Below are 72089 nucleotides of genomic sequence, written 5' to 3' on the forward strand. Positions count from 1 at the left end.
ATCAATTTCTAAGAGGCAAAATTTAGATCTAAGCTCATTTAGAGAAAGAGATGAAATTCTATCATTTGAGAAGCTATTTAAGGAATTGTTAAGACGCTCAAGAAGGGTATCATTATCCAAGGCATTAGGAAATGAACGAAGAAGGGTAGCTTCATCAGAAAGACCATAAATGTCTGCAAAAAGGATCATTTAAATAAGATAAAACAACATGATGAATGAATAAAGGGAAAAAATAAAAGTAAATTTGTTCTTATACGAAGAAGAATCAATTTCTAATTGTCTATTTTTCTCGGGAAGACCTTTAACTTCAGCTTCCAATTCTTCATTCTTTTTGAGAAATTGAAGATTCTTCTTTTCAAGATTTTCACTTCTTCTCTCTAGATCTGAGGCAACAACAAAAGAAGATTTTCCAGCCTGCGAAAAAATACAAAAAATATTAATATAGAAAGAAATTTTGAGTTATAACAATGAAGAAGTAAAAGGATAAAAGTATACCAGACTATTGACAGAATGCAAGAAGTCGGGAGTCACTGATCTAGAAACTCCACGAAGAGAGCTATTACCATCCAATAAAGGGACATCGCAAAGGGTAGCGAGAGCTTTGCAGGTATTTGCGAATTGGCTATATCCCATTCCTTGTAGAGAATCAGAAAAGAGGCCAGAGAGCTTAGCCATAGAAGATTCAGGTGGAGAATCTTCACTTGCAGCAAAATCATCGTTGTCCTCATCACCCTTGTCGCTTTCGGAGTTTTCGTTAAGAGGAATATTTGAAGGAGAAGAAGAAAGAACTTTCCTTTTCTTTGGAGGAAGACCAGTTGATTTTTCCCTGCGAAGAGCACCTTTACCTTTATCACCAATCTTCGCAACATCGGCAGATTCTTCTACTTCAGTAATAATATTCACACACAGATAGAAATAAGAAATGGAAGCATGGAAGTAACAATATACTGTTTAAAATCATAAGAGAAAATTGAAGAAAATTTAAAATCATAAGAGAAAATTTCTTACCTCATATGTGTATGAGCGAAGAGCTAACAGAGTACTAGATTTCCCAGTCATGTTATAACTATCTTTCAGTTTTTGGATCTGCGGAATGTCACAAGAGTTAGCGAACAGAATAATAAAAATCAATAAAGAAATATAAAGTGAGTTAAATGGGAAGAAACATACCTCTTTCTCCTTCTCGGTCCAAGAGAAAACCCAAGGTTGATAAGCAGCGAGATTCGCAGGAAGAACATTTGACCCAGCAATGTAGGGTCCTTTTAGCATTAAAGGAAAAACACACCATTTATCATCTTTAGATTGGCGAGGAGTTGTGTTTTTACCAGAATGCCAGTCAATATCTTACATGAGAATTTTGGCTTCATCAATGTTATCTTTCCTTTTTAAGCGAATACCCCAGCGAGTATTCTGTTTCTTCATGGAGATAAGTTCATAGTTCTCAAAGAAATTCGCTACTGTGTATTTCTCAGCGACTATCTCTAGGTTTGCAAATTTAGGATCCCTAAGTTCTTTGGAGTAAAGAGATCCTCTACCAGCACCACGATTAGCGAACTCTAGCATCAAACGGATGCAGTCCTCACTCAGTTGGAAGATAGCTCGCGAAAATCCCGAGTGAGCGAGAATTTCATAAAATAAAGGAAGATGTGGGTTATAAAGAGGAATAGGGAGACCTGCGAGAATTTGACCTAGAGAAATTATGATTGATTGATCATCACAATACTGATCAGAGAAAAGTTTGACAGAAAGAATTTATTTGGCATTTTCACCAGGAATGGTAGAGAGTGTGAAACCTTTATCAGCAAGTGGTTCAAAAAGATCTTGCTGATAAAGGTTTCACACTCTTCACCATTCTTGGTGAAAATGCCAAATCAATTCTTTCTGTCAAACTTTTCTCTGATCAGTATTGTGATGACCACTTGGATCCATGTTTGAATATAGAGTATCGGAATGAATAAAAAGTAAGAGGATTGAAGGAGGAAAAAGTTACAGCAGCAGAACTTGCAGAAGAACAACAGAGTTGCAGAGATGGGAGAATAAAAATAGAAGAGAAAGTAAAAAGAAAAATAGAAAGAAGAGTATATAAAGGAGATTTTTTTTACTCGAAGAAATAAACACCATTAAGACGAAGAGACGTGAGCGGTTGAAAAGTAGCGGTTACAGAAGACGTGTCAAGAAACAAATGGATGAAAGAATACGTGTGATAAATGCAGAATATGAAAAGATGAATAACTGCGGCATTTCTCACATCATTCTATACTTTGCAGAGAAGATATGAGAAGAGGCAAGATGTAGGATCAGAATCTCGCAATGACAATGTTTCAGCGAAATTATCAATGACACAGCACAACAGCGTCGCAGAACAATTTCAGAAATGATAAAATAAATGACGTCAGCTACGATCACGAGAAAGATATGATAGTCCTGCGAAAATTAGAGAGTTTGCGAAATTAACATTTGTAAGGTTGCGAGAATGTCGCAGACCATACCCGAAAATAAAGGACAGATTAGCTATCATCCACTATGTATTTCCTTATAAATAGTCGTTCCAGTTGTAAAGAGAGGGGGAGATCTTTTTTGAGTAAGAAACAAGTAAATAGGAGAGAGAAAGTCCAGAGCAAAGATCATTCCTGATTTCTTTATCTTTTCTTGTAAGAACCTTCAAAGATTGATCAATAAAATTAAGAGTGTAAACCTAAAAATGAGTTGATTAATAATGAAATAATATGAGGGGTGTAGTGTAGGATTTCCTGCAACTACATGAACCAATTGATAAACCGGAATTATATTCCCGAAGAACAGCCTAGTATTATCAATCACCTAACAATAATCCTAATCGACGAAGCGAAAAAAGATATTGTGGAATCACAAACGATGAGACGAAGTGTTTGTGATTACTTTTCTATCTTGCCTATCGGAGATATAAATCTCGAGCCAATTATTACAATTGTACTCGTAACTACAGAATATGCAAGATCAGATCACACAACTATAAGAAAAGTAGTATCGGTCTGGCTTCACAATCCCAATGAAGTCTTTAAGTCGTTAACCTGGTTTTAGAAGAAGAAACCAAAGGTTAAAGGAGAATCGACTCTAGCTATGCAACTAGTATCACACGTAAGGTGTGGGTATTAGGTTTCCCAGTTGCTAGAGTTCTCCTTTATATAGTCTTTCAAATCAGGGTTTGCAATCAATGTTAGCTTGGTAACAAAGCATTCAATATTCACCGTTAGATGAAAACCTGATTAGATTCAAGCTAATATTTCTCAACCGTTGGATCGAAAACTTAGCTTGTTACACACAAATGAAATGTCCAATTTTGGGTTTATGTAACCGTTCCCAAACATTAACATTTGTTGGTTCAACAATAGTTAACCAAATGGTTAGCCATATGATTACTTTCATATGCACCATATTATTCTTCACCATAACTAGTTCAAATGACTCAAATGAACTAGTTAGAGAGTTGTTCAATTGCTTAGATCTTATGTAACTACACAAGACACAATCGAAGCAAAAACGGTTTGATTCACTCGAATCGGTTCATGAACTTTATAGCCACGGTTTGCAAAAGCATTCCTTAGTTTATATAAACATGAGTTCAAGAAAAACCGATTTTAGATATAACCTTCTCAAGTTCGCGGACTGGGTTCGCGGACTTAAGCTCACGGAAGGAGTTCACAAATTCCAGCAGAAATTCTCGGGTCGAGAACTTCCGCTAGTTCGCGGACTGGGTTCGCGGACTTAAGCTCACGGAAGGAGTTCACAAATTCCAGCAGAAATTCTCGGGTCGAGAACTTCCGCTAGTTCGCGGACTTGGCTTACGCCACATTCCGTTTCTCTTGATCAACAAAGTTCGGAAACTTTGGTTCAAGGAATAAGGACTTATACATATATGTGTTTCTACAATAATGCTTATATCCTACCAATGGTTATGTAATCTAAACTCTCATTTCAATCATTGAAACATTCTCAGAGGACGTTATATAGCCGTTATTCACAGACCATTTTTCGTCAGAGCAATTTCCAAAGTGATTGAAACATAACATGACATTCGTCACTAGGTAAAGATGAATTTGGCTAAAGTGAAAGCTTACCAACACATATTTCGAGAAATAGATAGGCGAGTTACACTCGGATCGAAATAGAAAATGTGTATAATCAAAGTCTATATATAAAAACGACTTTTGTCTCAAGAATAGGAGATAGAGTAGATAGAGTTTTGAGTGACAGATAAGTTCAAGTCTCCACATACCTTTTAGTCGATGAAGATCCACCAATTCCTTGAGTATTCCTTCGTCTTGTATGATGATTTCCATGGAGTCTTGAGCTCAACTACACTTTTTATCCTAGTTCGAGACCTTTAGCTATATAGGTTAGAAATCAAGACTTATAGGTTTGATCACCAACATTGAAAAACATGCTTGAGATAGCAACACATGCGAGTTCGACCGAGCAATGATCTAACACAACTTTTCATCCAAGCCGGGCATTTCCTCATACGTCCATACAAATATGTCTTGATACTCATTGAGAAGATTCACGAGCTTTGTGTGTTCATCCTCACGTAAAGTCGAACTAATGGAAATATGTCGTGGAGATTCTTCATCTCCGATATTGATGACTTCGAGTTCATCGGTTGTGGAGTTGGTGTCGTCTTGCAGCTGTCGCGGAGCATCCGGTACTTCTTCTTACAGCTTGTCGCTGTGGTTGCATTCTATTTGGCGGAGATACTGGTTGATAGCCTCCCCTGCTAATTGCTAACAGCGACGACGATATACAGTTTTACCTTTCTGGTCCCGACTCGCCATAAAGGTTCGTTCCCTCTTAGTATGGAGGTGAGTAAAACCTTCGCTTGCTGAAGAGGAGTTGGTGCGTCTTGCTAGCGGAGGCGTGTGGAAAGACTTGGTCTCCCTGTTTAGTGATGTGAGCCAGTCTTCTTCCTCGATCGACATCCATGTGGGGAGTGGAGTGCAGTGAACCTTGCTTGACGATCCTTGTGAATTCTCCCTTGGTTCGAACAATTCCACGCCACAAATCGGTGCATAAGGAGACAATGACGCAGGTATGCGAATAACTTATTCGTTCAGCATGGTTTTCAGGCATTGGTGATATGTCGAGGGGACGATCTTATTATTATGAAGCCATGGTCTTCCCAGTATCATATGGTAGTATGGTTCCTTCTCTATCACTTCAAATTTTACTTTCGACCGGATATCTCCTACTGACATATTCAAATTAACGTACCCGTATGTATTGGTTAGGTTTTCTTCGAAGTCAGTCATCGTGGTAAGCTACCGCGTGACTGCGTCTGGTCGAACCTTGGATGTCTGAGAGTTTTAAGAGTAATGACGTTCGAGGATGCTCCGGTGTCGATAAAATCTCTTTTGAATTCTGAACCTTTGATGCGTGTAGTAACATGCAAGGCTCTGTCGTGACCTTCCTCTGCCATCATGTCGTCTTAGGTAAACGTGACATTGTTTATGGCACCTCTGATATTTTCAAGGCTTGATTGCGTGAAGGGGCCAAACGTGCGTCTTGAGCTATCTGATTGATTGCAGCAAACATTTCCACTTATTGGTCCTTTGTTAGAGCATTGCTCGGTCGAACTCGCATGCGTTGCTATCTCAAGCATGTTTGTCAATGTTAGTGATCAAAACTATATGTCTTGATTTCTAGTTTACTTATGACTAAGTCTCGGTCTAGGATAGTTAGGTATAGTTGAGCTCCAGACTCCATGGCGATTATCTTATGAAGACGAAGAACTACTCAAGGAACCAGTGAAACTTCATCCGACCAAAAGGTATGTGGAGACTTGAACTCATTTGTCACTTAAAAGTCTATTTACTCTATCTCCTACTCTTGAGACAAAATTCGTATAAGTATGATAGTTTTCATACATACACATTTGCTATTTCGAGCCGAGTTTACTCGCCTATCTTTTTCTCAAAATACGTGTTGGTAAGCTTTTGCTTTAACCATTTTCATCTTTACCCGTGACGAAAGTCATGATGACGTTTCAATCTTGAAAATAGGTTTGATGACGATAGTCGATTCTTTTTGTCTAACGACTATTATAACATTTTAGAAGAATGTTTCAATGATTGAAATGTGGAGTTGAGATTACGTAACCAACTATGGATATAAGCAATATAGTGTGTTCGCACATTAGTATATAAATCCATGTGCCGGAAAACAAGTGCGTGCATATGTGTGCATGCGGTATTGGTGAAGGAGACAGGTTAGGTACGCGTACTGGCGGAAGTTTTCATACCGAAAATTTCTGTTATAGTTTGTGAAGTTTGCAAACTGAAAACCAGTACCCGTACGCGTACCCATGGAAGTTTTCAAACCGAATTTTTTTGCTGAGTTTTCAAACTCAAGTCCGGTAGCTATGGTACACGTACTCGTACGCGTACCTAAGATGGTTATATTTCTCAAATCGGTAGTTTCATGAACTTAAACAATAAATCAATAAGGAATGCAATCTTTGCAAACCATGGCTATATTGATTGATTCAAGTGAATCAAACCGATTTTTTTTCAATTGTGTCTATGTATAAAGATCTAAACAATTGAACAACTCTTGAACTAGTTCTTATGAGTCATTTGAACTAGTTATGAGAAAGATGAATACGGTTAATATGAAAGTGCTCATATGGATAACCATTGGTTAACTATTTTTGAACCAACCCAATGTACACGTTTAGGTACGGTTACTCAAACCTAAATGAATACATTTCATTTGTGTGTGTGACAAGCTAAGTTTCGATCTAACGGTTGAAAGATATTAGCTTGGATAAGTCAGGTTTTTCATCTAACGGTGAATATTGAATGCTTTGTTATCAAGGTAACTTAGATTGCAAACCCTGATTTGAAAACTATATAAAGGAGACGTCTAGCAACTGGAAAAGCTAATCCCCACACCTCCTGTGTGATACAAGTTGGTTTGATAGAGTCGGTTCTCCTTTAACCGTAGGTTTCTTCTCGAGACCCTGTCGGTTCACGACTTAAAGACTTCATTGGGATTGTGAATCCAGACGAAACTACTTCTCTTGTAGTTGAGCGATCTGATCTTGCCATTTTCTATCGTACGAGTTCAATTGAATAATTGACTTGAGATTATATCTCCGATAGGCCAAAATAAAAATAAATCACAAACATCTTCGTCTCATCGTTTGTGATTCCGCAATATCTAGTTTCGCTACCATACGATTTAGATTATTGTGAGGTGATTGATAATACTAGGCTGTTCTTCGGGAATATAAGTCCGGTTTATCAATTGGTTCTTGTTCACCTTGATTTCTATCAAAAGACGGAACAAACTTGTAGGTTTATCTGTGGGAGACTGATTTATCAATTATCGTAGACTTTTCTGTGTGATACAGATTTGTTTATTAAAGTCTTCGACTTTGGGTCGTAGCAACTCTTGGTTGTGGGTGAGATAAGCTAAGGGAATCAAGTGCCTAGTATCCTGCTGGGATTAGATACGTAAGGAGCGCAACTGTACCTTGAATCAGTGTGATATTGATTAGGGTTCAACTACAGTCTAGACCGAAGTTAGTTTGTAGTAGGATAGTGTCTGTAACGACTTAATACAGTATGGTGTTCAATCTGGACTAGGTCCCGGGGTTTATCTGCATTTGCGGTTTCCTCGTTAACAAAACTTCTGGTGTTTGTGTTATTTATATTTCGCATTATATTTTGTTATATAATTGAAATATCACAGGTTGTGCGTTGTATCGATCAATTGTGAAATCCAACCTTTGGTTGTTGATTGGAAATTGATTGATCCTTGGATATTGGTCTTTGGTACCATCCAAGTTTATTATCCTTGTATTTGATAAAGACTCGCAAATTCTTATTTGCTTGAGCAAAGATCAAATCAAGTGAGAGAGATATTAACTCCTCGATATACTTTTATCTAGATTGAGTCTGACTGTCTAGTTGATTCTCTAGAAAGTATATTGGAGTTAGTCCATACAGATTGATAATCGAAATATTGGGTGTGGTTGTTAGACCCTCGCTTTTTCAATTGGTATCAGAGCAGACAAACACGTTTAAGACCTTAAAAGTCTGTGTTTGTAGCGATCTGACTCTATGGACAGTGATATCTCTGACGTCGCAAAACCAGATCAGAATCCTCCTGATACTTTCCAGAGTTCTGAGACTTCCAAGAATTCTCTCATATCTCTCCCTCTGTCAGAAACCTATGTCAACTGGGAAAATCGCCTAGATGATCAACTAGATGAACTTTCAGATGAAAGTGACTCAGACGAGGGACCAAGTATTGAAGAAGAAATCTCACAATACATCATACTCTTTGACGATATCATAGAAAAAAAGGGATCAACTGCCTATCTTGCAGAATATATGTTTCCTCTCTGTTGTGAAAACAGGAAACTAAAGAAACTATTTAAAGGATTTGATTGTGATTAAAAACTCTTACAATCAATATTTAAAGACAAGGAAAAAGAAGTCCATTCAAAGACTGTTGAATGTGAAAAACTTCAGAAGAGTTTTTGTGTGTTGAAAAAAAACTTGCTGAGTCTGAGGCAAAGTATGACTCTCAACAGAAATACTATAATGACAGAGAAAGCCTTCTTCTTGCAAAAGAATGTCAATTGAAGAATGATCTATCTACAGCTGTCAGCAAGATAAAATCACTAGAAAAAAATCTGAAAAGGTTCAATACTAGATCTACAAAATTATCTTCCATGTTAGGAGAATGTAAAGAACATCGTGATACACGTGGTCTGGTCTATAAAGGAATAGACGCTCCAAACACTGGGAAGATCAATTTTGTCTGTGCTAAGAACAACTTGATATGTGAAGAAACACCTGTCACAGTTGATGGTCCAGTAAACAAAGGTTGTCATTCTTCGAAGACATGGCATATGAGAGCTGTTAAAAACATTTCCTTCAACTGCTACTATTGTGGAAACAAGGGTCATGTTGAACGAAAATGTCGCTTTCGGATAAGGAATGAAAAACTACATAACATTCTCATATGGATGTCAAAGGAAGTAATCAAGCCTATTTCTCCCTGGGCCAATAACATCATAGTCTCAAATTCCAAGGAGTATTGTGATAAGTCCCGCCCTAGTTATACATATGATACTAACTCCTTCTATAATCATAGAAGAAAAAATGTCATATGGACAACTAAGACGTTTAATGCTCCGGTGAAGAGAAAAAGACGTCAAAGAAAGAAGGACCCCTCAAGTAAAGAAGGAATATCACCGGCTGGCAAGGATCACATGGTGTCCAAAGTTTCGAACCTCGATCACATATACATCAAGAATCATGCTTCAGATTTAAGAACCAGTATAAATAATATTAAGCGGAAAATCAAAAAATTGAGGAAGAAAGCATTTTCAGGTATGCCTTATTCTCCGTGTAATAATTCTTCTGAAATTAATTCCCTTTGTAACTCAGAAAAGGAAAATGATGATGAGTTACACACTCTATATACAACTTGACCAGTCTCGCTGTGCATTCTCATTTCCTTCTCATGAGGATGCACACATAATTCAAGATGCAACTCGTCTTGAATGGTTATTGTATTTTTTTTTATTTGGTTCTTTAGGTTGATGTTTTCTAAGAAGAATTCTACTCTAGCTTTCCTTACTTAATGAAGCACAATTGATCCTTAAAAACTCTTGAGAAAATCATGCTTTGTTGAAAAACTGAACTTTTCAGTATTCCTCCTTTTATTTTAAAAAGTACCTTGACATAGCCTTTTAAAAGGCTTCTGTGCTTAGACGGTTTTTGAACCTGCTTCATAACTGTGAGCGTTTGCATACCTGACCCATTACCGACCTTTAATGGTATAACCCTAGGGTTTCACAATATATATATATATTCTTTATATATACTAGTTCGGTAACGGAAAATAATCTACTGTGAGATAATGGTGCAAACTATGGAAGGGTGCATGAAGGAAGTTGAGAATGAAAACAACATTGTTGAGTTTTATGAGAACCCTGTTCTTATAAACTGTTATCATGAAATTGATCATGTGGACAAGCAACCATTTCAATTATCACAACAACTGGTTGGAAATCTTCTTCAAGATTTTGAAGTTCTACGTAATCAGTTCGTGATCGCCAAAAAGAATCTCGAGTTCGTGAGGATCAAGCTGAATGAAGCTAATGAAAAACTGGCATGTGTTCGAAATCTGATAGCAAGTCTTAGATAGATTTCTTATTTTTATCTAGGAAACTTCTTAAAAGAATTTTATTCTTGTTTTTGTTTAAGAAGGATAACTAGGGTTAGGAATATCCATTATTGTGAGTACACATAGCTATGTCCAACATTTTGATCTTGCAATGTTTTTAGATTTATTTATTTAAATTCTAAAGTTGATTTGGAAGATGATGATTGCAGTATTAATATTTATGGTTTATATATTGCAATATGTTGTAGGATATGTGTGTTTTCGTCCGTGAACTATTATTGTCCCATACGATGTCAAAAGTTATCTCTTTTATATGTCGATATGCAAGTATTGATACAAGATCAATGAACTTTTGACAAACAAAAGTTAAGCCTATTATGTCAATTTTTGATGGAAGATAGGTTAAATCTTTTGTTAACAAAGATTATGTCTATTATAAATCGTTATGCAAATAGTGATGAAAATATAATGAATCTTTGCATATGCTGCGGTATTGATCTTCCCTTGATCCATATTTTATGTGCATACTGCAAAGCTCCATAAGTTTTTCTTGTGTGGAGCATAAAACGATTGAGTTAATCATTCTTTTATGGTTAATATAGTCGTAGCTCCGTAAGTCCTCTTATGTCGAGCATGTTCAATTAAATTGATCACTTTTGTGTTTAATTTGATTGATTATTCCGATTAAATTAATCATGGGTTTACTTGTGGTTAGTTTAATTGAGAATTTTGGATATAGAAAATCATTTCATTATGGTTTTTGGTGTCCAATAAAATCCTTATTTTCTTGTAAAAGTAAGGTCGCTCTTGTTGTTCTCTCGGGAATGACATCAAATGGGGGAGAGTTCTTTAGAACTTGCGCTTAATTTCCATATCTTTGTGGGGAGTGCGGTTGTGGAATTATTCAGGGGTTATCTTGTATCTTTATAAACTCCTTGATGAATGCATTTAGCTTCGGCTTTATGACTGCATCTAAATAAGTTGATATGTACTTTTCTTTGGTCTTGAAGCGTCTTCGTGGAATTTTTCATTAGGATCCTGTTTTCGTATCTTTGCCAATTTTATTGACAAAAATGGAGAGAATTAATATGTAGTTCACACTACAAATACATATGATTTACGTGTTTTACGAGTCATTATGTAAGGGGGAGTGGTTTTCATGTTGAGACGAAAGTATTGGCTAAGGGGGAGCGATACATATCACTATAGTATTATTGTCGAAGTTGTGATATAAGAACTTTGATGCTGTGTAATAATACTATGACACTGTATAACAATGATCAAGAGCTTTTGTTTTCTAATTGTTCTGGCTACGGAACTTCAACAACTATGATGTTGAATTGAACATCTATGGAATCATGGGAGTACTTGGAAAATACGAAGTTTTCGAGTAATGTTGAAGCACCAAGGAGATCAAGCATGTGGACGAGAAACTACAAAGTTTTATCTATTTTGTAATCCATATGTATTGAAAGTTTTGTTACTAAAATTGACAAAGGGGGAGATTGTTAGAGCATTGCTCGGTCGAACTCGCATGCGTTGCTATCTCAAGCATGTTTGTTCAAAACTATATGTCTTGATTTCTAGTTTACTTATGACTAAGTCTCGGTCTAGGATATTTAGTGTTAGAGCATTGCTCGATCGAACTCGCATGCGTTGCTATCTCAAGCATGTTTGTCAATGTTAGTGATCAAAACTATAAGTCTTGATTTCTAGCCTATATAGCTAAAGGTCTCGGACTAGGATAGAAAGTGTAGTTGAGCTCAAGACTCCATGGCAATCATCATACAAGAGAAGGACTACTCAAGGAACTGGTGGATCTTCATCGACTAAAAGGTATGTGGAGACTTGAACTTATCTGTCACTCAAAAGTCTATCTACTCTATTTCCTATTCTTGAGACAAAAGTCGTTTTGATATATAGACTTTCATTATAAACATTTGCTATTTCGAGCCAAGTGTAACTCGCCTATCTATTTATCGAAATATGTGTTGGTAAGCTTTCGCTTTAGCCAAATTCATCTTTACCTAGTGACGAATGTCATGTTACGTTTCAATCACTTTGGAAATTGCTCTGACGAAAAATGGTATGTGATATAACGTCCTCTGAGAATGTTTCAATGATTGAAATGAGAGTTTATATTACATAACCATTGGTAGGATATAAGCAGTGTTGTGGAAACACATATATGTATAACTCCTTATTCCTTGATCAAAAGTTTGCGAAATTTGTTGATCAAGAGAAATGGAATGTGGCGTGAGCCATGTCCGCGAACTCAGTACGCAAACTGGCGGAAGTTCTCGACCCGAGAATTTCTGCTGGAGTTTGTGAACTCCTTCCGTGAGCTTAAGTCCGCGAACCCAGTCCGCGAACTTGAGCAGGTTATATCTAAAATCGGTTATTCTTGAACTCATGTTTATATAAACTAAGGAATGATTTTGCAAACCATGGCTATAAAGTTCATGAACTGATTTGAATGAATCAAACCGTTTTTGCTTCGATTGTGTCTTGTGTAGTTACATAAGATCTAAGCAATTGAACAACTCTCTAACTAGTTCATTTGAGTCATTTGAACTAGTTATGGTGAATAAGAATATGGTGGATATGAAAGTAATCATATGGCTAACCATTTGGTTAACTATTGTTGAACCAACAAATTTTAATGTTTGGGAACGGTTACATAAACCCAAAATTGGACATTTCATTTGTGTGTAATAAGATAAGTTTTCGATCCAACGGTTGAGAAATATTATCTTGAATCTAATCAGGCTTTCATCTAACGGTAAATATTAAATGCTTTGTTACCAAGCTAACATTGATTGCAAACCCTGATTTGAAAGACTATATAAAGGAGAACTCTAGCAACTGGGAAACCTAATCCTCACACCTTACGTGTGATACTAGTTGCATAACTAGAGTCGATTCTCCTTTAACCTTTGGTTTCTTCTTCTAAAACCAAGTTAACGTCTTAAAGACTTCATCGGGATTGTGAAGCCAGACCGATACTAATTTTCTTGTAATTGTGTGATCTGATCTTCCATCTTCTATCGTTACGAGTACAATTGTAATAATTGGCTCGAGATTTATATCTCCGATAGGCAAGATAGAAAAGTAATCACAAACACTTCATCTCATCGTTTGTGATTCCACAATATCTTTTTTCGCTGCGTTGATTAGGATTATTGTGAGGTGATTGATAGTACTAGGCTGTTCTTCGGGAATATAAGTCTGGTTTATCAATTGGTTCCTGGTCACCTTGATTTATCAAAAGATGGAACAAAACTCGTAGGTATATTCGTGGGAGATGGATTTATCTATTACCGTAGACTTTTCTGTGTGATACAGATTTTTTTATTAAAGTCTTCGACTTTGGGTCGTAGCAACTCTTAATTGTGGGTGAGATTGGCTAAAGGAATCAAGTACGTAGCATCCTGCTGGGATCAGAAACGTAGGAGCACAACTGTACCTTGGATCAGTGTGAGATTGATTGGGGTTCAACTACAGTCCAGACCGAAGTTAACTTGGAGTAGGCTAGTGTCTGTAGCGGCTTAATATAGTGTGTGTTCAATCTGGACTAGGTCCCGGGGTTTTTCTGCATTTGCGGTTTCCTCCTTAACAAAATTCTGGTGTCTGTGTTATTTCTTTTCCGCATTATATTTTGTTATATAATTGAAATATCACAGGTTGTGCGTTGTCCAATCAATTAGAATATCCGACCTTTTGGTTGTTGATTTAAATTGATTGACACTTGGATATTGGTCTTTGGTACCATCCAAGTTATCTCTCTAGTATTTGATAAAGACTCGCAGATTTCTATTTGCTTGAGTATATATCAAATCGAGAGATTGAGATATAAACTCTTTGATATACTTTTTATCTAGATTGAGTCTGACTGTCTAGTTGATTCTCTAGAAAGTATATTGGAGTTTGTCCATACATATTGCTAAGCGAAATATTGGGTGTGGTTGTTGTACCCCCACTTTTTCAATTGGTATCAGAGCAGGCAAACACGTTCAAGACCTTACAAGTATGTGTTTGTAGCGATCTGAGGATGGACGATAGTATCTCTGATAAATGTGTCACTAGAAATAAAGGTTCTGTCTTGTCTAATCTTATTAAAGAGAAAGATTCCTCAATCTCGAATATAGACGAACCATGTGTTCCAACAAGACAGACAGGCTCTGACATGAGTATTTCCGATTACACTTCAAAAGAGTTTATCTCTCTAATTGAACGGAAAACAGCTAAAGAGTGTGAACTTATGTTAAATTATGTCAAAGCTCAAGGTGATCGGTTGAAACAACATGTCAAAATTCTTCTTGGAGGAATAAGAGACTATAATTCCAAAAACTCTGAAGCTCTGCCTTTATCTCTTCTTAAGGCAAGTCTTGAAAGTGATATCTTGGAAATTAAGCATCTCTTGAACAAGCTCTCAATTCAAGGATGTTTCAAAAAGTTCTCTAGACCTTCGTCATCAACTACTGTTGTGACTAAGGGTGATCCAGAAGAAAAATCAGTATCCTCTTCTTGTGTAAAAGACGTGCCTATACCCTCTTATCAAAAATGGTGCACATCACATGAAAAGAGAAAATCCTCACAGAGTGTTAAGATAGTACTTTCTAATGTTCAGATAGTATGTCCTTGTTGTATTTCAAGAGGACCGGTCAGACAAATGAGAAACTCTAGGTTGAGTAACAATTCCCTTGTTCTTCTTCAACCCACCTTTGACGTAATATTCAAAGGAATAACTGACTATCATATGTCTAAACCAATTGGTTTCAGTACTCAGCCTGTGTATCCTACCAGGAAAGTCAGTTCTATGAGTTCCCTAAATGCTCTGACTCAGAACAAATGTCTTAACAATCTAAGAGAATATCAGAATCTTTCCATCTTAAAAAGGGGAGTCAATGATGCTTTTGATGTGAACAAGATATCAGGAAAATGCTGATATCCTTCAGGTAAGAATCAATTTTCTGAGTCATATTTCTGTAAGAATGAATTTTATGATTACCATTCACATCATAACGGTTTTCCTCCTACAGTTCGTAAGAAAAAGGATAACCAATAGCAATGTTCTTTTAATGAGCTCAGAGCTCATACTTGTGCTAATTAAGCACAAGGGTTAAGAACTTGCTCATAAAAATTCTGTTGAGCAAGTTGTGTAAAAATCAGGTATACTATGCAATTTGGTGTTCTGCTTAGTTGAGTTATCCTCTTATCGTTTATAGCTAAACTAGTGTTTGCATACAATATTGCCTAAGAAGTATTATGTTGTCTAGTATCGTTTCTCTCTTTTTGAAATTCTTTTGCAACTTTGTGGTCTGCTACACTTGTGCTCTAAATTACTCCTATGGTAAGGAATTTATTGAGCCATTTATGAATTCTCATGTAGCAAAAGTTCTTTTGTTGTTTTATTCTTCATGGGCCATGTTGTATTCGTATGTGTACGCGGGTTACCATCACGAGTCAACCGTTTGCAAACCCTAAAGGTCTTCTTCCCTAAGAAACCATATAAATACCAAACCTCTGAGTCACGTTTGCGTACTCTAGGTTATTTGGTTCATCAAGAATAACGTCCTCTTCACAATCGTGTGGTTTTGCTAAAGGCTTTATTGATAAAGGTATTGGTTTTGAATCCGAAGGGAGGAAGAAAAGGAACCTTGTAGATTAAAATCATCCCAATGCCTCGTGTTACTATGCGTATACTCATGAGAATGTTGATAAGGATGATATGATTTCTGCTGAAGTGGTCCATGACTTTCTTAAGTATTTTGAGGAAGCTAAACTGCAGATCGTTGATACTCTAAAAAATCTTGATGTGTTGAAAACTTAGTTGAAAAAGGTTTCATCTGACCTTGGTCTCATAAAATATCACATCAATGATCTACACAAAGAGAATCTCTTCTCCGAAGATGCAATGGATGCTGCTAATCACAAGCTCAAAGACGCCAAGACTCGTGAGGATCCTGAACCGTCTATTTGTCCTTAGTTCGTGTTCGGCCATGGCACTGGAGTCTGCTTTTGTTCCCTAGCTTGTTGATTTTTTTTTTCCTAGTAAATCTTCTATTTTCATGTTTTTATTAGAATAATAACTAGAGTTTGGAATAACCATTATTGTGATTACACATAGCTATGTCCAACGTTTTCATCTTCATGTTTTTAGATTTATTGGTTTAAATTCAATATTTGTTTGGAAGATGATTTTTGCAGTATTAATCTTTATGGTTTTATATATTGCAATATTGTTATGGGATATGTGTGTTTGCATCCGTGATCTATGACTATCCCATACCTTGTCAAAAGTAAAGTCTTTCGTATGTCGATATGCATGTATTGATAAAAGAATGAATAGACTTTTGACAAATACAAAAGTTAAGCCTATTATGTCAATTATTGATGGAAGATAGGTTAAAATCTTTTGTTTTCAAGGATTATGTCTATTGAATGTCGTTATGCGAATAGTGATGGAAAATAGAATGAATCCTTGTGTACTCCGCTCTAATTGATCTTCCACGATCCATATTTATGTATTACTGTGAGACTCCGTAAAGTATCTTATGTTGAGCGTTGAACGACCAAGTTGATTATTTTCATGATTAGCTATGTTGTTGTTCCGTAAGGTAATTTATGTCGAGCATATTCAACTAAATTAATCATCTTGTTTGGTTATTTAGTTGTTGCTCCGTAAGTTTTCTTATGTCGAGCACGACCAATTAAATTGACTACTTTTGTGATTAGTTTTATTGTGTATTTCGATAAGATTAATTATGGGTTCTCTTGTGATTAATCTAATTGTATTTTGAGTATCCATAAGTTTACTTATGTTGAGCATTTGTCGATTAAATTAATCATGGGTTCTCTTGTGGTTAGTTTAATTGAATTTTTGGGATTCAAATTCATACTTGTATGTGATTTGTTATGTCCAAAGAAATCATTTTTTCCTTCGAAATTAAGGTCGCTCTTGTTGTTCTCTCGGGAATGACATTTTATGGGGGGAGAGTTCTTTTGAACTTGCGCTTAATTGCCAAATCTTTGTGGGGAGTGCGGCTGTGGAATATTATAGGGGTTATCTTGTACCTTTACAAACTCCTTGATGAATGCATTTAGCTTCGGCTTTATGATTGCATCTAAATAAGATGATATACTTTTGCTTTCTTTTGGTCAAGAAATGTCTCTTTCGGAAATTTCATTAGGATCTCGTTCTTGTACCTTTTCCAATTTTATTGACAAAAATGGGGAGAATTAATATGTAGTTCATGAAAAAGTGGGGGTCTAACAACACCACCCAATATTTCGATTAACAATCTGTATGAACTAACTCCAAAATACTTTTCTAGAGAATCAACTAGACAGTCAGACTCAATCTAGATAAAAGTATCTCGAGGAATTAATATCTCTTTCTTGATTTGATTTTTACTCAAGCTAAAAACAATAGCGTTTCTGTATCAAATACAAGGAATACTTGGACGGTACCAAAGACCAATGTCCGAGGATCAATCAATATCAATCAACAACCGAAGGTTGTATTTCCAATTGATGATCACGAACGCACAACCTGTATTATTTCAATTATATAAAATATAATGCGGAAAAGAAATAACACAGACACCAGAAATTTTGTTAACGAGGAAACCACAAATGCAGAAAAACCCCGGAACCTAGTCCAGGTTGAATACACACTATATTAAGCTGCTACAGACACTAGCCTACTGCAAACTAACTTCGGGATGGACTATAGTTTAACCCCAATCAGTCTCCCACCGATCCAAGGTACAGTTGTACTCCTACGCCTCTGATCCCAGCAGGATACTGCGCACTTGATTCCCTTATCTAATCTCACCCACAACCAAGATTTGTTGTAACCCAAAATCACAGACTTGATAATAAACAGATCTGTCTCACACAGAAAAGTCTATAAGAGGATAAATCTGTCTCCCACAGATAAACCCTAGGTTTTGTTCCGTCTTTAGATATAAAATCAAGGTAACAGGAACCAATTCATAATCCATTCTTATATTTCTGAAGAACAGCCTAGATTAATCAATCACCTCTCTACAATCCTTTCTGACTACACAAGCGGATTGTCGAGGAATCACAAACAGTGAGACGAAGATGTTTGTGACTTCTTTATCTTTCCTATCGGAGAACTCTCACGATATCAAGCCAATCAATCGATTGTACTTATACGATAGAAGATGCAAGATCAGATCACACAACTACGATAAAGTAGTATCGGTCTGGCTTCACAATCCCAATGAAGTCTTTAAGTCGTTAACCTGATTTTAGAGAAGAAAATCAAAGGTTAATGGAGATCAACTCTACCGGACGCACTAGTAGCACACAGACGTGTGGGGATTAGTTTTGCACAATGCTAGATGTCTCCTTTATATAGCCTTCAAATCAGGGTTTTGCCTTAGTTACAAAGCAATCCTTATTCACCGTTAGATGAAAACTTGATTTAGATTCAAGCTAATATTTCTCAACCGTAAGATCGAATAACCTAGCTTGTCACACACATTTTGGTAGACGTTTATTGGGTTCGTGAAAACCATGCCCAAACGTGTACGTGTATGTTGGTTCAACATAGTAACCCAAAAGGTTAACCATATGAGAATTTCATATTAACCTTGTTATTCTTCACCATAACTAGTTCAATTGACTCAAATGAACTAGTTAAAGAGTTGTTCAATTGCTATGAGATCTTATGTAACTACACAAGACACAATTGAAACAAAGATGATTCGATTCGATTGAATCGGCTCATGAACATTATAGCCACGGTTTGCATAAAGCATTCCTTAGTAATTTAATGTTTCATGTTCAGAGCACATCTTTAGATCATAACCTCTTAAGTTCACAAACAAGTTCGCGGACTTAAGTTAATCGGTTGAGTTTTCCAAACTCAGCAGAAATTCTCAGAAAGAGAACTTCCGCCAGTTCGCGGACTGGGTTCGCGGACGGAGTTCACGGACTTAGCACAAAAATGAGTTTTGGAAAATCCCGGTTGAAATTCTTGGTCGAGAACTTCCGTCAGTTCGCGGACTTGGCAAGCCAATTCCACAATCCTCCCGATTTCTCTTGATCAACAAAGTTCGAAAACTTCGATTCAAGGAATACATGGTTATGTAATCTAAACTCTCATTTCAATCATTCAGACATTCTTAGAGGACGCTATGTAGCCGTTATTCACAGACCGATTCACGTCAGAGCAATTCTCAAAGTGATTGAAACTTTTCATGACTTTCGTCACTAGGTGAAGATAAACTTGATCAAAGCGAAATGCTTTACCAACACACGATTTCGAGATAAAAGATAAGCAGTGAATGCTCAGCTCGAAATGTCAAATGTGTATGATCTAGTCTATATAGCATACGACTTTTTTCTCATAATAATTAGGAGATAGAAGAGATAGACTTTTGAGTAATAGATAAGTTCAAGTCTCCACATACCTTTTTGTTGATGAAGTTCCACGGTTCCTTGTATAGATCTTCGTCGTTGTATGATGAATCGCCATGAAGTCCTTGAGCTCAACTACACTTTTCTATCCTAGTCCGAGACTTAGCTATGTAGGATTGAAATCAAGACTTATAGTTTTGATCACTAACATTGACAAACATGCTTGAGATAGCAACGCATGCGAGGTTGACCGAGCTATGCTCTAACAATCTCCCCCTTTGTCAATTTTAGTGACAAAACTATTAATACATATGGAATACAAAAAAGATAAACTTTAGTGGCTCATATTCCATAGTCTAATCTTCAACGTTCCTTGAAATCTTCGTCCTTCCAAGTACTCCAATGATCCCAAAGTTTGTTAGTTTAGCACCATCGTTGTTGAAGATCCGCAGCTATAACAATGAGAGAAATCGAGATTCTCGATCATTATTATACATTGTCATAGTATTATTATATAACATCAAAGTCCATTTGTATCACGACTTTAACAATAATACTACGGTGATATGTATCACTCCCCCTTAGTCAATACTCCATCTCGATCATGGAAACCACTCCCCCTTACACAATGATCCTAAAACCATATGTATTTGTAGTGTGAACTACAATATTTCTCCCCCTTTTTGTCAATAAAATTGACAAAGGTACAAGAATGGGATCATAATGAAATTTCCACAAGAGACATTTCATGACCAAAAGAAAAATACATACCAACTTAATTTAGATGCAATCTAATAGCCGAAGCTAACAACATTCATCAAGGAGTTTTAAGATACAAGATAACCCATATAAAATTCCACAGCCACACTCCCCGTAAGATATTACCATTAAGCACAAGTTCAAAAGAAGTCTCCCCCATTTGATGTCATTCCCGAGATAACAACAAGAGCGATATTAATTTCGAAAGAAAAGAAGGATTTTATATTGGACATCAAAAACCATAGGAATGATTTTCTATATCCAAATCTCAACAAAATTAACCACAAGTAAACCCATGATTAATTCAATTGGAATACGCAACTAAATCAAACCACAAAAGTGATCAATTTAATTGAAAGTGCTCAACATAAGTAAACTCACGGAGCTACGACTAAGTCAATCACATGGAGATGACTAACTTAACCGTTCAAATACTCAACATAAGGAAAACCTTACGGAATATATGACTACATTAACCAGAAAACATGATAGTATAGCCTTTCATATACTCAACACAAGAACTTGTGGAATATATGAAAACTCAACTAGATTAATTACAAGAGAACCTATAATTAATCTAATTGGAATACAAATAACCAAACTAATCACCGAAGTAATCAATTTAATTATTTTGGGCTCAACATAAGAGAACTTATGGAACCCCGACTAAGTTCATCATAGAATATGACAACCTTAACCGTACATGTACTCGACATAAGAAAGAAAACTTATGGAGTACAAACTAAATAACCAAACATGTTGATTAATTTAGTTCTTAATGCTCGACATATAGCATCTTATGGAACAACCAACAAAGCCAAGGTAAATCGACTTAGTTGTAAGGTGCTCAACATAGGACACACAATGGAGCCTTCACGGTAAAACATAATAAAATGGATCAATGAAGATCAATACCGTGGATAGCATACAAGGATCTATTCTATTTTCCATCATAACGACATAATAGACTTTATCCTTGTTGAACAAAAGATTTTATCCTATTTTCCATCAAATTAATGATTACATAGGCTTAACTTTTGTATATGTCAAAAGTCCATTCGTCCTTTCATCAATACGAATACCGATTCATGAACGACTTTACTTTTGACTGCAATATGAGACCTTCAAGTTCACGGACGTAAATAATACATATCCCATAAAAATATTGCAATATCACAAACCATTAAAATACTGCAATAAACATCATCCTCCAAATATTTTTAGAATTTAATACCAATAAACCTAAAAAATAACATAAGAAGATGAAAACAGAAATAGCTATGTGTAGTCACAATCATCGCTATTCAAAGCACTAGTTATTCTTCCAACTAATCCAAAAAGAAGACATCCTAGGTATATAAACCAAAACAAAGACGATCAAACTAAATCTTGTCTGCAACCAGGGATTGAACGTGAAAGAGTTCTTCAGTTGCCCTCCTTAGTTCGCCTTTTAGGTAATCAAGGTTCCGTGTTGCGATACCAAGCTGTTCGCGTACGACCTTAAAGTCTTCAAGAAGATTTCCTACCAGTTGTGAAGAAATATGAACTGGCAGTTTGTCTTCGTTTTCATGATCAAGAGCATGAAAGCATGAGATATCAATAGGACATAGCTTAACATAATCAACCTTGTTGCTTCCCTCCATTTTGCACCATAAAGACTTTTAGAAAATATTTTTGCACCTTTGGAACACAATATATATAAGGAATTCCATCAAACCCTAAGAAACAAGACGTTCATGAGGGTTGGTGCGTGTACTAGAGAAATGGGCCTATGATAGACCAGGAATCCCAAAGTAAAAGAAATAGAAGTTGAGGAGCAAACTGAATAAAGTAACAACGAATGCAGTACAATCCTGACAGCTTTCTCAAGACGAAAAATCATGAGAATCAAGAGCATCCCTTTTTAACAGGACAACATTAAAAAGAGATACAACATGAACATGTCAGGGTGTAAAAGATGAGCATCTTGCTCATCATTGTTTACTTCTTCTTTTTTCCTTTTCATCGGTATCTAACAAAGTACCTGGTGGTTTAGTTGAAGAAGTTTTATCAAGAGAAGATTTAGAAGTACCTGGGTGAACAGCATTTCATGTTTTCTTGATATTCAGTCTTAGTTTGTTTATGTGAGTCTTCATATCAGAGACTCGATTGTTGACATGTAAGAAGTCTGAACTGGAAGTCTTGGATTTACAGTCCTTTTTGAGAGAATTAGAGGAACCTGACCTTTTCTTCCTTCTGTTCCTTTTTCTCTTTTCAGACTGTTTAACAGATCCGTTAGAATTTTGCCATTCTTTTTTCTTTCTTTGTAGAAATCCTTCGAAGGAACATGGCAAGGATCAACTTTATCATACTTCATCCCTTGATAGCGAAAGTCCTTGATTCTGCCAATCTGTGATACAAGTTTAACAACTTCTTTAAACATCCATGTAAGAATGTTACGAAGTTTTTCATTCTTTTTCCGAAGACGACACCTTTGCTCAGAGTGTCCTTTGTTCCCGTAGAAATAGCAGTGAAAGGATTTATATTCAGTGGTTCTCTTACTAGCAGACTTTGTTGGAGTAGAATCCTTGTTCTTGCAAGCTGACATAGGTCTTTCACATGAAGAATTATTAACGTCTCTAACAAAGTTGATCTTACCTGTGCTTGGAATATCTATACCTTTATATCCCACACCACGTGTATCACGATGTTCCTTACATGCTCCAAGCATAGATGATAGCTTTGTAGAGCTAGTGTTGAATCTCTTCAGATTTTCCTCCAGAGATTTTACCTTCTCAAGTGCAGCCGCAAGTTCAGTTTTCAAGGATTTTTCTTTGGTAAGATAGTAACCAAAAAGGTCAACCATATGAGAATTTCATATTAACCTTGTTCTTCTTCACCATAACTAGTTCAATTGACTCAAATGAACTAGTTAAAGAGTTGTTCAATTGCTATGAGATCTTATGTAACTACACAAGACACAATTGAAACAAAGATGATTCGATTCGATTGAATCGGCTCATGAACATTATATCCACGGTTTGCATAAATCATTCCTTAGTAATTTAATGTTTCATGTTCAGAGCACATCTTTAGATCATAACCTCTTAAGTTCACAAACAAGTTCACGGACTTAAGTTAATCGGTTGAGTTCTCCAAACTCAGGAGAAATTCTCGGAAAGAGAACTTTCGCCAGTTCGTGGACTGGATTCGCGGACTAAGTTCGCGGACTTAGCACACAAACGAGTTTTAGAAAATCCCAGCAGAAATTCTCGGTCGAGAACTTCCGTCAGTTCGCATACTGAGTCTGCGAACTAGGTTCGCGGACTTGGCAAGCCAATTCCACAATCCTCCCGATTTCTCTTGATCAACAAAGTTCGAAAACTTCGATTCAAGGAATACATGGTTATGTAATCTAAACTCTCATTTTAATCATTGAGACATTCTCAGAGGACGCTATGTAGCCGTTATTCACAGACCGATTCACGTCAGAGCAATTTTCAAAGTGATTGAAACTTTTCATGACTTTCGTCACTAGGTGAAGATAAACTTGATAAAAGCGAAACGATTTACCAAGTACACATGCCAAACGTGCCACTTACCGCAGCAGCATGCCAAAACGTACCCACTCTCTGTTCGTGACCAGCATCACAACAGACTTCAATTTTGGCTATCCTAACCGTAAGCGCAGCCATGCTCTAGTGGCGGTGGATGGAACCCTAACTTCTAATCGTGGCACAAAACTATGCCGCCTCGGGCCCACAACATGCCACAAGCCGTGCGGACTTTTGAAATCCTAAAAAAGGTGCCACACAACAGCCACTCGTGGAAATATTTGCTCCTGTGTCAGTTTCTACATGGTGGCCTGCCTATGGCTCCTCTGGCATGACTCTGGTACCGTTTGTATGAAATGCCATGCCACGTCCACCTGCCGCATGCCGCATGCCATATGCGCTAATTAGGATTTCGGCATGCCAAACCCTAATTTAGGCAAAGTTGCTACGCCAACCAAGCCAAATAATGTTCCACAGAGCATTGGGATTGATGTGGCCACTGAAACTGATGTTGCCACACCACATTGGAGTCTAACACCAATGTGCCAAAATCTAGTGACCACGGCTACGCCAGCCGCTACTTGCACCATCGCGTCTCTGGCATGCACAGGCTATGCCAGCCATTCCACCGTGCCACTGGCATGCACTAACTATGCCATCTATGCCGTAGTGCCACTGGCATGCACTAAGTATGCCATCTATGCCGTAGTGCCACTGGCATGCGCTAAAGGCGCCACTGTATCATTATCAGGCGCCAACAAGATGTGGCCATAATCAATGGCTACCCTTCTTCATGAGATGCAATCTCGGCCATCCAAGCTCGCCACCGAACTGACATACTTGTAGCAAGTTTTAGGGGACCAGCCGAGATGAGCCTAAATCTAATGGCCATGGCTACGGCAGGCGCCACTTGCACCTCTGTGCCGTTGACATGCACGAACTATGTCAGTCATACCGCAGTGCCACTAGCATACACCAAAAACGCCATTGTGCCATTGTTAGGCGCCAACAGAAGGTAGCCATAATCAACGGCTACCCTTCCTCATGAGATGCAATCTCAGCCATCCAAGTTCTCCACCAAACTGACGGACTTGTGGCAAGTTTTAGGCGGCCAGCCAAGACGTGCCTCATAGCATCACATGCTATTTTCCTGCGGCAAGACTCTTGACTTTGACTTGCCGTACATAGCAACCTTCTGCACGTTTTCCACGAAAACACTCGAGACATCAAACATGTCACAAACTTGGGGATACTCATCAGGATATTGGTCTGGCGGTTTACAGCGTGCGGCGTGCAATACGCCCGTTATAAGAAAGTGTCATGAAGCGGGACAATTAGTGGTGGCAAAAAAGTTACGGGTGTAAACGGGTCCACTTCCTTCATCATGGAAGCATGGGTTTCTGACGGTTATACGTTACCCCACTCTTCCATCACTCAATCGTTCCCAGGATACATTTGAATATGACTTGTATAAATAGGCTTCACCTATTTTTCCATAAAACAACAAGTTTTGGTCATAGAACAACACAGTATCCAGAAATCACCTGATAGCTTTCCATTCTGCTAGCCAGTTCTACTTTCTGATACAAGTCGTAAACAACCACACGTTCAAAATCAACGATTCTGGTCTCAACACTTTCTTCGCTTCCCTCCCTAAGACCAACCCTTCTCCTTCATTTTGTGACTGAACCAAGCCTGGAACGGCCATTTCTTGGTTTAGGCCAGGATTGTACATATTGATCTCTCGAATCAAAATTACTCCCGTGCAGTGCATTGTTTAGGGTTTAGACTCGTTTCTCATCCACAAAAAATTACCAAAATCGGCAGAAGCAGTTTTCACCCACAAATAATTGGCGACCACAGTGGGAGATCAAATCTCTCGGTTGCAAATTCAATTTCCAATTTCATTTTCATTCCAATTGGTCTTAGGCCAAATTCAAACCCATTTTCAATTTCCTAAATTTCTCAAGATGGTTGATCTTGGGAATGCTTCAGGAACCCTCAATCCCAATTTTACTTCTCCTAGCACCGAAAATACTCCACATATTATCCCTGAATCCGTTCTTTCATTCAAAACCATTGTCGAGGCTATGGAGTCTCGATGTTTAACAACTATTCATGATTTGACGAAAATCCTGAATGATATTGTTGAGAATCAAGCTACTATTGTCAAGACGCAGGACGGAGTATTTACGCTTTTGAAAGCTCTCACGGATCAACTGTCAAAGGAACCAACGCGTATTCATTCTGTGGGAAGTGTTATCAACCATTCATTTTGGATCAATGCTCATGGTGGTAGTCCTTCATACTCCTAGTGAGGAGGATGAAGCCTATGATCATGCTGAATGGAAAGGTATCCACCAAGCTAACTTTTCTGCTCATGAAGATCAAAAGATGTTTCTTCAAGATCAGAAAGAAGACTCGTGGGATTTATCACGTTCTCATCAGAGTCCTCGCAATGAAAAGGTGATTTCATTATGTGCATCCTTCCTGGAAAATATCAATTCCCATATTACATCAGAAGCTGCTAAGAGATCCGCTGCTGCTTCACTCAGTTGATCTGAACCGCTCCAGAATGAAGAAGCTCGTAAAGACGTTCAGGAAAACAGGAGTCTTTCTAATAAAATATCCAACCTCCAGTCAATCGCTAATGAAGGGAGAAAGAGAAAAACTCCGGCAGCGGAAAAACAACCCAAACGTGTGGCACCAGCGCATCAGATGGCTTCACCCCAGAAGGTCGCGGCTAAGGTTCATGTGCAACAACAAGAAACTGGATATACTGCTCCAAACTTCCCGTTCCCGGTCGAGAAAGTAATCGGACTCCTGGAAGTATGGATTCAAGACGATGCCATCAAACTACCTCATGTTAGGCGCCTACCAACTGAAGAACAAATGGCAGACCCAAGTATTGACATTACCACAGGTTCGTCAATCATCCTACCAGTGAAGGCAATGCTCTGAAACGCATCGTCCAAGAAAAGATAGATTCAGGGGAATTGAGCCCGGGGACTGGAGATCCTCCGTCTTTTCGCGGATCGGCATTAAGATGTTACACATAAAATAAAGGACGACTTGGGACTTCTCGCGGCCAGGATTGCGTCACACAATAAACTCGAATTTGCAACCTGAAAATTCAGTTTCGTGGAGAGACCCTAAGCGAATAGAATATGTCGCCGTATCGGACGAGAGAAAAAAGGGAATGGCCAACACCAATGTACCATCCGCAAGCACAGTCAGCACGTCCCATGGCGTTAATCCTCTACCACCAACAGCAGCGGCACCGGAAGCATCCCCTCTGACGTGACGCCTCTTATTACCAGAGCCAGAGCCGCCGCTACTCCTAATATTTCTTCGATCATGACCGCCTCCAATCATCACCAGAGCTGTCACCACTTCTTCGTCAGAACGAGAGAATGGAGGAGCCAGAAGAAACCAACCTTCCCATTATCATTATCGATTTAATGGAGAGACATGAAGTTTTTGCCAAAACTCATACGTACATGGCCACAAATCAGAAGGAGCCTCTTCAACGTTTTTCTCCAGAAACCGCTCCGCTTCAACGTTCGCTCCCGAAGTCGCAACATTCTCCCCTGTAGCCGCCACTCTTTCCTGCCAAGGATTGTGTCGTAGCAGCCACTCCTTAATTCCAAGTATCGTGTCGTAGCCTCTACACACCCCCTGTCGAGGATCATGATCGCAGCCATCCAGGGTTTGTAGTCGTGGCCACCTTTTGATCCATACCGCCAAAAGCTCGTGGTCGTGGACAGTTTACTCGCTCGTTTGTTGATACCAGCCAGAGCTTCACCATAGCAACAATTACTACAAAGTCACCAGTACGGATGCAAGACGGCGATATCTTTATCATGGTCAACCCACCAACCACACCAGATAGGAACATGTAAACCACACTTGGGGACTGAGGCTCTACACGGAATCCCTTTACTGTAAAAGCTCAAAAGACACGGTCAACCAAAAGGTCATAACCACGACAAGGTCATATAATATTCAAGGGTATAGCGTAAGAATATCATCACCTCTCTGTCTAGAAGGCGCCTGCAACACTTTACGAGGCCGCGGCGGATCCCAAGCCTGCTCGGAGAAAACAACTTCAGAAACTAAAGAGAAGTGCGACTGGGGACTGCTTATTGCAGTCCATCCTGACAACCATCAAAGACTCCAAAAGCAAGCCACAGAGATAATTCACATATCCAGCCACGCCATCGAATCTAACATAAGTATAACTGAGGATTGCTCACCGCATCTCGTTCCATGCAATAGTCCAAGATTCAGAAGATGGTTCAAAGGATGTCGCTTGGAACGAAGTCCTTAAAGACTTGATAGCAACACATCGGCAACGGAACGTCTCTTAACTCATCTATTTCACCCAATGGATCCGGAAGATTTCGACCATACAATCATCCACAGCATATCATCATCGTAATCAAAAAGTCTATGTACCAAATAACCTAAAGTCAAGGATGAACCAACAATGCAACCACAATCTCCAAGATTAGCCCTGACATTATTTCATCCATCCATCCCAAGAGCGCAATGGAGTTTGGGAAATTTTGAAATTCACTGGAGAGGTAAGATACTCGTTCTTATGGAGTCAGAACCTTATTAAACATTCTGGAGAAGATCGATGGTACTGTTGGGTGGATACATGCGAGAGAACCTACCTTGAGTTCTCCTGGCTTGCCTTGTTGTTGATTATAACTATTGGAGATTGCTTTGTTGCCATTAATGCTCGCTCTACCACCGCTAACAAATGACGAAGAGGAGCCATATGCTGCATATGAAAGCACGGAGCCGGACGAACAACAAAAACAGAAGAGGGTCGATACCCCTTTTCATACGAACGCAGTTTCTAGAGCTTGAACATAATAAGGATTCCTTACTGCTCCATGAACGGGAATAGATGACTAGGCGCACCACACTCATGCTCCATAGCCGAACATGTAGTGTACCAATATCTCTGTTCCATGACAGAACCAGCTCCGCACCAGCACGAGGAACACCAGTCGCTCAACCTACAACGCTCCATGGCACCAGCACTCCGTGGTTAAGCCAACTCTCCATGGCTCCAGCACTCTGTGGTCAAGCCAACTCTCCATGGCTCGAGCACTCTATGGTTAAGTTAGCGCCAATGCTCCAGCATTCCGTGATCCAGCCAGCAAGCCTTCCAAGTGCCATTTCCACCGTTCCACGGACTGAAGCCAGTTTCCACCATTCCATGGACTGAAGCCAATTTCCACCATTCCATGAACTGAATCCAGTTTCCACCATTCCATGGACTGAAGCCAGTTTCCACCATTCCATGGACTGGAGCCAATTTCCACCATTCCATGAACTGAAACCAGTTTCCACCATTCCCCGGACTGAAGCCAAGCGCCATATGTTCCGTGACCTAGCCAGCTAGCGCCATCCACCGATCCGCGAACCAAGTTGCAACGCCATCTCTGCCCAACACTCTATGGCCAAGCCGGAGTTACGCAAAGTCGCCAATACAAGGATCACAGATTCCTTATTTCTACTGCCAAAGGTTAGCCAAATTCTCCCTGGAAATCTCTTCATGACTTGCCCTTTTGATTGTTATTCTTGTCTGTCACCATCTCATGCTTACCCCGCAACAATGCCACTGTTACAAGCTAAGCAGGGGACTTAATGTTGATGGTGGTTTTTAGTTCAGGCCTAAATTTATAAAAGTCTATCTACCTAACCCGGCATCAGATGTAGTAGATATTGATATGTCTACATTCCGCAGGGAATTTGGAGAATATATCAAAATCTGATGAGTGCCTATGTATTTATTCGTATTATATTGAAACTCAAGCTCCTAGATGAATTGTTCACTAGTATAGAGCCTAATGAGTGTATAAGCTCCTAGATGCATTACTCACAAATTTCAGAGCCTGCTGAGTACTTTTCTTGTGCTTATGTTCCCCTGCAGAACCCTTAATATTGGTATAGCATGACGGATTTGTGTTCACTCTCAGCAGAGTAGCACGGACCTCCAAGTACCAAGGTTAAGGCCCTTGCACAAAATAATCAGTCAGGAAGCAAAGAATAAACAGAACCGCAGAGTAGGAGCAACAACGAGGGAAGCGTGGCCATGTCGTAGGCCAGCCGGCGCCACTTGTCCACGCCCTATACTACCCAACCTGCCCTAATTCCTTTGTCGACCAATCAGATCGCTTTAAACCTACCACGCTTCCATGAGTTGTGGTGGGCACATACTTGCCGGACCTATTCCCCATCGGCCAATCAGATCGCATTAAACCTGCCACGTGCACCAAAAGGGTGGCCACGCCCGTGCTTGGCCGACCCCCTACTTTTATTGACCAATCAGGTTTCTCCAAACCTGTCACAGCTTTAAAAGAGGTGGAAATTGTGTCAAGAGGTCGCCGTACTAAGTTGGCTTCCCAAAAACCGCGCCAACATACTAACGGCATGCTAAACATGCCAAAACGAGCATGCCAGGCGCACATGCCAAACAGGCATGCCAAGTACACATGCCAAACGTGCCACTTACAGCGGCAGCATGCCAAAACGTACCCACTCTCTGTTTGTGACCAGCATCACAACAGACTTCAATTTTGGCTAGCCTAACCGTAAGCGAGGCCATGCTCTAGTGGCGGTGGATGGAACCCTAACTTCTAATCGTGGCACAAAACTATGCCGCCTCGGGCCCACAACATGCCACAAGCCGTGCAGACTTAGGAAACCCTAAAAAAGGCGCCACACCACAGCCACTCGTGGAAATATTTGCTCTTGTGACTGTTTCTACATGGTGGCCTGCCAATGGCTCCTCTGGCATGATTCTGGCACCGTTTGTATAAAATGCCATTCCACGGCCACCTACCGCATGACGCATGCCATATGCGCTAATTAGGGTTTCAGCATGCCAAACCCTAATTTAGGCAAAGTTGTTACGCCAACTAAGCCAGATAATGTTCCATAGAGCATTGGTATTGATGTGGCCACTGAAACTGATGTTTCCACACCACATTGGAGTCTAACACCAATGTGCCAAAATCTAGTGACCACGGCTACGCCAGCCGCTACTTGCACCATCGCGCCGCTGGCATGCACAGGCTATGCCAGCCATTCCACCGTGCCACTGGCATGCACGAACTATGCCATCCATGCCGCAGTGTCACTGGCATGCGCTAAAGGCTCCATTGTACCATTATCAGGCGCCAACAAGATGTGGCCATAATCAATGGCTACCCTTCTTCATGAGATGCAATCTCGGCCATCCAAGTTTGTCACCGAACTGACAGACTTGTATCAAGTTTTAGGCGACCAGCCGAGGTGATCCTAAATCTAATGTCCATGGATACGCCAGGCGCCACTTGCACCTCTGTGCCACTGACATGCACGAACTATGTCAGTCATTCCCAGTGCCACTAGCATACACCAAAAACGCCACTGTGCCATTACCATGCGCCAACAGAAGGTAGCCATAATCAACGGCTACCCTTCCTCATGAGATGCAATCTCAACCATCCAAGTTCGCCACCGAACTGACGGAATTGTGGCAAGTTTTAGGCGACCATCCAAGACGTGCCTAATAGCATCACATGCTATTTTCCTGTGCAGGACTCTTGACTTTGACTTGCCGCACATAGAAACCTGCTACACGTTTTCCACGAAAACACTCGAGACATCAAACATGTCATAAACTGGGGGATACTCATCAGGGTATTGGTCTGGCGGTTTACAACATGCGGCGTGCAATACGCCTGTTATAAGAAAGTGTCATGAAGCGGGACAATTAGTGGTGAAAAGAAGTAACGGGTGTAAACGGATCCACTTTCTTCATCATGGAAGCATGGGTTTCTGAAGGTTATACGTTACTCCACTCTTCCATCACTCAATCGTTCCTACTTCCTACGAGACCAGGGTACGTTTTAAATATGACTTGTATAAATAGGCTTCACCTATTTTTTCACAAAACAACAAGTTTTGGTCAGAGAACAACACAGTATCCAGAAATCACCTGATAGCTTTCCATTCTGCTAGCCAGTTCTACTTTCTGATACAAGTCGTAAACAACCACACCTTCAGAATCAACGATTCTGGTCTCAACACTTTCTTCGCTTCCTTCCCTAAGACCAACCCTTCTCCTTCACTTTGTGGCCGAAACAAGCCTGGAACGGCCATTTCTTGGTTTAGGCCAGGATTGTACAAATTGATCTCTCAAATCAAAAGTACTCTCGTATAGTGCATTGTTTAGGGTTTAGACTCGTTTCTCATCCACACAAAATTACCAAAATCGGCATAAGAAGTTTTCACCCACAAACAACAGGAAAACGATTAACTAACAAATTTGTTACCTCAAGTTCCGCATCCTCTTCTCCCCCGAAAGATATATCATTAAGCGCAATTTCACATTAGACAAAAGAACAACAACAAAGAGTAACCTTTACCAGAGAAAGGTTGAAACCTGGTTTTAACTAATGCATTGCAACAGTTGAAACCGCGAAACACATAGCTAAACCAAACGATTCACCATATTGTGACTTTTTCATATATTGTTTCAATCAGAACCCCTCATGATCCTTTGATAAAGCCTACCAACATGGGATAGAACTCAATCCCGCTAAATCAAAAAGTCACTCAAACCATAAGGGTTCACACCATATGAGATCGAATATTAAGGTTATGAAAACCGAAAACATACATCTCATAAATCAATTTGCAATACACCATAAATATCTAACATAAAATAAAGTATTGCAATTACCTCAATCTCGTATAAAATTGAATTACGAAGCCAACGCAAAAAGAATGAGGTCATTCCGAGTTCGGACGAAGAAGTTATGGGCAAAATAGTTTTACACTCCTTCTTATGGACCAATCACACCAATCACTAGGATCGCTTACACCTATCACTAGGATCGGTTACACCAATCACTAGGATCGGTCACAGTAGTTACTTGTGATGGATCACAACACTAAACTGTTTTTGACATAACTTTTGCATACAATGTCCAAATTTAGTGATTTTTGGCTCGTTTTAACCGTAAAAACAAGAGATATACATATATGATCAGTAGATATCAACATCATAAACTCAAAATTATCATTTCTATAAAAATCTCAAATATAGATAGATAAGGTATGAGTATAGAAGAAAAGAAATCTTACTAAAGATGTTAATTATTCATATAATAACCGAGAGATCATGTGCTAAGTTTTTCATGTGCTTCCTAACCTTTCAAAAGATTGGGCACAAAGGTGAGCATGCACATTCTAACACAACTAGGTTGTGTTGAGTTGAGCCTTGTCTTGTTCGTCACGAGTGACTAAGACAGAATCATCATTCTTGACCTCTTGCTTGGTTTGTTTTCTCTTGTTCCATCTCTTATTTTTATTCTTTTAATTGTGATGAAGAGTGTCATTATCACAACGTTTACTAGTACAAGAGATTTCAGACATGATGTCTTTCTTTAGTCTTTCAAGAAAACTCTTATAATTATTGTCACCAATAATTAACAACTGAGAGTCATTCTTGTGACTAAATTTTGGTCCCTTCTTGGCTATGGAGGACTTCGGGACCCATTTAGATTTGGGTTTCGCAGGAGCAGCTTTCTCTTTCATATCATTAGGACGATTGTCCTTTTGAATACTTTGCGAAACATCCTTTCTCCAATTTGGAACATCAGATCTTGTCTTTGCATTTAAAAAGTCATCTCTCTTTCTATAATTGGGTTTTTTATGAGATGACCTTATCGAGTGATATGCAAAATTTGAACTATCATCATAATAATTCTTTTGCCTAAACTTAGGACAATAACGATCTGAGTTCTTATGAGGAGAAAACTTAGCCAATTCGTTTGATACAAAAGAAAGTGCATCTTGCATCTTACGAACTTTGCATCCCCATTGCAAGTGTCCTTTATTACCACAATAATAACAATGCTTAGTATAAATATACGAAATATGAGTTTTAATGTTACCTTTTTATGGATCCTCTTGCATTGGAGCTCGACGAGTTTTCTTACTCTTCTTCTTCTTATCTTTGTTCAACGTTGTTGATTTCTTGACATTAGCAGAGATGCCTTCTTTGATTACTGCTGGTTGAACACTATTCTTCGGCTTGAAAGACTTTTCTTCTTTACAAGAAATATGAGCATCTTTATCATCAGTGGAATCCTCTGGTTGAGAAGAATTTGTAGCTTTAACAAATTTTATCTCATTGTTATCATTGGAACCATCTGATTCCTTATATCCTAATCCCCGTGTATCACCATGATATCTTCCTGCTTCTAACAATGAGGATAAATTGTTTTTGCTATCATTGAATTTTTTCAAGTACAAATTTTATTCTTCCAACATCTTGATTTTATCAAGAGTACCAGCTAGATCAGCCTCAAGGTGTTTTTCTCGTGAGAGATATACACCTTCTTTCTCTTCAAAACTCTTTTGTTGAGAGTTAATCCTTGTATCAGATTCAACAAGTTTCTCTTCCAACAAGTGAATTTTTCATGAGCAATATCACGCTCTTTCTCTAACAATTTTGTTTGAGAGAGACTAGCGCTGGATTTTTCTTCAAGTCCTTGTATTTGTCGAGAATTAAACATTGCTTCCGATTCAACACGTTTTTTTTCCGACAAAAACAGTTCAAAAGATTTTCACATTCTAATTTCTTAGAATTTAGATCGTTTGTACGATCTTTAAGAAGATGATCAGCGGTGCGAGAACCACAATATTGTCCTTGATTTTTTTTTCTCAACTTCTTGTTCTGTCGACATAGAGGAGTTAAGAGATCAATGACATCAGAAGTTTTGAGTTTACTCTTTCCCAAAGGCTTCAGTATCTTGGAGTATTTTGAGATTTCATCATCCACACCTCGATCAATATCTAAGTCACCATCATCGGATATTTCATCCAACTTACTTTCTAGGCATGATTCCCAGTTATCACCAGTTTCTACATCATTAACAAGATGAACTTGTCTAGTAGATTCCCTTTCATGAAGGTCTTCAGACATTGAGTAGATGCCATCATCAAGTGTTAATTCAAAACTCCTGATGTCTTGCTTTACGTTAACTGAATTATTATCAGGTTCTATAAAAACCATTTTTAGATTCCAGTCTTATAGGTTGGATCGCACCAAACACAAATTGTTACATCTTTTCGTGTTTGCCTGCTATGATACCAATTGAAAAGACGAGGGTGCCCAAATATACCTCAATCTAAAACTTTTCCACCTATAAGTCCTTTCTCCGAAAGTGATTGTATATGGACTGAGTCGAGACAATACAACTAATCGGTTCACACTTCGTGTGATCGTCTATGGATAAGATATCGAGACAATACGACAACAAGATAACTTGTGTGACTGACTATGGATACAAGATGGAGACAATACAACAACGAAGTATGTTTACTTGATAAAAGGTTCGTACTTAACCAAACACAATAGGATTGCTATCAAGTAAATAGGAATTAACGTTTGTGTATTTTACTTCTAATTATAATAAAATAATTATAATTACGGAAATAGAAAAGTAAAAGACACAACAAGATTTTGTTAACGAGGAAACCGCAAATGCAGAAAAACCCCGGGACCTTGTCCAGAATTGAATACTCTCAGGATTAAGCAGCTATACAAATTCGAAACCAACTTCGTATAATTGAGACCAAGCAACTAAACCTATAGTTCACCTAGTTCCGTCTGTATCCCTGCGCCTCCAACTTGCAATAAGTCACGCACTTGGAACAATTCCTTTGGTTCGTATTCCAAACAATAAAGGAACAACAAATTTGTTCGGTAACAACTCTTTTCAATCAACGTGATATGAGTTTGACAAAAGGCTCTTCCATTTATCCCAATAAACTCCTTTGTCAGGTCCTTAAATCTATCCAATAACAATTACGAAAGTAATTGTCAAGATTTTGCAATCAATACTTTCAATCACAAAGAATTGTATTGATGCTGATCTACTCAACTAATCAATCAAATCTATCACAAAGATAAACTGATTATAGTTGGATCCTTTTCCAGCCTAAACAAGTTTTGTGCACACCAAAGATTATGAACCCAAATATCTTCTTTGTCTTCAAATCTTCTTTTATCTTCAATAAATACTTGTACACAATCAACTTGAATCTCTTGTGATCAATCACACATAGTATGGAGTCTGTTAACAATGGATTATCACAAGACGTTTTTAGAACTACAAACAGTCTAAAGATCTCCGTCAAAACTTCGATCTACTTTGAGTGAATCTCATATCATAAGAGAAGATTCTCAAGCATAAACAAACTAGGTGCAATCAAAGTTCAACAACCGTTAGTCAATCAAATCAATCGAAAACTAATAATAAACTGCAATATTTTCCCACCAACGGTACTAATAGAGCTTCTCAATCCCAAAGAAGTCTTTAACCCGAGCGGCCGTAAGAGATTTCGCCTAATTAGGGTACTTTCCTCTCCGAATAGGCGGCTCCAGCAGTAACAACTAGGTAGTTTTGCTGGCTCTGAGGATTAGTTTGCTTGAAATGCAAACTTCAATATTTATAGACCAAGGAAGTTTGGACACCAAGGAATTTCCAAAACTGAATATTCTCAAAGATATGCAATAAACACAAAATCATTTTTCATAATTCCTGGAAATGCTCTGTCCAATTAATGACCGAAATCTCAATAGAAAATCTCCAACTAATAAATGCACATTACTAATGTTTATTTTCTAAAGATATGCATTTTAATTGCTGGAAATTAAAAGCATATAAAACTAAAAACCTTAATTAAAAGATTCTCAATTTATTTCGATCCGGGATTATCCTTTAGCTATTAAGGAATATCTTTGAACAATAAAATATAAGAGTTATTGCACATGTTGAAAGTATGTCGACATCTTTACTTTGTAAATCCTTTTTCATATTTACAATCTTGGAACCGATTTGCCACACTTCCAAACAAGTTTAGAATTGGTTCATCTGACTTCCAAGAACTATGTGATTGATCATCCTATCAAATCACAAATCATGGGTTTCACGTTTCTACCAAAACAAGTTTCGGTTCTACCTCGATGTGGTTACTAGAATTAGTCACGCTAGTTACCAAAACTTGGTTGACTAGGTACTAGGATCGGTTCCCACATATATATGGTATCTAACTTGTATTTGTTGCACATGTTCATAGGATCGGTTCCCCAATTACTAAAAACTTGTTGCACCTCTTACAAGGATCGATTCCTCTTTTGTAATCGGTTGCACCTCTTACTAGGATCGGCCCCCCAATGTCTAGAGTTGGCCATACCAATTACAACAAATCGATCATACCATCTCAGATGATTACTTAAGATATGTTTCACTAATAAAAGTCATACCAATACAAAAGTCAGGCCTTATGAATAGTTTTACCAAGAACGTAAGCAAGTCATGAGCGGTTATACTAAACACACATATTGGTAATCCAAATATTTGCAACGAATAACAATAACAATAAGCCTAACGATTTTCCTTTCGATTCATAAAACAAGTTTATGAATTGTACTTCCTTTAAACGAATGTAAAACATTGTTTCCTAGGACGAAATCTTCACCCATACCCATACATAATCACAATAGCATTCATACGATTATGTCAATGTCTTATATACGAAGTTCAAAAGATAAGCGTTATACTTCGTATTGTATTCCTTAATACTACGTCCAACTAGAGTATAATCATTCACAGCTTCGCAGTTATGTTTTCAATATGCACGACTTGAAAGATACGTCAGGGAATGAAACAGTTCAAGTCAAATATTACTAACCTCAAGTGGAAGGATGATGTCGTCGTTGTAGATCCTTACTTCTTCACATTCTTCAAGTCCTCACGTAATACTTGTAATGTCTCAGATCCTAATACTTTCAAGCTAACCTATACGAATTTGTCTCTAGTAAATAATCAAGCGACTCTTTAAATGAGTATTGGTTCACTAAAATATGACAACCAAACTTGACATACCAACGCTTGGTGGGTTCAACCGAGCTATGCTCTAACAGAATTCCTCAGGAATCGTGTGCAGAGTGTGAGAGGAGCTGACGCTGATCTCCCTCTCTCCATGGCCTGTCACATATGTCATGTGAAGACCGTATTATTTTTTTTGGGTCCCTTTGTTGAGCATGCGGAGCTCAACAGAGCTTATCTACGTTTTTGGATAGCCATGTATAGTTCAGGCTCAATTTATTAGCCGTGAGTGTATTTGAGAGGCTGAGAAATAGGCTTGAGCACTAGGTAAGGCGTGTGTCTATCATGTGAATCTATTCGAGATTTTGAGGAGAGATTTGAATCTCTCCGAGATTTTGTGAAGAGATTTGAATCTCTCTGATATTTTGCGGACGTCTCAAAAATCTCTCTGACATTATTGCAGAGAGATTTGAATCTCTCCGAGATTTTGCGGACGGCTCAAAATCTCTCCGTGATTTTGCAGAGAGATCAAAATCTCTCTGAGATTTTTGCGGACGGCCAAAAATCTCTGATTTTTGCATAGAGATTTGAATCTCTCTGAGATTTTTGCGGACGGCCCAAAATCTCTTCTTGATTTTTTGCAGAGAGATTTGAATCTCTCCGAGATTTTGCAGACGGATCAAAATCTCTCCAAATATTTTCTTAACGGGTCCATATCTCTTTGTGGTCAGCTGGGACTCGGCCTGGAGAGAGAGACAAAAGGCTTTGTACGCCCGATTAATGTCTCTGCGAGACTTTGGCTCACTTGTCTTTGACCAGCGTATCTTGCAGAGATGTGCTAGGAATCAAATGTGTGTCCATATGATGAGCCACAATGTATCTCGAAAGGATGTTCTAGGAGTCTGTCGAAAAGGCTCAGAGGTAGAATAACCAGCGTATCTCGTGGGGATGTCCTAGGAGTTATCCGGAAACCTCAGTAAGTCGAGTCAGAGCCTATAGCAGACATGACCAGTGTATCTCGCGATGATGTACTAGGAATAGGTCATTGATCTCAAATAGGGTGAGTCGTGCTTACAAGAGATATGTATATCTCCGCTCTGGTTCATAAGTCCGCTGGGGACGTATTTACGCATCTATAGAGCCTACATGACCAGCAGCATCTCGTTGAGGATGTATACTAGGAATCATGACATCACAATCAGCCGTGTCTCGCGAAGACATGCTGGAATTGTGGTTGTTCTGGTTCATAAGTCTGCCGGGGACGTTTTACGCTCTACAGAACCTACGTGACCAGCAGTATCTCGGAATCACGACATCACGACGAGCAGTGTCTCGCGGGGACGTATACTAGAAATCGTGGCTAAGGATGGCTTGAGTTCCAAGGGCTTAATCTCTCCCGTGAGAGTTGAATTTTGCCTATAGGGTTGAAATAACACTTTTGCCCCTTATCCAAATTTCACCATCTACAGGGGAAGACTTAGGATTACGAGGTATGACGAATTATAGAATAGCTACAAAATAAACATTAGTTCGGGGTACATTTTAAGTCGTCAGGCATATTTTGGATTGTTGGATTAACTTCGAATGATCAGTTTTGGATTAGGTCATTGAGGAATAAAAAATAAAAAAAATCTCTCCAATTACAGGATTTACACTCTCGTTTTCCGCTCTCTCTCTCCTTGAAAAGAAATATCATAAACAGAATTTTCATATCCTCATATTGGCTTATGGGAGCCGGTTTGAGCAGATCATCCTCTTTAACAACTTTTCTTCTTGCTTACCTTCTCTTTTAATCTAGTTTTTAGTTTGTTTGATCTAAGATACTTGTTTTTCTCTGCTTTTGAGTTCTATATCTAGGTCGCTCCTCTGGTATTTGGGTGTTTTGTTTTTATTTTTGATTGTTGTTTTGTCATTTCTAGCAAGTTCTCGAGTGTTGTTTTTGTGTTAACAACAAAGGGTGTGGTTTTGTTTCCCTCCAAAAAACCTTCTTCAACTGATGAAGACAACATCAACACCAACAAAGCTAGTAACATCATCAATAATAAAAACAACAACTCCATCTAGGCTTCCGTGCATCAATTAATTCAATAATGACCGATTACAATTAACTTCAACAGATCCAGAGACATGTGTTATAGAGAAGACTTGTGTTACTTTAGATTAGATTACTCCAGCCTCGGTTACTTTAGATTTGGTTAAATTGATTAACGAAAACTGAAAAACTTTGGTTGGATTTTCCAAAAATCTCATTGAGCCGAAAAACATTAATGTAAATCCATTTTACATGACAGGTTTGGTCATTGAAGTGGATTTATTATTTTGGAATTCTAATTTGGTTGTGATGATTATAATGGTAGGAACGTTGGCCAAAAATTTATAAAGAAAAGTTAATAGTGATGATTTTAAACCTTAGGAAACAATGTGACAATATCCCGTCTTGAATCGACTCTATTAATCGATATACGAGGCTTGCCTCTTTTATGAAAAAAATAACAAACAGTAAACACTTTGTTGGGAGAAATTCGAACCCGTTCTTTAAGAGTACAGTAATTAGGCATAAGGGGAATTCTTATGTTTGTAAGCAAACAATTTCTTCTTATTATATTAGAAATATGTTAATGCAGGAATTCGAACAAATGTAACCAATACGCATTGTTGCGTACCGTTTTGAATGATTACACATCTGTATATATATAATAACTTATACCCCACACGATTAAATGAGAAACGCCGGCACAATGTGCACCCTGTACTATACGGTAGCAAGTATATCAATCAGTAATGCAGCAGCAGCAGCCTAAAAACAACTGTGTTTTAAATTGTAGCATAGAACAACTGGTTCCAAGTATCCGGCAACCCCGGTAAGCACCAATGACTACAATCTGAAGAGCGGTTCGGGTTCAATCTTTGATCTGGACTCACATTTCCACTGTATATCGACGGGTGCCCATCTTTACGGAGCTCGGAAAGAACCGTAATGTCGAGTAGATAAGTAGGTGTTTTCATATCCCTGATCACTGATTGAATTACCCCCATCTGATCTGGGTATGTCCCAGGATATGTTTCTCCACCTAAAGGTCCCGTTTCTCCGTAACAATTCTTCCTCCCTGAATTGTCTTTCCACTCTTTAGGACTACAACAACAAGATCACAGAATCGTCAGAAAAGCATCCACCGGGTTAACCCGACCCAATAAAGCGGGTCAGGTAAAGCATCGTAACTGTACCACGGAAAGCCGCCGTGAATGTGGAAGTCATGAGTAGGACCATGATGGACCATTTCCAGCACATAATCACATGCAGAAAATAAAGTTCGGTTTCTAAAAGCATGCGTAATTTGCGGTCCTAGAGCCATAACTCTCAAAGCCTAAAAATAGTAACTTGTCGGGTTTGAATTTTTACCCGTTTAAGAATGTCACCGACAGTATTACCAATAGACTGTAATTTTCACATACTACAAAAAATACACTTAGTGACTAAAATAGCCCTAAAATCAACATAGGCAGACAATGATTACGATGAGAACAAGAAAATGAAATCTCGTGAACTATGTCACCATTGGATAGGGATATTTTCGGAAGAACAGAAAAAGAACTAGAGGACAATGCTACTCTTTTGATAGTCTTCCCGTGAAGAAAGTAATCACGGGTCCTAGATACTAATATTACAAAGATACTAATATTGCATCAAAAAAAGATACTAATATTACAAAGCAAAATTGCTAAACCAAACAGAGGAAAGGGGTGGGGTGGTCATGCATAGGACCTACAACCCTCCAAAAGGAAGGCCAATGAGGTCACAAATCACTGACATATTCAATATCTGATTTTGATGAAAAAGAATCTTGGCATGACTAGTTGTTGGACTAATATATACACACAGGTTCTAGACTTGTTACCAAGGATAATTTCATTCATACGTCAAACTTAGCATGTTGCAGGGAAGATGATGAAAGAATTTATGTCAATTGCCGTTGTTTTAAATGACGTTTAGATACGTGCAGAATATATTTCTATGTATATAGATTACGTAAGGAATAGAAGAATTGTCATAAAGGCTTAACAGAATGGAGAAGAAGATATAGGAAACATAAAGATGAGGTTATAATAACTTACTTGTAATGCGTAGGAGAAACACCTTGGAAGTAAACTCTAGTTTTGGATGTGTCAATGTTGGTGTCAACCCAATTTGACCATGTTCTCATACCTCTATCAAAAGCAACCAAACGATCCATATCTTCGTAGATCGATCCTCCTAATTCCATGCTATCCCACCTATTTATTATAATTTGCATGCAAATATCAAATTAATTAATTGTAAGCCATCTCTTTATACAAAATGAAATTAGTTAAGAAGAAGAATTAAGGTGTTTGTATATATATGCACCCTTGAAGTTGTCCTTTATGAGACCACCAGTGCCCGGAATTAAACGATAGAACATCAACATCTTTCCAGATACTCCCGCTTTGAGAAATACTATCAAGTCGGAGAATTCGCTTTCCGTTGACACTGTCGATATCGACTAAATACGGTGTTCGGTAGAAGGATACAGTAACTCCATAATCCTGTAGAGAAATTACGTACACTTTTTAATCAAAATGTAACTAATTCGGCATAGTATATTTTAATCAAGAGTACACTGTTAATCATAATTACCACAAATTTGAATGATGATAAAGGATCATGTTTCGTAAATTGAGTTTTTGATTTTGGTACAGCTGCCGATATCATGCAAACCAAAGATTGCCATTGGTTCAGACCCAAGGAATCTCCGATAAACATAATCGATTTTCCTTTCATTTTTGTTAAGAAATCAAGCCCATTGAACCTGTCAAAACACAAAACATGAATACATAATTTAGTTATGGATTAAGAAACTTAATTAATTAAAACTAATGAGACTAACATTTATTATTTTTACCTCGGAATATTACAACCACTGGGTTGCCATTTATATTTGAGATAAGCAGAGTCCGGTCTACCATATTGTTGACAATTGAACTCAGGATCAATGATAGGACAATTTGATGATTGATAAATTGGGTAACTATCATCTTGAACCCAACTTCCTACAAATATATTACAACTTTCTTGGTTTGGAGGAACAACTGGTTTCCTCTTATTATTACCCTTATGAGATTTTGATGATGAATTTGGTGGTTTTTGTTTGTGTAATTTTGTTATTTGCAGTTGAGTTGATGATACTATTTCAAACAGTATCAACAACAAAAGAACTTTACAAACACCATGAACTCCCATTGAAAGAGATAAGTGAAGTATAGGAACTAGGAAGATAAATCTTTGCAGAGAATGAGAGATTGAGAAAGAGTTTTGTAGAAGGAACTTTTTAAGAGAAGTGTGTATTATGTATATGTTTTGTTTTGATGTGGGAGAGTTGCATGTGAATGAAGGAAGAGGAGGATTGCTTATGAGATGGTTTCATGTGAGCTACTTAATATATATATGAATGAACTCTCCCTTTTAGCTAGCAAGCAAAAGGGTTTTACATTTCATGGTGGCGACTCACGAGTGTGTGAGTCTAGTGCATACACCATTACAAAATATATATATAAAAAAAAAATGAATAAGTGAGATTCTTGGTCTCTTCTTCTTCATTTCTTGTTATCAAATATTTATTTTTTATATTTTTGAAAGAAAAAAAACTCATCTTGTTTTGTTGTTATTTTTTGACAAAGAGAAGGGACGGAAGACTACAAACAAAGGATAAAGTTGTTAGTGAATGATCACTTTCTATTGGCCCCTCCATGGTTTTTAATTGCTTCACTCTTTGTAATTTTGCTGAAGATGTAGCAATGGATAGAGAGTTTGTATCAGTTGGTCACTATTCACCCACCAAACTATGTAACCCGATAGAGGAAGAATCATATACTAACAAATTAGTTAAGGTATAGCTGGATTGGCATTGAAAGATACATTGTTGAAAAGTATTTGTATTTGATGGTGGTGTCCATTTGTATAGAATTTATTTTGTTCATTATTATTGATTTGAAAGACTGTCTAGTATTAGAGTATTTTAATTTATTTTTCCTCATCGTGCATTTATATATACTCTTGAAATACCATTGTTGATTCGGAAAGGAGAATTAATTTATTCCTGATTAGACATTTTATAGTCTTAAAATGTAATTAGAGAAGACTATCTAGTAGAGAATTAATTAATTTTTCCTGATTAGACATTTTATAGTCTTGAAATACCATTAGAGAAGACTGTCTGGCTAGTAGAGCATTAATTTATTTTTCTTGATTATTATACTCTTAGATACTTACTAATTTACTTTTGAGAAAAATGAAAACTCTGCGGTTTATTTTGATCAAGTGGTGGTATTACTTAACACGAACTTTTCATTCAGTGCATTTTGATTTCTGCCGTTTTTCACGTTTTCATATTGGTTTTCCTGCCATTTTTGCAACTTAGTTTGATCTTATTTACTAAAAAGAATTCATTAGAATTAAGTTTCAAAAATAACTAAGTGATAACTCCCAAGCTTCTAAATTGTCAATGAGAGAAAACACAAACTATAATTGCTACGAGAAAAAAATAACTAAAATAATATAAAATGAATGATTCACAACAGATCCTTATCTTGACAAACACTCGAACTTTTGGTAGCTTTGGCCAATGCAATAATGAAAGTTGACATCAAAAATTATTGAATCACATTAAGACCTTTTAAATCTTAAGCAAAACCTAGCTAAGCAAGGACCCCATGATAATCATACAAGCCGTCTAGTTGCACCAGTTGCCCATAGAACATGTACACTTACTATTCAAACAGGGTTCATAAACATCTACTGGGTCCATAAGGTTGTTGTTTCTAGACACCAATGGTCCACGCTATTTTGAACTAAATGCATTGGTTGCTAGCAAAATTTAATTTTATGACTTCCATCAAAAGTTAGCCACCTTTCTTCTTTGTTTGGAAGTGAGAAAGGGATTGTCATTTTGTAATTAAAACTTATGCAGATACATATAAAGTTTGATCCATTATTTTTAGTCCAATTCGAACTCTACTATCATTGCAAGAAAATAAATTATTCTTTGCTTTTCTGCAGAAAATTAATAATGGTCGACTGTCGACGGTAGAGAATATATTCATCTAACTTGGTGTGGATAGCTAGTGCCTATTCAATTTCAAGGTCATGAAGCACTATTATATAATCATTTGGTGTGGATAATGCTTCAATACTCAGCAACCGAAAGGGAGATGTACAACGTATTCCTTTCACAGTGTATTCCAGCAGGAGATCTTCCGTTTCCAAGATTTCAATTCGGACAACATCCATCTGATAAGTGGAGTTTCATGTATATAATGGAACCGACACCGAAAAGTAGTGCTTCAAAAAAACAAATTCATCGAGAGAATATGCGCGTTCCACCCACATTACCATAATGCAACACCATAGTGAATGCTAAGCTTTGCAAAGTCCATTCTTATTTGATTTTGAATTGTTATTCTCTACTTCTTTTTGCAAAGACAGCCCCAGCTTTGTACTCTGGGTTGGGAGTGAACTGAATCCAATAAAGATTCTGTTACTCTATTGGGTCCCACAAATCAGGTAGCTTCTAAGCATAGAGCAATGTCGGAACTAAAAACTCAAAATGATACCAATATACATAATGGAAAAATTGAAATCACTTCAATTATTTAGAGTACCACCAAACATTACCCATTTTGAATGGAAATTGGGAAAACTGAAGTTAATGGGCTGTCTTCTTCAGATAAGATAAGGTTCAGAGTGCTATAACCTCTATTTGGTGGTAAGCAGGAAAAGTCAGCTTATACCAAAACAACATCCATGATCCACCAAACTAAATGCACTACTCATGTTTCAAGAAACAAACAAACAAAAGATAAATCAATTCCGACCCAATACATTTATGCACTACTCATGTTTCAAGAAACAAACAAACAAAAGATAAATCAATTCCGACCCAATACATTTATTTAGAGGGGAAAGATGACTAAAGCCGTGATAATGAGGGTACTTTCAGTTTTGAAATGGAATTGACTGCTCTTTAAAAACTTTTGGCCCTAAACTCATGGAGCCAAGCACGGTCCGTAAATTAACAGTTTAGAATAAAAAAAAATCATTGCACAGAATATATCAATTTCATTTCCTTTTAAACCTTCTTTTTTCTTTGAACATAAAAGTCTTTTTTACAACCATTTTAACCCCCCCTTTACAAGAAGAAACTTTGATCCTAAAACCAAGTCTCATCCTATACAAAAAAACATATCTCCACCTTTCTTCTATACATCAAAACTGAGACTTTACACCGCCCCGTCAGACTTCAAAGTTATGTAAAATTAGAACTTTTCATTGCCAGCTTCATACAAAAGAACACCAAAAAATCTTCCTTCATAACTATTTTATGAACTCTGCATCCTACTAGATCAGTCGGTCACGTCAGTGTTAAGGCCTGTGGGCATGGGATGCTATGTCAGCTCTAACAAGGACTTAGAATGTTCTTTCGCGTGTAGAACTTGAAACAGGGACCCCACTTCTGCTGGTTTTCATTGTAAACTACTAACGCTAACTTCTCATCTGGTATTGCCGAGCATTGATAATCCTGCTGTTTCTTATAAAAATCTTCCGACAAGCATTTCTGAAGGATACATGGCTCACTGTTATGCCTATTTTGCTCAGCCTCATGTTGCAGTGTTGTCGTCTGTGAGTGTAAGCACGAGATAAGCAACACCGACAAGTGGTAACAAATAAAGGTGATATGGATAAAGCAGTTAACGAGTTTTTGACCAATAGAGGGGGAAAGCATACCAGATCCAGAGGAGGAGCTGTCACAACTGAGTCGGAGACATCTTTGACGCCAAGTCTGACAAAAGAAGAACTGGTTAGGTGGATACCACATTAGCTAGACTGAAGAAAAGACTTAGAACTGGATCAGGAAAAATGTATAGGAAGCTGTACCCCTACAGAGTAACCTGATTCAAAATTATATGTGAATATTCAAGATTTTAAAATCCAACTTCGCTACATCTGATAAAACTTTCAGGTAACTCATCAGATGATTTCCCCATGAAACAAGATTTTGTATACCTAAACAACAACCTTCCCTTTCCCATGTTCTCATTAATTTGTAATGGTCAAGGTGACCAATTTTGGGCCAGCACCATAACATGTGATTTATCAAGTTCGTCGTTCCTTGCTAAAGTACTTAAAACAAATCATAAACACACTGTTATGTGTTTCGTGTTTACATTTTTCATGTTCTACAATTTTTCTGTTATATTTTTCTTTAACCGATTTATGGAGAATGACAGGTAACAAGTAAATAAAAAGGTATTCTCACATCCCCCACGTGTGCTTGATTGGATGGATTCATTTCTACCCAAGGAAGTCATATATTTACCTAGCTTGCATAGCTACAAAGTCAAGTTTTAAGAAAGGAAACAGAGGGAATGAGAACGAATGCATACTCTACTTGTTGTTGCTCTGCATCTTGACTCCGTTCGACCTGTTCTGCTTGAATTACTGCCGGAATGATAGTGTTCCTATCTGTATCAATATTTTCTTTCTTTAGTTTGAACCTAAGAATAAGTTCTGGTCGACTCCCTGAGAAATTTGATATATAGCATAATACAAATAAATTCGAGTTCAGATGTAATAATTTAGTTATTGCTGAAAGGGTAAAAAGATCACACACCTGTTGGCTCCGGTGTTGGTTTCGCTACTGGTGACATCCTTAAGAATTTCTGGCACATTGTGGTATCCTGGAAATCCAGAAAAGTGTACTGTACAAGTTCTAATCTCTCTGAACTTGTCAACTTAGAGAAACCGAAAGAAGTAGTCCATGTATGCAACACTTGAGGAACGGCAGGTAAAATCAGCCTATCCACTTCTAATTCTTTGAGCTTCTGAAAAACGAAGATAGAAAGAAAATGAGTCAGATCTTTCATCATATATTTATAAAGAAAAGATTTCCAGGACAAGAATATATAGAGGGATAAGATGACTGTCCAATAAGAATACAGTTCATAGTAGAAAAAGTGACACCGAATCAGAATTCCATGGTCAGACAAATGCCCTAAAGACAACAAAAGAGTACACACTCCCATAAAAAACCTAGAAACACTGATATGTCAGTAAGAACTGAATCTCACCTAAACATCTATAAGAGGTTAAAATAACAGCTATTACTGATATGTCAGTAATAACAGCTATTAACGGAAATTACCTGTTCGAGAACATCAAATAGAATGCGGCACATCCCTTGCCTACGATATTGGGAACGCGTACCAACAAGTGGCACTTCTGCAACCTTTTCGTTATGTATCCTGGAAAAGATTAATGAGCTTAACGAATTAGATGGTGGACTAGAAGAGTTAATGCATTATTGAATGTGATACAGATTGCTTACCTAACTGTCGCAACTGAGATGAGCTCATCCTCTCGCTCTAAGAGCACAGTGTAAAATCCCCAAAAGTTCAATCGGTTCAGCTTTGATCTGAAAGATTGTGATAAATCAGCATCATATAAGCAAAGATACTGGAGTAAAGATCTAATTACAACACAATATTCTAGCATGAATAGCTACTCAGTTAAGGGGAAAAACAAGGATGGAATCCATCCGAAGTAGCTTTCTGGTGTTACCTATCTGGAGTGGAGATAGGTCATGTCAACCTACTGACACTTCGCCACCCCTTTCATGTCAATGAATACTTATCTAAATTTTCTAGCCTGGATAGAAAAGAAATAGGGTGCTTACGTATTGTTGAAAAGAACATCTTCAACAAGATCTGTCTTTGTATCTGGTTCTTTAATGGGCTCGAAACACTCATGAATTACAGAGAGTGCTACATTGAGCTTGCTCTGAATCTCCGTATCAGCCTCCTTATCAGATGGAGCAAATTGGTGGCAATCATGTTTTCTAGGTTTCAAAACACTCCATGATAAATTATCCACACCTACTGGAAATGACTTCCCCAGAAGTTTGTGGAGACTTGCAAATAACTGCACAATAAAAAGAATAACGATGTAAAAAATTTGCACAGGAAACAATGCAAAAATCATAATGGGAGAGCATATTCCAAATATAAATTGTTGCAAACTGAAAAGCCATATGAAACATCTTAACATTCTTGATGCAGAACAGACAACTTCAAACAACTCTATTTTCTTTTCTTTTTTCAGATTAGCTACTTCAGCTAACTATTGATTGGGAACGAAATATTGTCTATGCTTATGCTCAAGTCTTCTGATAGAAAAAGGTTAACCCAAGTTTATAAGAAATCATTTTCACATGCTAATAATTCGGCTGAAAGGTACAAATGACAAATCGTTCTTAGTTCTGTAAATTATAAGTCTCTGTATTAATACCTACTATGAATGGTTTTTTCTGTGTCAGGAACCAAAACCCCGACTCATAAAAGATTTAGCCAAACAATGTTGCTTGCCATGAATGAAACATCTGTGAAAAGTTTTAGGGGAAATATGGAGTACCTTTTCACACTTTATACCGCAAAACCAGCTGCCTTTCGGGTTAACGTCCAGCTTATCCAACCCTCTTTTGCTAACACACTCCGTGTGATCTACAAAAGATGTAAAATAAAATTAGTATATCGTAAGAATTTTGATAGGCCAAAGTACGCATGGTTTTGACCATAAAAATATTTAAACCTACATTCGTGATGGCATTGATCACAGCGCAGAACTTTCTTTTCAGCAGGCTGCTCCGGGATGCTGTCAAGCTCGCCTTGGCCACATATTCCACATTGACAAGATGGGCAGAACCATTTTCCATCCGGCAAATCCTAAACGGCATAATGAGTTCTTGTTCAAATTCAGTCTACAAACTCAAAATAGTCATTACTAGTATTCCAATACGTCAAATTATTTTTTGAAACAAATCAGATAATAAACGTACCTTTATTCCAAGACAATTCAAATGAAACGAGGATGGGCATTGATCACACAACACTAGTATTCCCCCATAGTGACAAATTGTGCATATATAATCATTCTTTTCGTCAGCCATATTTCCTTTAGTTCTCTTACCAGGTTCAACTGCAATGCAGTTCAGATTCTTTTCCTGTAGTTGCTTCTGGCAGTCTAATAGCGACCTTCCATCTTGCAAAAAAATCCTGGCAGATGGTCGCATATAATTACTACCAACATGACGTCCAAAATTTGTTAGACCAAAAACCTGTTCGCAACAATTGCACTTAATTCCTTTGCGGTTAATTTTTCCTTCCCCAATTATAGAATCGTCTTTTAAACTCAAGTAACGTACTTTTTCCCTTGGCAGAACCACATTACTTTCGATCAGCCAAGAGAGAACAGTTCGAGGGCTGCGATCCGCAGAACTCAGTATCACATCCTGCCTTGCCCTTTTGCTTGAATGTGGAACATGTGTTTTACACTCACTATCCAATTGAAGTCGAGATGCCTTCATTTTCTTCATTTTACGATTGCTGCTACTATGAAGGGACGCACTGTTTCTTTGCCTCTTCACCTGCTCAATGGATTTTTTTTCTTGTATATTACCAGCTTCGAGGTTTCCTTTCTTTTGTGATGAGCTAGATGACTCAGCAAAACCCTTTGCAAGCAGCCCATTTTGGGGCAATGTGTTTCCTAAAGCCTCGGGGGGGATATTAGAAGAGAACTTATCATGACTAGATGAGCTCAAAGACTCGGCTATTTCCTTACTGTAAGAAAATTCTTCTTTACAATGCCCTATGCAAGCAGTCAAAAGAGATTGGTATGACTTCTTTCTTGGAGAAACATAAATAAGGTCTTTGCGATTCCTCTTACATACAAATCTGGTGGTCCAACCAAGAGCGAAGAGGTACTCCCTTGCTATTTCACGTAACTCCTTAACTTTTTTCGAATTCCCGTCTTTCCTGCACTCAATCACATAAGTTCTCAAAGGTTGAGGCCAAGATTCAGGTAGAAGATCCAATTTGCTATGGATGATAGGTGTTCCATGACTTTCAGGAGGGTCTGAATAAAGTGATTCAGAATCTACAAACGAAGAAGCTTTCGCATAAGGAGGAGAAGCACCGCGTTGACCCTTTCTACAGATCTTTGATGCAGGAACCGGATGGGTATTGGGGTTAATCACTGCCTGGCACGCGAGACGAAGAGAATAGAGCGGCGCCCCCTTAGGTGGTCTGTAACGAAATATGAGGTTACCACTTGTTGTATGTCTTTTCTGCTCAATTTTCCAACCAAGATAAGACAGATGCATTCTAGATTCCAACACTGAATCCCGTGTGCTAGCATCGTACTTATGACTTTTTAAATAGGTCACTAATGCTTCAGGGCAGAATTTAGCTTCAGGAATGAAATCTCGCCCTACAGGTACCCACTTTTCCCGCCCAACTGGTTCCGACTCCTTTACTAGATCATCTGAAAACACATGAGTTGAGAGACTGATTTTTCGTCTCTTCCTCTTGGTCGAAAATGGACGGTATTCTTCATCTTCCTCACTCAAATTTTCAATAGAATCATCATATAAAGATAATGCTAAAGGATTTTCTTCTTTCAAGTCTTCCGAAACACCCTCATCATCTTCTAGTAAATTAGACATTTCAGTATCCTTCATTCTACTCTTCAGCTGCTCCTCAATTGGTTCATCATCAATCAAATTCCCAAGAAGTACATCAACAATGTACTCAGCAGTTGTATGCAAACTCTTCAGAATACACTCCCGCAGCAAATCTACCCACACTGACTTCTCACCACAAGTCCACTCCTTAATCTTATTCCTAAACCCCTCCAACTGTCTCAAATCATACCAAATCTGTCTAACTGAAACAACGGTCGGCATATCGACTTCATACTCCTCAATCAATTCAAGAAACTTCCAATTCCCTCTAACATTCCAAATATCTCCAATTTCATCCCAATCTTGAGTTACCCTCAACTCATCAATTTTCATCATTTGTACATCACCTAAATCAGGAAAGAACACTAATCTCTCCGACTTGCCATCTTCGTAATCGAACATTACACCTTCCCACCATACATCATCGACCAATGCATCAACACACAGTCCATAATTTAAACTAAATCTACTAACTGTAATTTTGTCAGGAATCGGCCTAATTAAACCACGATAATTAAAAGAATTCATCACCTCATCCTCATTTCCCAATTCAATTCCATCAAGTATAGGAGAAACACTAACAGTCTCCTTAAGATTTTCAGTACCTTCATCTACTAGTAAATTATCATATTCCACTTCACGGTATCGATCACCACATGCAATTACTCTACCACAATGCCATGAACCACTAAATCCCTCTTCTACACTTCTAACCTGTAAAAATCCCCAAAACCACAAATCAAAAAAAAAAATGAAAAAAAAAAAAACAGAGGCAAAATTAAAAGTCCTATGCCCTAGAAATTGAATGAATCAATCAAACATTTACCTCCGCTTTAGCTCCAATGAGGAATTTCCTCTGAGTTGATTCGAAATCGCTTCTCTTCCGTTTCTTCTTCTTTGTATCACCATCGTATTCATCGATTGTAGCTGCCGCCATTGAAAGGGGGTATGTGTGAATAAGCAGAGAGAGTAATGCAATAAAGAAATAAACAGTGAGGGTGTTAAGTAAACAAAATAGAATAAAAAACTCTTTCTCTAGGTCTCTATTTATTTATTTTAATTTAAGCAGAGAAATGGGATTTGGGGGTATGATAGGTTCAGGGTTCAGGGAAATACATGATGAATGAGAAGAATAAGAATCTCACATCTGAGTCCTTTTGAAGAACGGAAAATAAATCCAGATTCAAAACCCAGATTTGCTATAAAACCCCTGCTCCAAGTAAGGTAACAAACCAAAAACCCTTATTTCTTTGTCTCTATCTCTCTCCTCCATTCCTCTAGAAATCAGGCTACTTATCTGGGAAGTCTAGTCTGAGTGTCTGACTACAGTTGATGACAGTAATATTACAAGTGTAATGTGGGTCCGTAAATATATCATCTTTATGATCCTTCACCTAAACGTCTAAACGTGGGGAGGGAAACGGGATTTTGTCACTCACCCTGCTGCTTTAAAGACATTTTGGTATCGAATAAATAAATTAGAGTTTATATTGCAGGAACAAAGAAGGTTTTATGGATTAAAATTTTTAATTGATGGACGCATACAAGACAGGAATGGTATTTGTGTTAGGCATCATTATATGTTGTAGCATAATTGTATTTATTTGAATAATTGTATACGCGGGAACGACGGTTATTCGTAATATTTTAATCGAGATCGTTATGTTCGTTACTCTGAATATGTATATCTTTTATTCAATGCAATTAGCGGTATCGTTTTCGGAGAAGATATCCTCGGTTAATATTCAATGCAGTTAATATTCTCGTCTTCGAAAAAATCCTCAGTTTGTAGGTACACATTTCATCTTCCGCCACGTGTTCACAAAGACACACGTGGAGGACATGCGGCTGAGAGCATCAAGATATGATATCACACGTGGACAGCCAAGAGACGCGCCTTGTCAAGATAGCGTCGCCACCCACCAGATCCAACGGTAGAGGATCGAGGAGACAGAAACACTAGAACACTGCGAAGCACTGGAGGATAACCCAAGAATCACTTTATCCTATCCCCAGAAAAATCTAAGATCTACGGCTGGGGATAGTCTAACTGACGCAGAAAAGACAGGGGCAGAGGACAGTTGTCTGCCGCGGACAGACATCTCAACTACCCGCATTAAATACCCTCAAACAGCATACGTGTCAGTCAGCCTGTGGAGGAAGCGCAGATAACACTGCATATTCAAACGGAACACGCGGAGAGAACCGAGAACACGAAGACCTCTGCGTAAGCGGCACAAGACACAAGAGGATAAGGTTATAACGGGCTTCAGAAGTGGACCCCACGTAACCACCCTATAAATACCGTTCTCTCCCAAGTGAAGAGGGGGATCGGAGAACACTTAGAGGAGAATAGGAGAGAGACGGAGAGAGATACAGAAAGTGTAAGTGAAACCCCTCCTGCTACGCATGCCTACGTTGATCTCAAAGTCATTCGACTATTTCTGTAACCATCGTACACATAATGAAAAACCCAAACCCGCAGACAGAGATCTGAGTGCTGAATCACATAAGTTAATCATTTCATCTATATTCATGCATTTATATTTTGCATCTTCGATTCAATGCTTATGGTACATCATGTTCGTACGTTTTATACTTCATCAATTATTTATCTTATTATGCGAGTTAAGAAAAATGATTGTAGTTGATGAGACGAGGAAGAGTTTTAGGACTCTGGGTCAAGGAATCAACATAACCGATTCATCCCCCTCAGGCGCAGCCTATTTACTATATTGTCGTGAGTCTGCGCGCATTATTTGTGAACACGCCGATGACAATGATCTTTGTGTTCACAATCTGGCGCTAGAAACAGGGATCTTCATCCCGTTAAAATATTTATCTTCTCCTGTGATTTGTTTCAGGCTTCGTTCTCTGAAAATAACGATGCATAGAACACTACGGTTTTTTCCATGCATTTTTTTTTATAAGTTTTCAAAAACCAAAATTATGAACAAATCTACGTTTACCTAAGTAGATCTGATTTTCCGTGCATTTCATAAGTTTTTACATCTTTGCAAATCAAAACTTTGAACAAATCTACGTTTATCTAAGTAGATCGGCGTTTTCACACATTTTCAAGATGTCACGTCTTTGATAATCAAAACTATGAATAGATCCACGTTTATCTAAGTAGATCTGATTTTCCATGCATTTTCTAAGTCTTCACATCTTTGAAAATCAAAACTTCGAACAGATCTGCGGTCATCTAAATAGATGGGCGCCTTATGTATTTTCAAGATTTTACACCTTTGAGAACTCAAAACGCTAATAAATATCACGTGGGGCCCATTGTCTTCGTGATTTTTTCTCTCTTTTTCAGGAAAACATTAAAAGATGGAGAAAAGCAAAGATACCGGGAAGGCAAAAGCTTCGTCAAAAGAGACGCCAAGGACAACCCCAGTTATAACCAGGAGTAAGCAGAGAGGTGAAAAGCTAAAGGCAGCGGATAGGGTACAGGATAATGCAGAAAGCACAGCCCCCATCAATGCCAACATCATCGCAGCAAACGCATTAAAATCCGCGGTAGCCAAAGCTGGAGCTTCAAGAGCTGGCGGATCCAAAGTTGGAGCTCCCAGAGTAACCAATGCTCGACTACAGGAACATCAGGAAGTCGTAGCAGAGTCAGGAATACAACAACCCCTCTATGGGATGCCCTTAACCAACGAACAGAACATACCCTTTCCAGCCAAACAACCGCTTCTAATAGCAGGTCAACCCGCACAACAACCGTCGGGATCCCAAGGTACACGGTTAGACCCACCAGAACCAGTGATACATATCGTGGATGAGGAACAAACCATAGCCGCTGGTGAACAATTGCGAGCAGGAACACCAAATCAAGGGTCAAACCATTCCGCTCAGATGATGGCCGAGCTGACAGAATTAAGGAAGAACCAGAAAGCATACGCAGATGCTGTAACGATATTAGCACAAGAGAACCAAACGCTCAAGGAAAGAATCATTCATAGCGCAGAGGTAGAAAACCAACGCGACGAAGCTAACTCCAAGGCCCTAGCACTTAATCAAGACAGAAGAATGGTGGTCGCAAACAATCCACTTCCATTGAGTCGAAGAGGAGCAAGGAGAAGCCAAAGATCAAACCCTGATTACAATCCTGAGAACTCGGACTACTACGACGGTACCACCCTCCTACGAGCGAAATCTACCATTCATGAAGAGCACCAGGTCGCAATGGAAAATCTGCGTGCTGAGATGCTGGCAGAAATCAAGGAGCTAAAGACTAGGCAGGAAGGCGGAAGACTAGAACAAGTGATGAAGGAAGCAAACACTACCCCGCTGATGCAACACTTGGACAGGGCTTCCATACCGCAGAAGTGTTCGGTTCCCGCCTTTGATTGCTATGACGGGTCAACTGATCCTGCGGCTCATCTTCGATATTATAATCGAATGATGGCCCGGTGGGATAACGAAGACTCCATACTATGCAAATACTTCCCATCAAGTTTAAAAGGGTCCGCATTGTCATGGTTTGACAACTTGCCATCAAACTCCATCGACTCCTACGACCAACTCACAGAAAAATTTCTAGCAACATACATGTACAACAAGGTTGTCAATACCGGCATGGACAAGCTATTCTCGCTGGAGATGAAATAAAAAGATACCATCAGAGAATATACTGATAGATGGTATAAGATTTTCCAAGCTATTGGCAACGTATATCCCATGGTTAGTATCAATTGCTACAAATGGGGGATGGACAGGATGAGTCCTTTGTTTGTCGAGATCCACGGAACCATCCCAACAACCGAAGGAGATCTCCGGATAATCATAGAAAAGCATGCAAGGTTAGAAGAAATTCAGCGTGAAAATCCCAGAGCTCATACTCAACGTCCCACACGCACAAATTTTGTGGATCAAGCCAACGGGTCCAAAAGAGGAATCACAGAAGAGCGTCCCAACGAGGAAAGGAAAGAACGAAGGGAGGATAGACGAAAAGATGATCGAAAATTTGAAGATCAAGTCTATACCAAGCTGAATACCAGTTATTCGCGCATCCTGAGAGAGATCAAGGGAGAGAGAACCTCGATTGGACATGGTCCAAGGGAAAGCAGCCTCCTAGATCAGAAAAATCCAAGGAATACTGTGAATACCACTGTTTCAACGGTCATCAAACAGAAAAGTGCAAAAATCTCAAGATAAGATTCAAAAACTAAAAGAAATAATCGACGCAAGAGACCTGAAGCAATATATACAGAAGACTGATAACGAAGATAGAACCAAGAGAGGCAAGCAGGTTCAATTACCAGAAGGCAACCGCACCCTCAACACGATTTCATGTTCAGAGGTTCAAGGACCATCCCTAACCGCCCAGATTGGGAAGAGATTGAGAAAACAATTCGAAGATTATTGTGAGCTTTATAAGATCGATGGGAAAGAGGTAAACGAGCACGAACAATGGATGGACGCGCCCATGACCTTCGATGCGGACGATGTGGAAGAAGACATGGAAGACCATAATGATCCTCTAGTCCTCACACTCCCAATAGCAGGGTGCAATGTCAAGAAAATTCTCATCGACTGAGGAAGCTCGGTCAACGTCCTGTTCTATGACACGTTCAAGCGTATGGAACTCAACGTCGAGCAACTGCTGTCATCTTACTACACCATCTACGGATTCAACGGCGCAGCTACAAAGCCCCAATGGGACATTGTCTTGCAAGTGGACGCGGGGCCCATGAAAGTGGACACACGATTCAGCGTCGTAGACGCACCTTCACCCTACAATGCCATCATCGGAAGAAGATGGGTTCACAAGCTCAAGGGAGTAGCTGCAACCTACCATCAATATCTCAGATTCCCAACACCTCTGGGAGTCATGGAAATTAAAGGAGACCAAGTAACTGCGCGGTAATGTCACACCTTACAGAATCAGATCAATAATGAGCAGGAAGAGAAGCACCAGTCCCGAAGAGCCAAAAATAAGAAGATAACCATAGATGCGTATCTGGAAGAAATCTCCGGAAAAAGCCTTCTGAACGTAAGCACCACGGGCAGCGAGAAGCAAGCACATCCGCGACAAAAGAAGACGGAGAGCCTACCAAATAGCAATTAAACAATGTTCCTCTCTTGGGGGAACCAAAACCCACGTTTACACCCGTGGAAGCAGCTAAAAAAGTCAATATAGGGACTGAGGAAAACCCGAAGATGATCAAAATAGGCACCTTGGTGGATGAAGAAAGAGAGACCGCGCTAATCAAACTTCTAAAGGAATACGCGGATATCTTTGCTTGGAAATTGGGGGACATGCCGGGAATTGACCCAAATTTAGTTCGTCACGAACTTCGAATAAAACCAGGTACCCCCCCTTTTAGGCAGAGGGTGCGCAAAGTAGCTCCAGAATACCATCGAGCAGTTGAAGTGGAACTCCGCAAACTACTGGACGCAGGATTCATCAAAGAAGTTAAATACCCAACATGGATCTCTAACGTGGTAATCGTACCGAAGAAAAATGGTGGAGTAAGGATATGCATCGACTTCACCAACCTTAATAAGGCTTTCCCAAAAGATAGCTATCCACTGCCAAGCATTGACCAACTCGTCGAGGCAGTCGAAGTGTACGAAGAAATGTCATTCATGGATGGATAATCTGGATACAACCAATTATTCTTAGCAGAAGAAGATCAGCAACATACAACATTCTATACACTCCACGACCTCTATTGCTACGTAAGAATTCCCTTTGGACTTCGAAACGCAGGGGAAACCTACCAAAGAATGGTGGATGTAATTTTCAAACCTTGGATTGGAAGTACACTGGAAGTATATGTGGATGATATGCTTGTCAAAAGCAAGCTGCGCAAAGATCATCACCAAGACCTAAAAGATATTTTCCAAGCAATGAGAGAGCACAACATGAAGGTAAACCCAGAGAAGTGCACTTTTGGTGTAACTTCCGGAAAGTTCCTCGGATATTTGGTGACGAAGAGGGGCATTGAGTTCGATCCCGCTAAAATTGAAGCCATCGTAAGAATTCCATCCCAAAGAACTTAAAAGAGGTTCAGAAACTCAATGGTTCACTGGCTGCGCTGGGGAGGTTCATATCCAGGTCCTCGGATAGATGTAAGCACTTCTTTAACATTCTCAAAAAAGGAAGCAAATTCGAATGGACGGCAGAGTGCGAAGAAGCCTTTCAAAATATCAAAGAATACCTAGCTGAGATCCCTATACTACAAAAACCAGACCCCGATGAAGTGTTGGCACTATACATAGCAGCAACAGAAGATGCAGTCAGCGCAGTGTTGGTTAAAACCAACACGAAGATAGAGCAGCCCATCTATTACATCAGCAAGACTCTGAACGCAGCAGAGAGGAACTACATGAATATCGAGAAACTCATCTTGGTATTAGTATGGGCAACCCTGAAACTCAGAACTTACTTTTTGACTCACTACGTCCGCGTCCCATGCAAAGCTCCGCTAGAAGCAGTCCTTAAAAATGCAGGGAGAGTAGGCAGAATTGCAAAATGGTATACTCACCTAGATCAATTCAATATCATCTATGAGCTACAGCACTCTCAGAAGTCACAAGTATTAGTAGATTTCCTAGCAGACTTACCGTTGGATAACTACGAAGAAGTCATCATCGAAGGGCGGAAGGCAGCAGGACTACCAGAAATCGACGAAGGTAAAGACCCTATAGACATCTTGGAACCAAAAAATCCTAGGCAATGGGAAGTCTTCGTAGATGGATCGAAAAATAAAGAAGGGGCAGGGATAGGCATCGTAATCACCACTCCAACAGGAGACAGGATCATACATGCTTTCAAGTTAGAATTCAAGGGGCATACCAACAACATAGTTGGATATGAAGCAGTGGTGCGTGCCCTTCAGTTGATAATAGAAATGGGCATAACTGACGTGCGTCTGACAAGCGATTCGCAGCTGGTCATCCGACAAATAGGATTGCAATATAATGTTTATGAAAGAACATTATCAGCATACATGGAATTGGTGCAAACACTGGCATCACAAATTCCAAACATCAAATTCCGACACCTGGCGAGGAAGGAGCTCAGGCACGCGGACGCCCTGGACTACATATCATCGATGCTCAGAAACGAGGACGTCAAAGCAATCAAAGTAACCAGGATTTACGAGCCTTCAATTGATATTCAAGAATTCTGCGCTGCACAGCAAGGGAACAACGCAGAAGAAGACATTGCAGATGATGACGTGGGAGAATTCATCGCAGATGATTTCCAAGAAGACGACATCATGACTAACGCAGACCAAGATGAAGACTTCAGCAAAGAATAAGATTGGATATCTGAGATTCATCTTTTCCTAAAAGAAGGAATACTACCCTCGGATCTAAAGCAAGCCAGAAAAATATAGTCAAAGGCAGGAAGATATGATCTGAGAGAAGATATTTTGTACAAAAAATCTTTTCTCGAACCGTTATTACGCTGCCTATCCAGATCCGAAGGCCATTTGATTTTGAAAGACATACACCGCGGCGACGCAGGCAATCACAGCGGAATGAGATCCCTAGCAGATAAGGCGAAAACTCAAGGATATTACTGGCCAACAATGATACGAGACGTTGCAAGAATGTCACGAAGATGCGAATAATGCCAGCGTTTCGCCAAAAAAATCCACGCACCCGCAACAATGTTGAATCCAGTAGACATCCCTTGGCCATTCTCAAAATGGGGCATAGACATCGTGGGTCCCCTAATCGAAGGATCAGGGAAGAGAAAAATTTTGATAGTGGCCATGGACTATTTCAGCAAATGGGTAGATGCTAAAGCCCTGGCAAGGATCCGAGACGCAGATGTCTTCACATTCATATTTCAAACATCATTTGCAGGTTTGGCATACCAGCTGAGATCGTATCTGACAATGTCAAGCAATTTCAGGGAAAAAACATCGACTTACTCTTCGATACTTTCAAAATTCGAAAGAACAAGTCAACAACAATTTACCCTCAAATCAATGGTCAGGCAGAAGCCACAAACAAAACCCTCGCACTCATCCTCAAAAAGCATTTAGACGAATACAAGAAGCGTTGGTGCGAGCAACTACACAACGTTTTGTGGGCTTATAGGACAACTCGAAGATCAGCCACGGGAGAATCCCCATTCTTACTCACCTATGGAGCCGAAGCTATTATCCCAACAGAAATAATCATGCCAACTACGAAGACTGAAGCATGGGAGAAGAACCTCACAGCGGACATGATGTTGGAAAGATTGGATGATCTAGAAGAGAGGAAGGAGGCAGCACTACAAAAAATGGAAAACTATCAAAGGAAACTAGCAAGGGGGTACAATAAGATGGTTAAGCTTAGAAATTTCGTAGAAGGGCACTATGTGCTGAAGACCATTCCCCAATACAAACGAGAAAAGAAGTGGGAACAATTAGCACCAACATGGGGGGGGACCCTTCGTCATACATGATGTTGCAGGAAATGGATCTTATTATCTACGCAACCTAAAAGGGGAGATCCTCAGACACCCATGGAATGCAAAATATCTCAATCCATACTACCCGCAGAAAGCAACGCAGACCTGCATCTGCGTGAAGAGCACCAGAAGAAGAAAACGACGCTTGCGATCGACATGTTTCTATCTCTGAGAGAGGAGTAGCAAACCTCAACCTATCAATCAAGCAAACTTTTTGCAAAAAATATTTAAAATACATGGAGCAACATAGTAACAAGACGACCGCGTGTAAATACAACACCTCACGAGAACCCTACACCTGTAAATATAGAGAAATGACCTCCGCGTCAATACTTCATTCTCCTATTTTTTGCTATTTACTACCTCAGAGGTTCCATCAATGGAATTCTTCTAAATGTAACTCAACAAACTAAATAGACACTTTAACCCTCTTTCACCCGTGGACGTAGACACTCTGCTGTCGAACCACGTAAATACTTGTGTTAATTGTTGTTTTATTTTACTTGGGGAAAGTAGTCACCTACAATCTCTCAGGACTCCCCTATCAGCGTCTATAAGTGTAGGACCATGGGGAAGGCATCCAGCAGAAAGAGATACCCAACCAATCTTATGGCAGCGGGTTGACGGAATGAATGTACATTCTAAACAACTCATATCCTAGAACGCTGCCTCGACCCCCACCTTCTGGGAATCCTCTGGCCTAGGATTAGCTAGCGGGGTGACAGGTCTCAAGACGTTCACGAAGATACACATATCTTCGGGTTCGCACTCAAACACTTCGCTATCCTTGATTACATTCAGTTATATTCCAAATTAACCGTAACAATACTTAAAAGGAAATCGGACAACACAGATAAAAATTAAAACGATGATCAATTCATTAAAAGTTTATTACAGGCTTGGCAATGATACGCGGGAACAAGAAAATACAAAAGGAATCTCACGAAGCCTTATAATCAACGAAGATCAACTTTCTAAAATAATCTACTTGGATAGTTCAACCCCACCAGCAGGTTTAGCAGTCTTCCTCTTCTGCGACGAAGGTACGCTCCCACCCGAGGAAGGCCCTGAAGAACCAGACATAGGAGGCGGGGGTTTCTCACGGTGCGGATAGTCCTTGATAAGGCCATGCTCGGTCTTAAGATCATACTCGATGTTTTCCAGAATCTTGTTAGTCTCTTCCACTAGTTGACAGCGAGCCTTGTACGTAATAACAGTATTCATCATCTCAGCCTTTGACAACAACGAGGAAAGACGACTCACTTCCTTCAAAGCGGCTTGGGAAGCCTCGTCCCTTGCTGTAGCTAAACCTTTGTGATGACTAATCTGGCTTTCCTGATGCACTAATTTATATTGAGCCTTCGCAAGCTCTTCATTTGCAGTGCGAAGCTGTCCCTTGAGCTCTGCAAGGAAAAGAAAAATGCAGATGGTTAGGTCCAGGAAATTACAGAATCACACTCGATAATATAAGCATATACCTTCGACTCTCGCTGAAGCTATTTCATATTCGTTAACAACAGCATCACGGGCTTCATCAAGAAAGTCATACTCATCTGACAACTTCTTATAATCCGCTTGAAGGGTTGAAAGAGCGTACTGACTCGCATCTAATTATACCTGTTTCATTGAATCCAAATGACGAAGATGGTTGACTTCGTTGTTTAATTCCTCCAGACCCTTGTTGAGCCGATACATATTTACCTCAAGATGCCTCTCAGACTCAGCTTGGCGTTCCACATCGGCCCTAGACGCAGCTAAAGCTTTGCTAAGAGCGCCAGCCTCAGCCCTAACGTCATCTTTCTCCTTAGCAAGACGTTGAATATAATCTCTAATATCAGAAGACTGGGAAGAACGAGCTTGACGCAATTCTTCTTCCAAAAGATTGATTCTAGCTTCTAAAGATGAGACCTGTTCTCGGGATTCACGAAGATTATCATGCGTCCACAACAACGCTCCATTAAACAAACGACGATCATTGTTATATGTGTTCTGCATATCAACCATTTGGACTCGTCTGCCCCGCCACTCCTCTGCCAGAGCATTATGTTCATCGGAACGAGCATTCCACTTATCAGCCTCGCTCTTTATCTTCTCTACCAACTCTGGATGTGAGATTTTTGACGTTGCCGCTCATTCCGAAGCCATACTAACTCGGGAACTCCACCCACTGAAGATAGGGTGGGGGAGGAAGACTCGGACAGAACATTAATTACAGTAAAGGACAATAGCAAGGAAGAGAAAACAGATAATCGAACCTGTAACATCCGAAGAATTCTTCTTAGCCTCTTCCAACTCACTACGAGCCATAACAAGTTCCAAGCGAATCTTCTCCTCCTCCTTTCCTTGTTGCTCCTTAGCCTTGATGAGACTCTTCAACTCACCTATATCCCTATCCCTATCAGAGATAACAGTCTCAGCGGCGGTAAGCTCCTCTTCCCGAAGACGAAGCTTAGCTTCCAACTTTAGGGTTTGTCTTAAAAAACCGGTACAACAAGTGGTTGCAATGCTCACTCCTCATCATCTGCGAATTAGAAATTAGAACACCCAGACTCTAAAATTGCTAAATATTGATACAATGCGAAATGATAAGAGAACTCACTTCTAACATCCGCTGCTGGGGATATCCATACTGATACCCATCATCCAAGGCCATCATGTCAGCAACAGTCGAGGGAGCGTCGATCACTAGAGCAGCCTCCAAGTCCCGAAGATTCTTATCCCACGCTTCTGCGACCTGGTCCTCGAGAGACAATTGCATCATCTTACGGGTATAAGCATCAAATTTCTTCTCACCCTCCACCACAGGAGCTGGATTGGGTACGAACATCAAATTCTTCTTTTTGAACCAAGATAAAATGGCATCATCACCTTCAAGGATCAATGACTGAGGAAAATCATCTCCAGAAGACCCAACCGAGGCCCCACCCATGTCTGCGAACTTAGCGCCCGAAGAGTTCGGGGCTATTCCCGCATCCAAATCTGGAAGATCTCTAGCACCGCTCCCCTCTGGAATATCACTAGCATTCACGATTCTCTTGCCCTTTCCATCCGCCTTGCTAGAGTTACCAAGCACATCCCAATCATCGTTTGGGGAAAGCAGGTTGAACTCAGAAGCCAGGCCCAGGGAAGCGTTTATATCGAAACTATCCCCCGCAGAGTAAATCCGGCCAAAGGAAAACTCCTGGGACGCAGCGGGAATTTCACCACCAATACCCTGATCACCAAGGGAAATGTTATCATCACCAGCATCGCTGCCACCCGCGGGATTAGCTTCGGCACCAGCACCATTGCCACCTGCGGGATTAATTTCACCACCAATACCGCTGCCACCAGCGGTAGTATTCCCTTCAACAAATTCTTCATCATCATTACCTGGGGGGATGTATCAGTACGCTCCTCCCTATCAGACATATCTTCATCCTCTCCAAGCTCAGTCACAGGACTGTTAACTTCTTCATGAACCTCCGCCTCCTCGATTGTTGCGGTGGTGGACTGCTTGGGATTTATCCTCCTCTTCTTCGTCGCCTAAAAAGACAAGGCATATAGAAATAAAATCCCTGTCTTTGAAAAGAATTAAAACTGCCTCAACTAAATAAGCATAAGGCATATGGAAATCTTACCTTGACAACCGCAATATTCTTCGTCTGAAGATCAGCATCGGAACTCTCTTCGTCATCTCCATCAACAACATCGAAGGCATATTGGAAATTCATGCCCTCAAAATTCAAATGCCAAGGACGAAAATTCCCATAACGAGCAGGAGAAGCCTCACGTATCTGGCTATCTGCGGTAGGACGCCATCGTTGCGGACCTGGAACCCACCCCCAAGCCCAGGGACCAACAACCTCAATAACAGTCGCGTGCCACTCATAAGCATGATCACGCTTGATCCGCTCACGAGTAGGAAACACCAATTTGTTAGTAGAATTCTCTGTACCCGGGACATACTTCACCTTAGCACCACTTACTTCACTCATAAGACGGATTTCACCACGCAGAGCGGCAATATTACGAAGACTCACACTCCACGATTTACGATTCCTACTGTTAACATAGTCACCAAAAGACTTGTTAAAATTCTCAGGCGTATACCACTCCCTTTCTTCAGGTTTGGGAACATAAAGGGTCATCATTGTCTCTCCTTTGCTCCAAAGATAACACTCCCTCAGTGCACGAAGATAATTCCCACGAAGTCGGGAAATAGAGCGACAGTGAGTGTTCTTCGAAGAGCCCTCTCGACCAGCCAGCACATCATAATAAAAAGAATCCCCAGACTTGTACAAAGGCAACATAAGACCCGCTTCAAAGGCCCCCACCGTGGTCAGCAGATGAAATTCATCAAACTTATACGTCGATATCATTTCATAAATAATATCATCATCAGCAGCGTAAAAACGAACATCGAATAGCTAAAGACCATGTTTTTCCTTAAAAACCTCCAGATCAATATGTTTGAAGGTCACTTTCTTCTCCCCAACAGCGACGCTGCGTATTTCCTGAGAAATATTTTCCTCCTCCGCGGGATCAGGCGCAGAATCCTTCGAAGGATTTTTATCGGAAGCTTTTCTCTTAGGAGGAACCTTAGATGCCTCAGTCTTCGAAACCACTTCTTCCGAAGACCTCCCCTTGGGTTGAGACACTGGAGGGGGAGGTAGAGGATGTTGCTGAGACGCTGAAGGAGGCGCCATTAACCGAAGAGGCGGTACATCCCGCGTTTTCTTAGGATCATCACGCGGATTAACAAAGGGGCGAGAAATAGCATACCGGGAACCATGAGCCTCTTTTGGCCGGTCCCTTTCTGCGTGTCCCGTCTCTGCGACTCGCCCTTCTTAGAAGATGAGTGCCTCTGACCAGAAGAAGACGAAACCCTATGAACCCGGGCATCACCTTGGGAAGACTTAGACGAACCTCCACCAGGCGGAGAAACATCAGGATCTCTACACGGAGGAGATCTATGCGGACTCGGCGGTGGAGTTTGATAAGAAACCCGCGGACGATCAGCCATGTCTGCGAAATACACAAACAAGTTTCATATTTCCGCGGAGACAAAACGAAAATCAAAAAACCCAATTTCATCCAGTTCTTCATAATCATGAACCATATGGAAACTAAGAACAAACCCTAAATAAAAAGGGGAAATAACAAATAGGGGCAAGCATACACGAAGGAAGATATCATTACTGTTTGTAATGACGAACAGGGGGATTCATACACACATCTATATATATGTTCTTCATCACAAACACATATAGCAATAGCAGAAAACGAATATATTTTTCATCAAAAGATAATCAAACACAGTAGAACCACTTACCTATAAATGAAAAATCAGGGTCGTGAAGAAAGCCTCGACGAACAACAGCAGCAGCAGAAAGCTTCAAGGAACAACAACAGCAGCAGCAGAAAACTTCGAGGAACAACAACAACAGCAGCAACAAAGACAAAAACAACAGTAGCAGCAGCAGCAATTAATAACAAGGAAACAAAAGCAGAGAACAAAAAATAAAAGTTCTGAGGAAAGAGAAGGAATGAAATTTATGACTAGAGAATTTTCACATTCCTTCTCATATATATATATACAAAGAGAAATAAAACCTCCCCACTACCCAAGAAGAAGTTATTGCAAATAGTGGGGAACATGCCCTAAAATCTAGGAAAACAATAAAGAGAAGATGAAGAGAGTAACACGTTTTTTCTTTCCACTTCGACTAACCGCCCAGTAGGATGAAAAGGGGCAAATTGTAGGTACACATTTCATCTTCCGCCACGTGTCCACAAAGACACACGTGGAGGACATGCGGCTGAGAGCATCAAGATATGATATCACACGTGGACAGCCAAGAGACGCGCCTTGTCAAGATAGCGTCGCCACCCACCAGATCCAACGGTAGAGGATCGAGGAGACAGAAACACTAGAACACTGCGAAGCACTGGAGGATAACCCAAGAGTCACTTTATCCTATCCCCAGAAAGATCTAAGATCTACGGCTGGGGATAGTCTAACTGACGCAGACAAGATAGGGACAGAGGACAGTTGTCTGCCGCGGACAGACATCTCAACTACCCGCATTAAATACCCTCAAACAGCATACGTGTCAGTCAGCCTGTGGAGGAAGCGCAGATAGCACTGCATATTCAAACGGAACACGCGCAGAGAACCGAGAACACGAAGACCTCTGCGTAAGCGGCACAAGACACAAGAGGATAAGGTTATAACGGGCTTCAGAAGTGGACCCCACGTAACCACCCTATAAATACCCCTCTCTCCCAAGTGAAGAGGGGGATCGGAGAACACTTAGAGGAGAATAGGAGAGACACAAAGAGAGATAGAGAAAGTGTAAGTGAAACCCCTCTTGCTACGCAGGCCTACGCCGATCTCAAAGTCATTCGACTATTTCTGTAACCATCGTACACATAATGAAAAAACCAAACCCGCAGACAGAGATTTGAGTGCTGAATCACATAAGTTAATCGTTTCATCTATATCCATCCATTTATATTTTGCATCTTCGATTCGATACTTATGGTACATCATGTTCGTACGTTTTATACTTCATCCATTATTTATCTTATTATGCGAGTTAAGAAAAATGATTGTAGTTGATGAGACGAGGAAGAGTTTTAGGACTCTGAGTCAAGGAATCAACATAACCGATTCATCCCTTGAGACGCAGCCTATTTACTATATTATCGTGAGTCTGCGCGCATTATTTGTGAACATGCCGATGACAATGATCTTTGTGTTCACACAGTTATTATCTCTTGGTATCAGAGCAGGACTGCAGTGAACAAACCGTGATGAGTTTGAATGGATCAGAAACTACCAAATTTTCCTGAAGTTAAAATGGCATTTTGACAATAGTTTATTTTAACAGGTTAAAGGAGTAGTTAGAAACCGTAGACTAATTTACTGCTAGAAATGGATTGGCGATTAGAGAATTGTCATGTCATGTAAAAGAGAGTCGGGAAGAAATATTAAATTTACATTTTGGGCCAAGAGATTTTGATATTCACTTCCGAAGTATAATGCATTAATAACGCATTAATCTCTTAATAGGCCGCTGGAATACTGTGGAATGGGGATGCACAGCACACTAGACGTCTGTGTACTCGCATGGAATAATGGGACCGAGCATGTTTTGATTGTTGTGGCGTTCCCGGAGATGTTTGTATATTGCACAATTTTCTTGCCTTTTCTCGAGTCATGGTTGGACTCATGGTCGCTGTGTACGGAGACGTACGGCTATCTGCCGAGTGGGCATCATTTGGAACGCTCACGTGACTGTAAAGCGAATGCACTGTCTCCAACTATAAAGTAGGAGGGGGATCATGTGCGCCAAATTTGAATTGGAACCAAGTGTAGATATTGGATTCTTTCTGCCCACTCGCACAGGCTCAGAAATGTGATTCTGTCTCATTGACAACAGTTGCCCTTGTTTTGTTTTCTAACTATTTTTGGTTGGTTAGCAGGGTACAGCTTGTACCTCACATGTTGAGTAACAGCGTTTTGGAGGGTACCCTTGCATCTGTTTTAGTCATTTAATTTGGTGAATGTACACAATGTGAGATTTAATGGTTCATTAAAGTGGACTGAAGGGATGGCATCTATACCGCTGTTTTGCTATCTAGGAAAGTGTGTTATCTTAGCATGATTAAGTGTGTTATCTATACCGCTGTTTTACTAGCCCCTGATTAGTCGACATAGCCGGCTGTTCAGTCTGACACAAATTCTCAGTATTCTCTCGCTTCGTCATAGGATACTTGATGGGGTTTAAATTGGGTACTGCTAAATTGGGTACTGCAATATTGGATAAAGGAAGGTACAGAGTTATGGAATTGGAAAATAGAACTGCTAACTTCCTTTAAGAAATACTGGATGAGAAGATCAAAAGTTGATACATCCTATCCACCCGTGTGCACTCTTCGAGATCAGAAATTTCAGATTTTAAAAAAGATCGTGCCTACGCTATGCATGCAAAGACCTATCAAACACAATCTCCGCTTATTGGTCATGCGTGGGCGACTGCATACACCTGGCAACGATTCGAAAAGCAAATATTCAAATCGGCCTATCTCCAGTCCAGATTTGAATCCTTTTTATGACCCACCACCTTCAAATGAATTTGAAAATCCTATTGGGTCTGTATCTGGGAGCCCAAGAAAATTAGAAGAAGAAAATATCCAAAATCACTCTCTCAAGTTCACTCTCATATCTGATTCCATTAATGAATTTTGGAATCTACCCCAACTACCAAATCGCAGCGCCAGCATTATCAGAACCGGATCACACTATATACTCAAAATAAAGGTTAGCAAATGCGCACATTACATGTACCACTCCTCCAGCGAACCACACTCTCTGCTCAAGACAAAGGTTTGTAGACACACAAATTACAGGTACGCAAGGTAAATGACATGTTACATATTTCTATTATCATCGTTTTCACTTTGAATCCCACTAGTAGAACTCACTCAATGAGAGACAAAAAAGTTTCTGATTATATACGTAACAGTTATGAACACATCACTGTCATACAACAGACAATCCACATAACCCTCACATATTTTGTCAATGCCACACTGCAGTCCAAAATTACAAGAATCTTAAAGTACATATGTCTTCCAATCGTCTGCATTATGTACCAAAGGTTGACCTCCTATCACAACCGACACATCATCAAACACAACCACCCACTCCCTCAACTAACCCAAAAAATTACTAGGTGGATGTTACCCAAACCACAACACACAGGTCACTATACCAGCTTAGAGTACACATTTACATTAGAATACTCTTTCACTATCAAAATAATCATGATCTCTCAAGATAAAGTACAAAGCCTATATCACTATCAGAACATAGAATACACAGTTATCACATGGATCAACTCTTCTAGGTACTGGTATATGCAAATTTCGATCATCAAGTATTATGGATATTGTCTTGGCTTTGCTCATGTTTACAGGTTCTGCTCCTTCAGATTGCTAGTAGTCCAAGGCAACTTCAATCTCAACCATGTGAAGGAATCTCTTAGCTGGAAACCATGGTCTTATGCCTGGTCTGAACATCACATCTCTAACTTATCTTGGCACTCTCATACAACCCCTGAACAACTATATCAAACAAATAGTGTGTACTTCAAGCAGACTGACAACATACATTTCAAATTTCAAATTAAAGTGAAACAAAAAGACAATCCAAATCTAAGCCTTGAAATCCTCCTTCACCTCTACTCCTTTCACAACTTTCCCCATAAAAATCCAACACCCACACTGATGAGTGTCAAATATTGTATATATTTGCACCTTTTTATTGGCATTTAACTCATCATTTGTGCACTAACGCTCCATTTATCCCATATTCTGTGTTTTCGTTGTTTTCAAGAATAAATACTTTTCTCAATTAATTTTGCATTTTTAGGTACTAAATAAAGCCTGGTTAACTCACGGAGCGAAAAGAGCAAAGAAACGGCAAAGACTCCCGTTGAAAGGCAGCGAAGAATGATGTTTGCAAGAGCCGGATCAACTAGAAGTGGGCTTGAAGAGGAAGAATTGTCCTTAAAGAATATATGGGCTTGGCATACCCAAGGCCCAAAACCCTTACCCAAATCCATTTCCATTATCCATACCCATTTCCATGAGAGCCGTCAGATTGGATCCATCTCATCATCCGACGGCCACCTCATCATTGTGCATCAAAATACGAAGCTCCTGTCAAACACCATAGTACCTAACTCCATCTGAAGCCGTCAGTTTTGTTGTATCTCATAATCCAATGGTCGCTACATACCTCTCCATCGTAGCCGTTCGATTCAATTTATATGGGATCATCCAACGCTCTTTACTCGCTGTGCATCAAAGTTCGCTACTCCCACTCAACACCCAAACGCCAAACACCTACACCACAAACCAAACATCCCCTAACCAATTCTTCATCGACCTCTTCTCCTCTTCTCCCCAAATTCCTCTCTTCCCTATCACCTGCAACTTCCGCCACCACCATCTCCTGCCATCACTGCCACCACCAGACCTCGAACCATACCACCACCACAACCACCCGACAACTCCACCATCTCTCTACCTAGCCTAGGTGTTTCATAAAATTCACATCCCACTGACCTAGGGTGTGGATTTGATGAGACGACTCGAGCTAGGGTTCACAGTTCACAAAGAAGAGCAGCAAAAGCAGCAAAACAAGTGGGAAGAACAGAAGAAGGTATGTGTCGAGGTGAAATCGCAAGTTGGTACGTCAAATTGAAAATCCCCAAATCAAATTTTAGGTTTTCAAAAATTAGGGTTTAGAAATTTGGGGATTCTGCACTATAAATAGAACATGGTGTTTGTAATGTTAGGGGTATGCCTGGGCTAGCCATAGCACTAATAGTGTTAGTTTTAGGTTTTTACTTTTTTTGTTTCAATTCAAATTTTAATTCACAGTTCATGTTCTAAGTTGTTCTGCTAGGGTTAGATGAAACCCTAAGTTGCTATTTGTTGTTCATGTTCATGATAATAACCTTGTTATGCTTAATTGTTTAGGATGGAATTTAGTCTTAGGACTTCAACACTTAAACTTTCACAGTGGATGTAATGCATCCATTGTAGTTAGATTTATTCGGTGTTGTAGAACTGCAACTCATACTTAACAGTATATATGAACCTTTTGATTAGTTGTACCTTGAAAAGACAGTTAATACTTAGGAGGATTATCTTAGTTGTGATTGAATCATCCATATCAGATTGACCTTAGATATGTAGAGGATTGACATCCCTTTCATTATCAGTTGTAAGGACAAGGTTAGTGTTAGGATCAGAACAAGTAATGTAAATTAGTGGTGGACTCAAAGGCCCTAGTATACTTCCCATTGTTTAGCTCTTGTCACTTCCACTTTAGGAAATTATTTAGGAAAACACAAAGAAATAGCATTACACCCTCCTTGTCCCTGAGGACAAACCCCTTCTTACCTCACTCACTACAACTGACCATGTATACTTGCAGGTCTAAGTTGTAGGTTCTTTTAAAACCATACCAAGTTTTTGGCGCCGCTGCCGGGGACTCGGTAGCGGCGCTATGTTGTTTCTCTCATTTTCTGCATCTTGCTAGTTTGATGTCATCTTACTCTTTCTCTTTTCATTCTTGCATTTTAACATAACTTCATTATCTGTCATATTGCATACTGCATTGCTTTCCTGCTACTGCCTAGCTTAGCATTCTTGCATAGTGCATTCCTGCATCTTGCATCACTTATTGTTTGTTGTTTTTCCTCATTGCTTCTTTGCTCCACCCATTTGCTTCAAA

The 72089-nt window shown here is 39.3% G+C and overlaps 2 protein-coding genes across 3 annotated transcripts; both read right to left on the reverse strand.

Moving 5' to 3' along the window:
- Positions 1-40351: 40351 nt before the first annotated feature.
- LOC113310122 (protein PMR5-like) lies at positions 40352-43341 on the reverse strand. Its single transcript, XM_026558702.1, has 5 exons — positions 42697-43341; positions 42432-42603; positions 42162-42340; positions 41891-42049; positions 40352-40910 (listed from the first exon to the last, which is right to left on the reverse strand). The coding sequence occupies exons 1-5, from the start codon at positions 43032-43034 to the stop codon at positions 40592-40594; spliced, it is 1167 nt and encodes a 388-aa protein (XP_026414487.1). The 5' UTR covers positions 43035-43341; the 3' UTR covers positions 40352-40591.
- Positions 43342-45922: 2581 nt separating this feature from the next.
- Positions 45923-52613, reverse strand: LOC113308090. Of its 2 annotated transcripts, none has more exons than XM_026556565.1 (11): positions 52190-52613; positions 49681-52077; positions 49438-49567; positions 49257-49345; positions 48523-48767; positions 48175-48261; positions 47992-48091; positions 47461-47671; positions 47234-47312; positions 46575-46629; positions 45923-46467 (listed from the first exon to the last, which is right to left on the reverse strand). In XM_026556565.1, the coding sequence occupies exons 1-11, from the start codon at positions 52298-52300 to the stop codon at positions 46246-46248; spliced, it is 3726 nt and encodes a 1241-aa protein (XP_026412350.1). In that variant the 5' UTR covers positions 52301-52613; the 3' UTR covers positions 45923-46245. The 2 variants fall into 2 exon arrangements, with proteins under 2 accessions (XP_026412350.1, XP_026412349.1); XM_026556564.1 differs by having other exon boundaries at positions 47234-47369.
- Between the last annotated feature and the right edge of the window lie 19476 nt (positions 52614-72089).

This window comes from Papaver somniferum, chromosome 9 (assembly GCF_003573695.1).
Source record: "Papaver somniferum cultivar HN1 chromosome 9, ASM357369v1, whole genome shotgun sequence".
In the NCBI taxonomy this organism is placed as follows: Eukaryota; Viridiplantae; Streptophyta; class Magnoliopsida; order Ranunculales; family Papaveraceae; genus Papaver; species Papaver somniferum.

Excerpts from the sequence above, each read along its gene's own strand:
- LOC113310122 (XM_026558702.1), bottom strand. The coding sequence starts at position 43,034 with ATGGGAGTTCATGGTGTTTGTAAAGTTCTTTTGTTGTTGATACTGTTT. Across the intron at positions 42,050-42,161 it reads CATAAAGGACAACTTCAAGG|GTGGGATAGCATGGAATTAG; the intron begins GTGCATATATAT and ends TATAATAAATAG. Across the intron at positions 40,911-41,890 it reads GTTTCTCCTACGCATTACAA|TCCTAAAGAGTGGAAAGACA; the intron begins GTAAGTTATTAT and ends TTGTTGTTGTAG.
- LOC113308090 (XM_026556564.1), bottom strand. The coding sequence starts at position 52,300 with ATGGCGGCAGCTACAATCGATGAATACGATGGTGATACAAAGAAGAAG. Across the intron at positions 49,346-49,437 it reads TGATCAATGCCATCACGAAT|ATCACACGGAGTGTGTTAGC; the intron begins GTAGGTTTAAAT and ends CATCTTTTGTAG. Across the intron at positions 48,092-48,174 it reads ATCTCAGTTGCGACAGTTAG|GATACATAACGAAAAGGTTG; the intron begins GTAAGCAATCTG and ends AATCTTTTCCAG.